The sequence below is a fragment of the Hevea brasiliensis genome, chromosome 18 (genome assembly GCF_030052815.1).
Source record: "Hevea brasiliensis isolate MT/VB/25A 57/8 chromosome 18, ASM3005281v1, whole genome shotgun sequence".
Classification (NCBI taxonomy): Eukaryota; Viridiplantae; Streptophyta; class Magnoliopsida; order Malpighiales; family Euphorbiaceae; genus Hevea; species Hevea brasiliensis.
The window spans coordinates 52,349,508-52,421,596 of NC_079510.1; the positions used below are offsets into that span (position 1 = coordinate 52,349,508).

At 35.3% G+C, this 72,089-nt stretch overlaps 2 protein-coding genes and 1 long non-coding RNA gene across 4 annotated transcripts in view; 1 reads left to right on the forward strand and 2 right to left on the reverse strand.

Annotated features, from left to right (window-relative positions):
* The window catches only part of LOC110668753 (uncharacterized membrane protein At1g16860), a 6,334-nt gene extending 2,824 nt beyond the window's left edge, over window positions 1-3,510 (reverse strand). The window contains exons 1-4 of one of the 2 annotated variants that reach the window (XR_009146037.1): window positions 2,604-3,510; window positions 1,681-1,836; window positions 815-1,026; window positions 6-586 (exon numbers count right to left, since the gene is read on the reverse strand). Coding sequence is in view for 1 of the 2 variants with exons in the window: in XM_021830121.2 (XP_021685813.2) it covers window positions 394-586; window positions 815-1,026; window positions 1,681-1,836; window positions 2,604-3,353 (1,311 nt within the window). In the remaining variant the exon portion in view is untranslated. Of the gene's footprint in view, window positions 587-814; window positions 1,027-1,680; window positions 1,837-2,603 lie in introns of both variants that reach the window. The other variant, XM_021830121.2, reaches the window with a different exon arrangement.
* A 6,714-nt stretch (window positions 3,511-10,224) lies between these two features.
* Window positions 10,225-16,606, forward strand: LOC110668688 (serine/threonine/tyrosine-protein kinase HT1-like). Its single transcript, XM_058141130.1, has 3 exons — window positions 10,225-11,316; window positions 11,987-12,442; window positions 15,885-16,606. Exons 1-3 carry the CDS (start codon window positions 10,900-10,902, stop codon window positions 16,131-16,133), a joined length of 1,122 nt encoding a protein of 373 aa, XP_057997113.1. The 5' UTR covers window positions 10,225-10,899; the 3' UTR covers window positions 16,134-16,606.
* A 20,812-nt stretch (window positions 16,607-37,418) lies between these two features.
* LOC110668758 (uncharacterized) lies at window positions 37,419-50,049 on the reverse strand. Its single transcript, XR_002497582.2, has 4 exons — window positions 49,010-50,049; window positions 48,330-48,456; window positions 44,754-44,793; window positions 37,419-37,595 (listed from the first exon to the last, which is right to left on the reverse strand). It is a non-coding gene; the product is annotated as an uncharacterized LOC110668758 (long non-coding RNA).
* Between the last annotated feature and the right edge of the window lie 22,040 nt (window positions 50,050-72,089).

Genomic DNA, 72,089 nt, shown 5'->3' on the forward strand with positions numbered 1-72,089 from the left:
CTTACCATACTAACATCAAGTTCATTTTAAGTAATCAACCATTTCCGAACCCCTTTGGGCAGCTCTGCCAACTTATGTACAAAAATCAGCCAAAGTGCCTAGTGCCTAGTGCCATTGTGATACAACATTGTCCAGCTTCTTTCGCAGTGAACTCGTCACAATCTCCAAAAGCATATTTAAAGCTTTTTCACTAGAATATGCTTCATTTATACATATCTTCAGTCTAGTGGCTCTGGAACTTCAAGGACACTTTATATGCACTTTTAATACCTGGAAAAAAAGGGAATGTGGTTCAGCGATGCCTCATGAATCCATTGCTCACCACCCTTCCACTATTTACTTTGTGAAATCCAGCTCAAGACAAAACCCTAACTGTGGTGATACACCAGATATCTACACAGGAACCACATCAGCATCTTGATTGTCATCACACATCAAAACAAGACCTTCAACGTAGGTTGGGAGGAGGCATTGGAACCATTGACAGCCTGTTGAGACAGGCTCTTGAGGTGGAACTATCATCAACACATTATCATGGCGTCGAACAACACCCATCACACTTACAGTGCTCCCTTCTTTTATATACCTGCAATTAAACATAATCTTCAGAAGTGTTAAACTCTGCAACTGTTAAACTCTGCAACCTTAAAACAAAATGTTAAGGGATCAATTAGTGTCTATGTGACCAAGGAACTTTAAGACAAAAAAAGCCAAAAGAGAAAAAGAGGAGGAGGAAGATAGAGAAAGGAAAAAAGGGTGGTGGTGGGGGGGGTGTGGGAGGGCGGGTGGTGAGGGGTGATATTTAGTGACATACCCTTCTTTTAGGCGCATAATCCGGTCATCACTGGAGAGGCTGTGATCAGCTAACCAGCGTAAAAAGCTGGGAGAGAAATCTCTATTCTCCTTCTTTACATCAACTACTGTAACTGGTTTGACAAACGGAGCAACCTTAGCCCCATAGCCTGCCTTCACTAATGCTCTCAATCCTGACTGAAAATCTGATATGTAAAAATCCGCAACATATTTCTGTTCACCAGAATCAACGTATCATTATAATGCACAAGAGGAGTCCAGGACCTGCTTTCTCCAGAAAAGAGTAAGAACCCAGACAAAGCCAATAACTGAAACATTGTCATCACAAATGAAACGCAATTAAATATTTAGGTTTTAGACAACAGAAGCATCATACCCAGTTATTGGGACTTGTTTTGTGCAACTATATTCTATGAATTGCAGTCCAAGAAGAATTGTATTTCCTTACTCCAAAAATAGCCATCTGCTGCTACACAAGTAATTGTCAAATCAAGTGCAGCACTACCATTGCCTATTAGCTCATAATCAAGTAACTGTTGGAGCCTTTAAGCTACTGAGAAAAGGTAAGATGGAATTTAATTTGTACGCACTAGCTCCCTTATTTAACATGCCTACAACATTGCCAGTAACTTTTCATGTTCTCATTCAGCTAGATGCCTTTCTGTACAATGGTACATTTTAAAAATCAGGTCCCATGGTTAATGTTTGTTTTGAATAAACTGAATTTATCAGGTTTAAATAATGAAAACCAAAGTAGTCAGTACTCTAGCAAATGCAGTGAGAAACTGAATCATAAATTTGCAGAGGAAAAAAAAACACTCTTGATTTCAAAATCAATGTACTGGGAATGAAAAGTAACAAACTGACCTCTGAATATCTAGATCCCCATGAGAAGAAACGGTGCTTGGGATGAGCAGATTTTCCACCCCACCCCCTATATTCATACAACTCCGTGGAAATGTATACACACCTGGGTACCCTCTGGTAAGATGATTCCAAAGGTATACTGCCACAAGTGACAACCTACATAAAAGATATCCAAGAATACACTACTTATACAGAATATAAGTATAAATTGCAAACTAGGATGTTTGACCAGCTAACATCAGTGGGCATTTTGCCCAATCTTTTCAAACTAAAGACAATGAAGTTTTTGATAAAGCCAAAGTGATGCACCAAATGACAAGGAAAAGAGGTTTGAAGTCAAAGAAAAGGCTAGACTGCTCTTCTATGGAAGGAAAACCACATTGCAATTATTCTCCAATTAGATTTCAAGTAATCTCATAGAATTCTAACTTTAACCCCACAAGAAGCAAAACTGGTCCCTAAAATCTAGCCAGTACATGCAAACAAGACATTGTGCATCACAGATTTGCGGGCTCAATTCCACCCTTCATGTGGACTAAAACTTTCAACAAACTTCCCTGCACTCGGCAAACTGGGATAAATTTCAATTGGACTCAAATCAGGAGAGAGGAGGGAAAAGGCCCTTTGATAAATATATCATTTATACAAAAAGGTCGCAAGAAAAATCCAATTTTTAATGGAAAATTATCACACCATGAAATCATTAACAAATTAACCAAATCTGTCAAGCTAAATTCGATAAATCTCTGCTTTTCTCTGTTTCCCTTCCTAATATGAAATTATATAAACATGAATAATGACCCACCGATTTCGTATCTATAACAAATTTTGTAGTGTCTTGTGGAAATAGATCAAGGAATTGACCTAAAAATAATAGAGCAATAAAGTAGCGTAATATAATCAGAAAGAGAGGAGAAAATTACCCCCGTGACCTTGACGTATTGCCCATCAATAGCACCTCTTAGCTCAGCATCAGGGTACCTCTTAACAAACCCTAACAACCCTCTCCTTCCCCATACGCAATTCCAGACAAGCCCCAGAATTACGGGCACCAATATCGCCCCCACCGCCACCAAAATAACCGCTTTTTTAACTGCCACCATCAGAAACGCGCCCACAAGCAATCCCATCGCCACCACCACTAATACCACCCACACCACTGGCCTCGAAACCCTAAAACCGACATTGACATCCTCCGTCAAGCTGGTGACCGCTGACCCGTAAAGCGATTTACTAGAGCCGGATCCAACCCCGGAGCCAGCACGGTCGAGTTGGCCGGATCTCCGGTGGGCCGAAGAGAGTGGGCCAGAACCCAATGGACCAGAGCCGAGCGGTCCGGAGGTAATGAGACCGGTGGGCTGGAGGGGCAGGGGACCGGAGGATTTCTTGACTGGGCCGGAGTTGGGCCCCGATCGGACGGATCCGCTATTGTGTTGGGAAGAGGAAGAAGGGCGGGAGTGTTGTTTGGGTATAGGAGGAGCGCCAGTAGGCGAGTGTTGATCGAGGACAGGGATGTCAAACATTTTGCCAAGCTCGCCAGACTTCTTGACGTCACCGCCGGTATAGGGAACGGCGCGTGATGCCATTGTGGGTTGCTTCTCCTTGAGGTGCTCGGGTGGACCTGAAACTAGAAGGCCATTTTTGAGCTGGTGAGAAGGAATTCTGGTCCCCATTATGAAGTTAGATGTTCAGAGGAAGAAGAGAGAACAGAAAAGAGAGTGAGAGAGTGGCAGTGAGTAGAAAGAAGATTCTGCAACAAAGTGAGAGAGTGGAGATAGAGCTGTAGGTGTCAGAAAATAGAAAGAGAAGAAAAGACAAGTGTGAGGAGTTAGGAGGTTGAAATGACGGGAAAGAGGTGAGGAATTACCAAAAAGACGTATGTATCCCAATGTCTGGACGAAAGAGTACAGTAGAGTTTTGAGTGTTTATAGTTTATTTTGATTTTGATTTTCCATTTCTATCCTCCAAGGCACTTGCAAATTGCAATCTTGTCTTTTTTATATAATTAATTTTAAATAAATTTAAAATTTTATAATTTTAAAAATATTTCAATTAAAGTAAATTAAAACTAAATAGTTTTTGTTACCTTTCTTTAGCATTTTTATTTAGCAATACCTTCCCATGGCATACACATGTATGAGGAAATTTCTGCTGCTGGTGCTGGGTCATGCCATAGACATCTGCTTTGCCGCGTTAAACAGTATTTCGGCTTGAGTTGTACTCACAGAAAAGAATGGCTTAAAGATTATTAGTTTTTCATATTCACACGAACTGCACACAAAAGAGGGTAATGCTGGAATTCCATTACTCAATTAGGTCGGTGGCGATTTAAAGGACGAAAATATCCTTGTTGTGCCATAAATGAGCAGCAATCAGCACGCAGGAAGCAGACAAGACAAGCACACGCTATACTAAAATGATACATGCTACAGAATGAGGTAGCAGAGTTGAGGATAAGCTTGCTTCATCTTGGGCTGGACCTAGCTGGAGGACTTTGTTGGACTTGCCACTTAATTTGCAAGTGGCTTTTGCCCATCCCTATTCTCTACAATGAGTTTCCTTTCTTCTTCATTCAACCTTCAATTTAGAAAGCCCAAGAAGCTGAAAACGATGATGTAACCCAACTTGCAAGGGCTTAGCTACGCTACACACAGGGTGTCACGATCCAAAATTTTAAACTGTGACCGATGCATAATTTAAGTATTTTTAAATCGTGTAAATTTTATTAGAATATCTTGAATGAATATATTGTCACTTACTAATTCCAAAAAATAGACAAAATCTAAATAAACAAAATACTGAATAAACATCATAAATATCTCATAAGTAAACTGCGGAGTCTCTACAGATTTCAAATAAAAATTTAAATTGTTCAATAAACTAAACTAATTATTAGTCCGAAAAAATATGAATTCGGGCATATCATGAGAACAAATCAAATATTGTCCCTCTCCAGAAAATAGACTGAATATTTGGATCAGCTACAGAATTGTACTGATCTGAAACAGATAACAAACAGAGAAAACGTGGTTTGAGAACGGAATAGGAACAGGAACAGGCAGACGCTTGATTAATTTCACAATAAATTTTCTATTCAATAAAATCATGCTCGTGTTGTCAAAATCATTAATAAAATAATTTCATAAAATATATATATAAAAGAAATTCATTCAATAAAAATTTTATGGTACAGTGCACCAGGGTGATGATACCTCACATCACCAAAAGCCAGATGGTAAGCGTACCACCAGATATTGGATACATTTCTCCTCCTTCACAGATATCAATGCATATGATACTAATGCAAATCATAAACTACAATGATGCATGACTCGACAATGCAATCTAATACCGTGATAGTCCACACGGTAGGGCCAGAAAACAGAAACAGATACTAGGCACAGGTACCAATTCAAAACAGAAAATCAATTTGTACAAATCAATCAAAATCAATAAAAAATTTTAGATAGCAAATAATAACTGATAGTGCAATTTCAATAGTTTATTTCAATAATTTTAGAGAGTTAATAAGATCAAATTAATTTCAAATCAATTCAGTGTAATACATCGGTAAATTTTATAACCAAATATCAATCAATATAAATACATTAAAAGCCCGTTCCCAGAATCATAATGGCTCTAATGCAGAGATAGTTGACAAAATCAATTATTTAACTGAAATTGAAATAAAATTCAATAATAAAATAAAACTCTAGAAAATCACATGTAAAATAATTGTTAAAATATTGATTTAAAATTTCATTTAATAATAAACTTAATGCTAAGAAATTTTAAAATAGACTAAAACGGTGTCATGTACTATAATTACCACTCACCTGGAACCTCTAAAATAATGATTATTTTGAATGAACGAATAAAAGAGAAATATCAAATAACAATAAAATAAAATAATTTTAATATATATATATATATATATATATATATATATATATATATATTTGTATATATAATCTAAATTCAAAGTTATTGTTTTCACAGTAATTATGATTAACCCAATTCAGTACCAATAGTCAAAAAGAAGAAAAATAAATTTCTAGAGTAGTTGTAACGGTTTAAGGAGAGAAAATAAAATCGAGTTCACCTATTATTGAACAAAAAACGAGAATTTTTATCTTAAAAACAGAATCGAATGTGATGAATAGAGAAATAAAAATTTAGGGATTCTCTACGCACATCAAATTATAAATCGTAAATTTTTTATATATTTATATATATGTACATAAATAACAATAATTAAAAGATAATAAAAATACCTGTTGAGAGTATTTAGTAGAAAAAGGAGGTAACAAACAGGTTTTGAAAGCAAAGTTTAGCAGAAGAGATGATTAGGGTATATATATATTACAAGAGTTCTATTAAGTGTAGAATGGGATAAGAGTTATTATTGAACTAGGTTGTTCAGATTGCAGATATATATTAAATTTCAAAAATAATATACATATATCTAAAAATAAATAAGCAGGTCATCCAATAAAATATATATTTTTTATAAATATATTAAAGTATTATTAGCTAATTAAAATAAAATAATAATAAATATATATGGGTTTCCACACAGGGCTTAACGAGGCTCGCCACGGATCATCGCCTTCCTCGTAACCATCCCTTTCCAAGGCTTGCCCACTTGCCCTCCTCACCTACTCCACCCACTTTACATTTCATGTATTATATATTCACCCACCATCACCACCACCATCATCATTATCAATTTCAATTAAGACTTAAACTTGAGATTTTGTCGTTTAAAAATTAATTTTTTATCTAAAAAATAGAAATTCAAACTTAACACCTATATCTTTACTGAACAAGTTAAAAAACTACTTCAATATAATTGAATTAAAATTTATTAATATTGATACTTCTATCTCAAAATCTTAGTTAAATAGTTAAATTTATATCTAGCATGACAGCCAAATAGTCAAAATCACTTTTAGCATGGCAATCAAGAAGATAGATGATAATTTAAACAAACGAGCCTAACAAGTAGAAGACTGAATAAACCTTCATTTGCCCAACAAGGCGAACGAATATCATACCGAGCAAGCAATTATGACAAAGCAAAGTCTGAATGTCACGACCCGAACTCATGGGCTGGATCAGCACTAAGACCTAGGCCAGCCTAAAGCCCGCGAGGCTCATAGTAAGCCTTATCGTTCCCCAAACCCATGACCAGACCCAAAATTTAAGCCCAACATGCATATAAAATAAATTAAATCAAATTATTATAATTTTATTTCAAGCCAATTTATTCTAATAATCTCAGAATATTTAATGAATTTTTAGAGCTCGTTTGAGTGGTTTTTGCAAAAAGGTTAATTTCAGGGATTAAAATATAATTTTTAAGATTATGAGTATTGACTGTTTTGGAGGGTCCAGGAGAGGTCATATGACGTTGATGAGATATGATTATGGAAATTGAGATTTAGAAGCATTATTTGAATCTTTTTGCAAGTTGGATAGGTCCTAGGTATAAGAGAGACTCTGCCGAATTTTCGGCACAACTTAGGGTGTCTTTGATCATTTTTAAACTTGTATTGAGTCAAATATATTAAATAATTACAATGAAATTGTCAGGTGAGTTGGGACAACCTTCCTCCTTCGCTCAGCCGCCGCAGTGACCTCGGTTTAAGTCTGTGAGTAGAATATTAATTTTAATTATAATTTCAATATTATTATATATTCAAGGCATGCCCATGCATCACCTATAAATATATTTATATAGTTAAATACTAGGTACGTTTTATGTTGCATTTTTGGTTAATGAAATGTTTATGAATGTTGTTTTATGGTAATTTAGAGCAGTGTGCGTATGTTGGTGTGCATGTGGTGTATGATATTGGTTATGGACTGGACGGGTAGACGCAGTTGAAGCTTGACTTGCTGGAACTCGATCCTTTATGGATAAGTCAGGATAGGAGCGGCTCAAGATGATCTCGCTGGCCCTCATATTTGGTTTATTAATAGAAGTCCGACTTGAGAGATACTCGCTGACAGATGTTGGATTAAGAGAGCTGTTCAAGGAATCAGCTCTCATATATGTATTGTTTAAATACTATTGGGTGTGTGAGTGCTCCAAATTACATTTTTGCTGTTGTGATATGATTTGTATGAAAATTATGATGGTGTTGCATTTCACTCTTCAGGATGCATTAGCTTTAGATAACTATAGAAATTATAGTTAAAATTGGTATTTTACTCTCTAAGTCAAATGCTCACTCCTGTTCACCTTATTTTTTTAGGATACAGGAGATTTCTTATTGAGTTCTAACCTGCCTCTCTCCCTCGCAGGTCATCTATTAATGTCTATGATGTTTTGTATAATTTTACTAACTTCTAGAATTTCGCATGTGTTAGAAGTACTTTATTTGATTTGGGTCTATATTATAATTGCCACGTTAGTTTGTAAACCTATTAAATGCATGCATGACTGGGTTGGATGAGGGAGCTGAGCTCCCATTGTATTTTATGACATTATGAGTATGTGGAGGGTGAGCTGAGCTCCTCAAATGATTATATATTATACTTACAGGTCAGGCGAGTTAAAAACTCCCTGTTGTATGGTCTATGTTATGGCTGGATTCTGTCTGGTTGAATTCTTGAAATTGGGCTTAAAATGGGCCTTAGGATTAGGTTAAGGAATAGTTAGACTTATTACAGGCGTCGAGGACTTTAGGCTGGTCTAGGTCCTAGTGCTGGTCCAGCCCATAGGTTGGGTCGTGACACTGAATCTCACGAACCGAGTAATAATCACACCAACAATCAAGTAAAAAGAGATTTTATGAAGACAATTTCAAAATTTGAGAGAAGATAATCTCTATAAAAATAGTAACGACTATTTCTCTAAAAAGTCTATAAATACTAACCAAGTGACGAGAAATAGGTACGTATATTTATTCAGCAATTCTTATCAAATAGTTCTCTAATATTTTCTTAAATATCTCAACTAGATCTCTAACTTGAGTATTAGAGTGGCCTGCCATTAGGCCATCCACCTTATATTTTCTCCTATTGCATGTTTACGTGGCTTCAGGACTAGAACTAAAACTCCTCCGATAGCATAAAATATTATTTTTTTAAACCTATTTTTTTCCATACTCATATATACCATCTCATACTAATCCTAACGTGTATATACTATATATAACAAAACATGGTTTTAGCCAAAATTTTTTTTTAAAATTTGATTTCAGTGCAATTAAAATTTAAATTTAAAATATAATATATTTAAAGATAACTCCTATAATACTGAATTAATACCTTTATATTTTGTTATAATCATTGTAAAAATTATATTAGTATTTGCATAATATATGTATTTTTTTTTACTTTAAAATCAAGTTATATAAATATATTAGTCCATTTGGATTAGAGTTGAAATGTTAATGAATTTTATAAAAAATTATGGAGTTCATTTATAAATCAAATTTTATTTATAAATCTAAATTTAGAATTCTATAAAATTTATTATATCTCAATCAAATTTTATTAATTTGGATAAAATGCTTAAAGTGTAATCCTCCTATTTAGGTTACTTACCGAATAGAGTGAGTAATTAATATCAAGATTGAATGGCTAATTATACTATATTGTACTAATATTTCATTAGTTGCTTTTGAAATTTGAGAGGGTAACAAATTTCTCAATCCCCAGCTCATATAGGACCAATGATTTAGGCATTTTTATAACAATATTCACAAAGCAAACGCTCAAAGCTGTAGAGCTGAATGCCGCCTTTCCATGTATACTCTTTGTCTCCTAGAGGAAAAGAAATTTCCACCCATTCATATGCTTAGAGAGTGGCAAAGTTGAAATGAACAAAGTGTTTATTCTTTTGGAATTATATTTTAATTACCTGATTCCATGCTCGTGGAATGCCATTGGACTTATCCTTTGAAACTAGACCAAAACGCTTATTTATTGTTTTAGCCAGGCTACCTAACCAGCAAAGGCCAAGTTCCCGTGCTGATGAGGTTTTTTTTTTAATGTATTTTTAAAATTATGAAATATTGAATTTGAATTCTAATTAAAATCAATTGCACTAAAAAAAAGTCTACAATATGGAGAAGTAATAGTCGACTAAAATGAGACATCTTCTAAATCATCTGAAAAAAATAAGAGACAACTTGACTTGTTCTTAATTAAGCACCAATTGATGTCGTCTAAATCTGATTAATTGCCTCTTGTTGCCAGAATCCTGTTCTAAATCACACGCAACCATACATGCAAGCCCTTGGATAGCTCTTTTTCATCATAAACTCCCAAAATATATGAAGGAAATCGTAGATTGTTTCGCACTACAGGGAAACGATCCCCAAATGTCATTCCAATGGTTGCCGCCCTAGAGCTACCATGTACACCGGGAAAAAGAGAAAACAGTGATTAGTGATTGCCACTCGCCACTTGTCTTACCAGGCACTCTCCACGTGTACTGTACCAAGTATAAAGGATGGGCAACTGGGCATATATATATATATATATATATATATATATATATATGTATGTATCTCCAAAGTTTGAACCGTGTGGAGCCTGTCAATCATCTCTCATGAATGAAATCTTTTCTACAACTGTGGCCACTTCCACTTGACATTTATGATGTAAAAAGAAACGGCTAACAGAAACAGAAAAAAAAAAAAAAAAAAAAAGAGAGAGAGGAAAAAGCTCTCAACTTTTGAGCGCTTTCACGAGACGTCCCTGAAATCTCTGCTTTGAATTCATCAAGCAGCCTAATCACTTGGAAATAAGCCGTTCAAATCTCTTCCTTCTCTGCTTTTTCATGAATTTCTTTTCCATCAATGAAGCCCCATAACATGAACATATTTTCCCCATCAAACTGTATCCATTTTTCTATTACATGTGTCCAAGAACTATGAGGGAATCTCGTTTTCATTTCCCAAGTAAATAACTTTCCAAATGGAAACTTCTCTTTTGACTAACTCTCTCTGTTTTTTTCTCTCAAGAACTTTGTATTTTTTTTCATTTAGTCCTTGTTGTGATCGATTCATGAAAACCCATCTTTCCTTTCAATTTTTCTACGGAACCCATGTTTTTGAATCAGTTCATGCGCTTTCTAAAATCAATTCACACATTCAGAAGGAAATTTCCTTTTGATTGTTTGTTTTGACCCGCATAATATCAAGCATAACAACAAACACCCCCACGTCACATCAAGTTATACAGAAAGAAAAGCTGCTTCAAATGGCGAGTTCATGTTTCCATGCATTTCGCCTTAGAAGATCAAAGAGCAAACCATTAACAATTCCTTCCTCATCGAAAACGTACTTGAACTCTGACATGGAGAACATGGAGAAGAAGAGATTTGACAGCCTGGAATCATGGTCAATGATATTGGAGTCTGAGAATTTGGAGGCCTGGGAAGCATCAAAGGAGGACCAAGAGGAATGGACTGCTGACCTTTCGCAGCTGTTTATAGGTAACAAGTTTGCCTCTGGGGCTCATAGTAGGATTTATCGAGGAATATATAAGCAGAGAGCTGTTGCTGTGAAAATGGTGAGAATTCCAAACCAAAATGAGGAGACTCGAACTTTGCTCGAACAGCAATTTAATTCTGAAGTTGCTTTGCTTTCTCGTCTCTTTCATCCCAACATAGTGCAGGTAACATTTAATTTTCCAGTCTAATTGAAAACACAGAGCGTTGTTATATTTATAAATATGTACGTGCTTCAGTTTGCAAATTTATTGTATGAAAGAGTACATAGCAAAGAAATAAACGTAATCAATGGTTAGTGGCATTTCTGTAACCTGTATATTATGAAAAAACACTAGTTGTTTGATACTTTTTCTTAATTAGATGAATCTTCTTGATTAGGTAATGCTTAAGATCAAGAAAACGGATTCCAGTGTGAAATTTTTTGTTAAATTCTAGATATTCTGTACTCAACCCATATGTCATCTTTGAGTTTTTCTGGCTGCAACGTCATAATGGTTTGACCAGGAAATTGGGAACACCTCAAATGTCCAGGGGGTCAACTGGACAAGGGCTTTTGGCCCACTATGTGTGTTCATCAACAATTTTGTCGTTCACCTTTTTGTTTCCTCAGCCTGAAACTTGCTGACTTTAACTTATAGTGTGTATGCTTTGAACATTTAGGCGGTGGTTTTGTTTTTTAACGTGATTCCTGTTGAATAAGCATATAGACATAGTACCATTCATAAATTATTCTTTTTAAAAAAAAAAAAAAAAACCCTTTAATTTCACTTTAATGGATGGCTTATTAAAACTGCAATCTTTGCATTGCTAGATGGTAAACCAACTTCTTTACAGTTCATTGCAGCTTCTAAAAGGCCACCGGTGTACTGTATCATCACGGAATACATGTCACAAGGAACTCTGAGAATGTATCTCAACAAGAAAGAGCCCTACTCTCTTTCAACAGAAACAATACTGAGGTTAGCTCTCGATATATCACGAGGAATGGAGTATCTTCATTCACAAGGAGTGATCCACAGAGATCTCAAATCAAATAATTTGCTTTTAAATGACGAAATGCGGGTTAAGGTAGCAGATTTTGGCACATCATGTCTAGAAACACAATGCAGAGAAACCAAGGGAAACAAGGGAACTTACCGCTGGATGGCGCCCGAGATGATCAAGGAAAAACCGTATGCTCGAAAAGTTGATGTGTACAGCTTTGGGATTGTGTTATGGGAGCTCACTACAGCTTTGCTTCCCTTTCAAGGAATGACACCTGTACAGGCCGCATTTGCTGTGGCTGAGAAGGTCAGAGAGCTATTTTCGATACAAATTTCTTCATATTAGTGTTAAAATATAATTTTGCTCATTAGTAGATTTCTTAAAATGTGGCCTTTCGTACTTTTCTTGTTTTTGAAAGTTTGATGCTCTTATCCTTTCATACTTCTCATACCATTCCTTGATTGAATTCTTATCTTTCTCTACATTGATTCTAATTGTTTCTGTTAGAAAAATAGAGATTCAAGCTTTAAAAAAAAGAGAGCTTAAAAATACAACTTAAGAACAGAAAATAAAAACTCAAGTTCTGCAGAATATGCGGCAAAAAAAAAAAAAAAAAACAAGAAAGAGGTGAATTCTTGGCTTTTACAGAGACATTATATAAACTTAAAATTAACATAACTAAAGAGACAAGTTAGAGAGAAGATAAACTCAAATTTCATTAAAAAGAAACAGAGAATACATAAACAAACACATTTTTTTTTTCTTCCTCTTTTTCTTAGCTCTCCAACTCTTACAACTTGCACATTATCTCTCTGCGCTCTTATTCTAGCAGATGCTTCCATTTTATAAGCAAAAGAATGCCTTTTGCTTAGTCAACAAAGCCCATACTTATACAATGCTCAGTCATGGCTAAGTTGCTTTTTCTTGTACTCAAATTAAAAATCTCATCAGCTTCCAACGGTTTCCTGCTAATGGTATTATGAATGGGAATAAATATCAGAATTAGTTCCATGTTTTGGTTGAGATTGGATCAAATTATTAAACAAGTTAAGTTACTTAGCTTCACAATGAAATGCCTGCAAGTTTTGCACTTTCTCATGACATAGCTCTTTATACTAGTTGGATTCAGAGACATACCCATCCCAAAAGCCTAAACTCTTAGATGGGAGTCCCAAATAACATATAAGCCTTTTTATATTCTTATATATTTTCAATATGGGATCTTTATCCCTAACAATTGGAATCAAACATGATCCAATTATCTAGCTCTACTTGTTATTTTTCTCTTTGATTGTCAATAGCAATGGAGATTTTGTTTCTTTTATATTCCTTTGCAGTACAAAACAGATGGTGAAGATTTAATTTGTTTCATTCAAAAGCTCTTGTGGTTGAGGTCACTAAACAATATGATGCATGCCTAATGTTATGCATTTGAAGTGGCCAATTAATGAAAATTTAAAATTTTAATGGAAGAGTTAGAAGTCTAAACCAAATTTATGTTATGCTAGGAGGTCAATGGACATAGGTGATCTTGGTTTGTCTTAGACCTGTCATAGCCACAAATGTAAACGACTGGCTATAATGTTTTATGCACAATATGTTGAACAAAACTCACCTCTCCAGCTGCCTGTCTTTGATCTATAAAATAAGAACTTGAAGTGTCTTATGCTAATCTTTTGCTGTTAAGGATTCATGCATAGAACATTGTGTAAGGAAAGAGTCATCTAAAGTAGTAAAACATCTCTTCTAGTATTAAAACTTATAAGGAAGGAGGAGATTATGTTCATTCAATTTGTTTAGCTAAGTTCTCTGTTGATTTTGTGATTTTTATCTTATTTATCCATAGCTGTTAAAGGTTTTTTTGGGCAGTGTCTCCTAATTTCATACTACTTAAGAATTTTTACACTGCCGTATGAAATCTAAAGCTTTCTCAATTGCATAACGTTTTGGTGCAAGTAGACTCTGAAAAAACATTGTTCATTTTGGTATATGTTTTTAGAAAATAATCCTGGAAAGTTTCTTCTTATAATCTAAAGATAGAAGCAGTCATTTTTTACAGAGTGGAATAATTTGAACAATCTAGAAGTCATTAGCGGGTGTATGTTGGATTTAAGGTGAAGGAGCATGGTTGCCTTGATAATTTTGGCTACACAAGTAGCACTGCAAAAGGTTGGTCTTGCTGTTCCTTTCATAGTGATTGTTGTGTAGTTTGCTTGCGTTTGCAGACCAAAACAATGGGTACCACAAGTGGAGAGATCTATACTCTATACCCCTTAACATAGAAAGGAATTTATCTTTCAGAAACATTTGCAATGTGAATTTCATGGGGTGATTGTGCATTGCATTTATAATATTACTATTCACAGGCCACATATTTAACGCTGTAAATCCTTGATGGACTCTGCAGGAAGAGTTTTGCCTCTCTTTCTCTATAATCTCTTTTCCTAGAATAACTAAGTAGATAGATTCTTTTCTTCTCTAGCGTTGTGAATTATGCATTGTTTTGTGACCATTTAACATCATAAAATTGCTTCAGTGTTCTCATTTCTTCCAGCTTCCTTTTCAATTTGGCTGCTAGTCTGCTGCTGCCACTACTGTTCTTGGACTTGTAGGTTTTCCCTTTGTGGTGTTCTGCCTGTTTTATTTATTGCCAAATAAATAAGGCCTATTGACCAAAAAAAACCAAAATTTTGGTAATTTTTTCCAAACCTTTTAATCTTGGCAAAATCAGCCAAAATTTCAAAAAGCACAAATTTTTATCCAAAATTTGCAAAATTTTGAAAAGTTGTTGCAATTTTATCTTTTTCTTTTTTCTTACATATTTTTTCTTACTTCATTTTTTTTTGGCTAATCCGACTTTATAAATACCATCAACTATTTCCCAATTTCATTTTGATCAAAATTTTTAGTCATTTGTTCAATTTGGATGATTTTAGTTGTGTACTCTCTCTCCTTGCTATCACCAAATCTCATCTTTATCTAATGCTTAATGGTTATCAAAATGAAATTATGGAATTATTGATGGATGTGATAATGTTAGATTTTCAATGGTAGTTGTAAACAAGTTGAAAAATGAAGTTTAAAATTTGACTGGAAAAAATTGTATAAAATTTTAACTTTTAGAAATTTGTCCGATCCTCACAAAATTGAAAGAATTGGATAAAATTGCCAAATGGCAACTAGATTTGGCTATTTTTAGTCAATAGGCCAATAAGTAATGGCTAACAGTTCAATGTTAAGAAAATAAAACTCACAGTATTCCTTTGGATGGTATGTTGAATGAAAGAAAAAAATTTTACACACTAAACAACACATTGCAATCTCGTGATTAGTCAAACTAGTAACTGTAAGCAAGGGGGTTGAGTGCTTCCATTATGGCTGCTACACGGAGAAAGGTTGTCTTGCTTCAAATGCAAGCTAGAATTTATTTAAACTCTTAATCTTGAAACAAGCAGAAAACTGAGCAATATAGAATTTCATCTGGAAACTGGGATTATCTGTGAGGCTCCCATCCTTGAATCTCCAGCAGATAAGGATCCAAGATGCATAAACGTGCAGAGATTACAAAAGTGGAAATTACGTGCAGGGTACATAAATTTGATATAATTGTAATGTTTCCATTTTGCATGGGCCTTCATTTCTGTTACTAATTATCTATTGATATTCTGAACTTTGAACTGCAATTTCTAGTCCAGAAGTTAGGGGAAGGAAATTTTTTTTTTCTTTATCAATTTTATTGTGGTGACAGAATGAGCGGCCTCCTTTGCCAGCAAGTTGTCAGCCTGCACTCGCACACCTGATAAAGCGTTGCTGGGCAGCAAACCCATCAAAGCGACCAGACTTCAGTTATATAGTTTCTGCTTTGGAGAAGTATGATGAATGTGTCAAAGACGGTCTTCCTCTTACTTCACACTCAGGGCCTGTTAACAGAAATGTTATCCTTGAACGCTTGAAAGGCTGTGTATCCATGAGCTCATCTATACCTGTACATGCGTAGCTCCATTGCAAGGCATTGCCATCTCTTTTAATTCCATAAGGTGATTAACTAACTTGTATATGATTTTCTTTCAATCGTCTAAGGTCGTGATCTGCTAGCGGCATTTCAATAAGGTCGACAGGGTACCTTTGATTTAGTCAAATGCAATTGTAAAGTTTGATTTTTTTTTTTTACCAAGTAGAATGAATGTGAAAATCACGTGGAAAAGAATGAATAGGATGCCGCTGTGATATTGATATTAAATGTGATAAGCGTCTTAGACCTCCTAAGTAGGAGCTATGAAATGGCTTTATGCAAATTGTGCTGTTATGCTGTAGACCATCCTCCTTGCAAGCTGGAAAACCGATAGGTTGGATTCTTCAAACCAAACAAGCTAAGGCGTTGTATAAATGAAAGATGTTTTTAATATTTTACTAATTAAGTTCACACACCATCGTTCCTTCTCTACAGTGGTGCCTCGTGAATTAGCATTACTATTAAAACTATACACTTTTTTAAATATGTTTGTCAGATAGTATTAAAAAATAATTTAAAATTAAGTTTGATAAATTTTAATTAAAAGAATACTATAATAAATAAATAATTTTTTTTTAAATTATTTTTTTTAATAGATGATATATTTTTTTCAAAAAAATAATTTTAGACTTTCAAATGCAATTCAAAACAGGCACTGCATCAAATTTCAATTCAAAATTCAACTTTTATATATTCAATACTATTTGCATTAACAAGGCGCATAGGGCAAACTTATATAAAATGGGCCTGGAAACAAAACAAATAAGACAATAGGCTCAAAACAAGCTTAGTCCAAACACAACCCAAATTATTAAATCATAATTATTAAATTCAGACTAAACTAATCGGTTGAATTAGTAAATTGGTAAATCAACCTTCAAACTCTTTCAAGTTTGTAACTAATTATATAAGGAAGCAACCCGACGTAACCTAGTCAATCTAGCGATTGAACTGATAGACCGGTGTGATCGATTGGCTCGGCCTATTCAATTATTCAATAGAATTTCTTTTTTATTTTTAGTATAGAAAATTAAACTTAAAATCTCATAAAAAAATTTTAAAGTCAAAATCAATTGAGCTAATTTGATAACTATATTATTTTTTATTTCAATATATTTATTTTTTAATAATACTTAATATTTCATAAATATTAAAAAGAGAATTGTACAGTTATAGAAATTTTTATGTTTATATTACTTGAATACTTTTATATAAAATTTAAAAATATTATTAAAATTTATTACATATAACATAATAAATATTATAGTTATATTTTAATAATTAAAATTTAATTAATTATATTTATTTATATTAATAGCTATTATATTTAATTAATTTTAATTAATTTATATATTTATTTAATTTTTAATGAATTATTGGTTCAACTATTGATCTATTGGTTAAACCATTCACTCTATCCTTTCTCCAAGTCAATCTCTAGGGCGGATTTAATAACATTGGATCAGATGCCACTCTTCTAGCTGCCAATAAAGGTTTTAATTTAGTCATGATTGAAGGAGATTATTTGATGGTGATTCAAGCTTTGAATGGTCACTCTATTCCCTTGGATATTCAAGGGCTGATTAAGGATATTAAGCTTCTCTCTGTGAATTTTGCTTCAATCTCCTTTGTGCAGGTCAAAAGGTCTAAGAACAAAGCAGCACGCACACCTTAGCTGCACAAGCCTTGAGTGATCTTAGTTTCCTTTGTAATCAGATGGCTCAATTTATTTTTGTATTGGACTCTATGCTTGTTAAATGATCAATGAATTTATTTCCTTTCGACAAAAAAATTAAAAAAATGTCTTTGACTGTGATGGATGAGGAAACGAATCCGAGTTGTAAGTCAAATAGGGTAGGTTAATCTTGGGGAAGTTCTTTAATCTCCAGTATTATAAAACCCGAACTGACTTGATGGACTAATCCGGTGAAATTACTGATCCAGATACAAAATCAGACCTAATTTTTTTTTATTAAACTATATAAGGAGTTGATCGAAAAAATTAAATGACTCGGTGGTTGAATTAACTACTTGTTAGCCCATATGAATTTAAAAGTTTTTAAATTGAAAACTTTTAATATTTAAAAAAATTTATATTTAGTCAATGAATATAAAATGGTATTTAACTATTATATTTTTATTTATAATAATAAAAAATTCTAAAAAAATGATATGTTTTTATTTTTAATATATAATTAATATATAAAATTTAAAAATATTATTAAGATATATATATAAAAATAAAACGTAAATAAATGTAGAAATATTGCATAGAAATGATCTTAATTTAATTGAATTAAATTTATTAGCATTAAAATTATTTTCAAAATTATGATATCTTCAAGTCTTAATAATATATATATCTATATAAGCCATCTACTTTCAACTCTTAAAAACAAGGAAATGGGTTGTTTTCATCTTGACAGTTTTATTTATCTTTTTCAAATAACATGAGATTGAAATATAATCTAAATCGGTATGAAATGCTTAGAAAATCTAATAAATTTTTTCTCATTCACGTCGTATCGACTCTTCACCACTCTAATTGAGCTACTTAAGTAGAAGGGAAAAGGAGTATCACCTCTAGTGGGAATAATCTGAATGGATCATCTTCGTCTGGGTTGACTGTCAGAACAATAAAATCAACGAGTTATTTCAGCTTCTTGGAGAGATGCAGAGTATATATAGCATATCTTAGTCTAGTCTTATAATGGGTTGTATAGCTACTACCATGTCTGCATTATAATCTCCATTCTCCAATTTCAGACTTTTGGAGTTATCCTTGATGTGAACTATTTTGTAATGTATCAGTCCTATGAAGTCAAATGCTCCATTATGTGTAGTTGATTGTCAAAATTGTAGCGTTACCTTCTGCCTCATAAGAGTTTTTACTTCAAATTGTGCATGAAAAGGTTTAGACTTGCAGAGAAAAATATGTAAGGTAAAATATCCTTTCTCTTTCTTTCTACAAATAAATATTAAATGCTTGATTTAGAAAAGTTAAAAACAAAATAAGTACTCACAAATTAACTGTATGGCTAATTTTTGAAAAAGAAATTGAAGTAGAGTGCTTACATTACATAGACACCATGTTTTGGCTTGGTCAATGAATTCTTTTTAATTGACTTGATGAAAATGGCAATTAAAGTTTAATGCAGTTTGTTCTTTTTAAGTTTTTAGTCTTAATTATATGCCTAATTTTTCACTTAGTAAGTAAGGCTCAATTAAATTTTATTCCAAAATTTTAATCTTTTATATACTCGTTTAAGTTTCAATTTTATTCAAGTTTTAATCAAAACTCAATCTCTTTATGCTAACTATTCGATTTCAATAAAACTCAAATTTATTTACTCGTTTAAGTTTCAATTCTGTTCAAGTTTTAACCGAAGTTCAATGTCTTTATGCTAACTATCCGATTTCAATAAAGCTCAATTTTATATACTCGTCTAAGTTTTAATTCTGTTCAAGTTTTAATCGAAATTCAATCTCTTTATGCTAACTATTCGATCTCAATAAAGCTCAATTTTATTTTCTCATTTAAGTTTTAATTTTGTTCAAGTTTTAATTAAAGTTCAATCCCTTTATGCTAGCTATCTGATCTCAATAAGGCTTAATTTTATATACTAATTTTAAGTTTCAATTTTGTTGTAGTTTTAATCGAAGCTCAGCTTCATGGTTAAGTCTAATCTCTGTATACTAGTTATCCAATCTCAATAAGGCTCAATTTTATATACTCGTTTAAGTTTCAATTTTATTTTTTTTAATTGAAGTTCAATCTCTATGCTAGCTATTTGATCTTAATAAAGCTCTATTTTATATACTTGTTTTTTCAATTTTGTTTGGGTTTTAACAGAAGTCTGGCCTTAAAACTATTCGATCTCAATGAATTATAATGCTAGAAAGTTGGAATGCGAAAATGTTGAAAAGATCAATCTTAAAAGAAGTTTTATATTTCAAGGGAAAGATTACAAGTCAGTGGGCAAATCCCCTCCAGCCCAACCCTCAGTTACATTGTCATTCTCTAGCTCGCTCTCGCTCTCAGCCTCTATACTCGGGGCGAGCTTCTCAAGCTAGGAAAAGTCTTCCTGAGGATAGCGTTTAAGCAGTTCGACAAGGAGATCACTATGAGCTTGCACATAAGCGCTACCTTCTCTCTCAAAAGCTTCATTTTCCCTTGCCTTCAGCTCGTCTTCCTTTGCCTTTAGCTCCACTGTGTATTTGGCCAAGTTAGTTGCTCGACCCGCTTAGGCATCCTCAAGTTCTTCTTGCTGTCGAGTTATAACATCCTCGAAAGACTTCACTTGTTGCTCGAGTTCTCCAACCCGAGCGTTGACAGCGGTCAATTGGCCTTTGTAAGTGATGAGCTCGTGGACCACCTTAGACATCTCCCATCTTAAGAAATTCACCTTTTCCCTCACCATGTGCTGAGTAGCCATGGCTTTTAGACTCAGACTCATTGATTGGTTTAAGAGATTGTCGATGCTTTTCGGGGCCATCCGAGTTTAGTCTTCTGCGAAGCACATTATTGCGCTAGTAACTCGGGCCAAATCTAGGTTGCACCTGACAGTTCGATTTTTCTCTAGAGACTGCACCAACACTTGGGCACCCTTAGAGATGGGATGTCCAGACGAGCCAGCTTGCCCGGATGAACCGCCTTCAGAAGTAGTAGAGGTCGGCGATTGAAGCTGAGGTTGGTCAGGAGGAGGAGCCGATCTCTCAGTTATGGGTTCTTTAGCCTGAGCTTGAGAGGTCGTCTCTTCAACTCGAGCCCTTTTTTGAGCTTTGAGCTCCTCAGTCCTAACAGCAGCAGTAGTAGCAGCAGTTGCTTCCTTCTTCTCGAGAATTTGCTAGGAAAGCTCTCTCCTCCTTTTCTTCGCCACTTTATCAGCATTGGTATCTGGCATATCTGCACACAAAAAGCGTTAGTGAGTTTATATTGATGAAGAGAATCAAGATAAGGCAGTTAACCTTTCTGGCTCGAGATCGAAAAGTTGAAGTGAAATATCTTCTTGGGTGACCACATTCATAAGCCACCACTTCAATTCCGCCGCAATGACATCTGAGCATAGGTACTGACGAGTGTTCGCCTAGCTCTTCAGCTCCTCGATCACTGTCGTCTCGTCCTGATTAAGGACAATCTTCTCCCAAGGCCTCTTGGCCAAGTAGTTCCAACTCTGTGGAATGCCTTTGAAGCCACGAGGATCCCGACTCCATAAAATGAAGAATGAATCTTTCTAGTTCTTTAAGGAGGAGGGGAGTTTGGTGAAGAGCCCGTAGTTCGACTTTGCTTGAAAGAACTAGTACTCGTCATTGTTGTGTCTGGCAAGGCAGTGTAGCTCGGCAAACACCCTCACCGTGGGTTTAAGACCCTTAGCTCGGCACAAACCCCGAAAGGCAACTCAAGTTCTCCACAAGTTTGGGTGTAATTGAGCTACACAAATGCGGTGATAGCTTAACATATCCCTAAAGAACTGCTCTAAGGGAAACTGCAGCCCAGCTTTCAGTTGTTCCTCGTATATAATGATTTGATCCCCCTCCTCAAAAAAGTGATCGGCTCGAAGATCTCTGTGGCATCTAATGAGCTCGTATACGTTAGCTGAGAGATTGAATTCCTGACTTATTTACGCCAGTTCAGAATGCTTCAGAGCCGACGTTACTTCATCCACCAGGAGAGATTCCTTCCTGGGGTTTGGAGCTTGTTCTTAGCTTGGCCCGGCGGTTGGTTTGAGATTGGTCTAGCCGACATCTCAATCTCATTTAGCCCACTTGTTCCCACCTCCTCCCCCTCGTCGGAGGTCCATGAAACATTAATCGACGGCGGACTCGCCTCTCTCTCAATGTTGCCGCCGCTCATTTTCCAATGAAATAAGAAAATAATGAATGGGAAAAGATCAAGGACTATACCTTCGATAAAAATCATGTCACAAGAGTACAAAAGCTTGAGAGAAGACTCGACAGAGAGGTTTGAGAAAAAATGGATGCAAAGTGTGAAATGACAACCCCTCTCAGATATATATATATATAGCCCTGTACATTTAATGCCTGTGAAGCTCGAAGCGACATCTCGGACAAACAAACATTTCATACTTTCCCAATTCCCTAGATGTACCCAAATTCGGAGACTGAGCTCGACAGGGGATCGATGACAAAAGAGATCGGCCAAAATAGAACTCGCCCAATTAAGTTCGGGTTCAAACGGGCCTAGTGCTTTCGATCTCAACTAATAGAAGGCCTAGCCCTAGGAAAATTTCAACCTTGGCCAGTCATAGCAAGAGCGGATAAAGAGAGATCGGATAAAGAGGGTTCAAATGGATCAGAGCAGATTAAGAGAGATCAAATTAAGTGAGATCGAATTAGGGAATTAAATCAGGTCAGACAAAGGGATCAAAGAAGGATCAGGCAAAAGGTCGAGCAAGACAAAATCTCATAAATCACTTTACCATTAAATCATAGCCCTTGATTTTGTAGATCAAGTTTTCACCATCAGATTTAAATTAAGGGTAAATCCCAAATCCTTGGATCAAAAGTAATAAAGACAAAATTGGTATTTTTTTAACCCTAATCCTTGATCTAATTTGTAAGGCATAATTCCCAACCTTTGGATCAAAGAAAAAAGGGATAAAGGAGTCCTGAGTTGATCTCTGCCCTTAATTTTTGATCTCTTTAATTCCTAACCCTCAAATTTTATCCTTTTAAATCCCAACCCTTCCTTTTTCCATCTTGGGTTATGACCCTCCATTTTAGCGCTTCCATTCCCTATAAATACCCGAAGTGTTACTGTTAAAGGGGTCCTTTTTTTTCAAAAGTCTATAGAGTATAAGAGAAGGGAATAAAGAGTCTTTATAAACGTCAGTTTTATAAAGAATCTCCACAATCCCAAAACAACAGTTCTTAGAATCCTCACGCCACATTGAAAATCTCATTCCAGTAGTACTTTAGCTTGTCAATTCAAAAGGATTGATTTGGTAGTTCTGTAGCTCCATTTTCTTCGTAAGCACCAGGTATCAGAGCCCACTTCTCCCCGTCACTGTTAAAGCTCATTGCAGGTAAAAAAAAAAGTAATAAAAAAAAATTCTATGGATGTCTACATGTTTTCCTTAAGATGGATATAGCTAGGTCACATGCCAATACCTTGGGCCCTGTATAAGCTAGAATCCGAACTCTCCTTATCATCTTGCCTTTCTGGCCTTTACAAGGCACATTCTATAGTATGTTATTCTACTAAACTTTTAGGAGAATAAAGTTAAAACTGGCAATGGTTGAAATACCCGCTGTGCATATATTATATTCTTACATTTTCGTTGAGATGTTTTTTTAGGTTTTTGTTGAAATATTTTTACTCCATAAATATTACATTGTTCATTGAGATTTTTTTTAGGTTCTTGTTGAAATATTTTTACTCCATAAATATTACATTGTCGTTCGAAATATCATTTTTATTTATCTTGTGAACGCCACTTCAGTTTGATATTGTGAGTATTATCATTCTTCTTTAGAAAGAGTTCGGACATGATAATAGGAGCTTGAAAATAATGATAGGAGTTCGGATATAAGGACATGAGTTCTGAAATGATGCTTATGGCATTTTTTGCTTATGTTGCAAGTCTAAAAGGAGTTCGGAAATGGTCCTTATGGTGTTTTATTCCTTTTTCCTTTTATCTTTAAACATAAGAGGAGTTTGGAAACAATGCATATGGAATTGCATTCTTATTTTATAGTTTAGAAATAATAACATGACCTTGGAAATAATGTTGTATTGTTCGATGAAATGGTTGGTTCGAAATTTTAACCAATTTCTAGCAATTACTAATGTATTTAAATAATGGTTATCTTTGGAGTTCAATAAATTGATTTTATCAAGTCTTAAAATGACCTCACAACGGTAATATTTTAAAATACAATCTTTCTTTAAGGTATGGGGTTCGGGAGAGAGTTCTTTCCTTGGATCCCCTCCATTTAAGTCTGTTCATGAAATAAACAAATTTTTATCCGAGGGGTTCGAGCGAAAGTTTTTCCTTAACCCCATATTAAGTGTTTCACTAGAAATGCACTTCTTTTAAATCGAGGGAGGGTTCTTCCTTGAACTTTAATTACATCCTTCAAAATGATACAATTTTTAACATGTTCTTAGGTTGAGGGAAAGTCTTTCCTTAGTCCTACACCATTTTAAATACATGCCCTTTACATTTGATATCTTTTATGTCAAACACACTCTCATATGCGCAAAGGGAGAGTCCTTCCTGGAATTGTTTATAATATTCTATTTTCACACTTTAATTAAGGGAGAGCCCTTCCTTAAATTTGTTAGCCTAAAGTTACTACATTCATCTCTCATAACTAGATAAAATTTTATAAACAATCATCTATAAACCATTAAGTCCTAAACGCATCAATGATCTAAATTGAATCAGTATGAGTGAAGAACAGCAGTTGATTATGCCGATAATGGAATTTTGATTCATTCGTTGAGAGTCCTCATCAATGAATAGATCTCCCTAGGCTCTAATTAACACATTCTCCTTTGAATTGAAGTCCCAATCAAAAGGAATGAAAATCGAAACCCCATCTTGGTCCAATCTTTGTCACTTCACACACGACACCCTATGTTATTTGAACACCGATAATGAGATTAATAATGAGTAAGTTGAGAATTCTCCTTATTCGTTGTAAATCTCTAGGAACCAAATAATACCTCTTTAAAATTAGAGTCCTAATTTTATGGAGGGAGGACTTTAATAAAAATAAACAGAGGCAAAATTCACTTCAGGGTCATCCCATTTATTTTTGTTCTTAGGCCCCCTCCAAATAATGAAACATTAAGCGACCCTATAGCAATCATATGAACCAACATCGTGATTCAAGCTTTAATAAAATTATCGGTATTAACTTGTAAATAGCACATCCTTAAATCTATTTACCCTTGTCGAGGGACGACGTGACGTACCTAACACTTTCCCCACGCGTATACGAACCTAGAACCCTGAATTTCTAAAATAAAAGTGATTAATATTCTTTTCGAATTCTCCTAAAATAAAAATGGTTTTCTTCAATTTTTCCTCAAAATTAAAATGGCGACTCTTCACTTTTCACTTCAGTGAGAATTGCTCGGCAATTGCAAGACCCTTGCGACACATTATTTTTTTAATGTCCGACCACTGCACCCCCAATTAATGAGTTACAAGTTTTGCTCTATAACTTTTAAACTTTTTCCTAAGAAATACCTTTGTCTGAATCTTTTGGAAATGAAAACCAAATATGTAATCCAATCAGTATAAATTCTTTTGTGAAAGGCCATGCCCATTAACAGCAGTTCGTCGAATGTCAATTATGTCAAGCAAGGCAATCGAAGTACTTTAATTTGAAGACGATATTTAGCCCAAACACTGTATACGGTATCAGTTACCATTGCAACCTAAAAATAGCATGATGTTGTCATTAATATATAAGACATTAATGAGAAGAAAAAAAAAAAAAACACCAGTTTGCAAAGGGAGTTAATATACAATTATGTGGACTTGCAGATTCATATTTAGTAATGGCATAAACCCACCCAAGACCCAACTTGTTCATATAACCTTCTGAATGCCTGAAGTTGTCAATAACATGAGTTTATTCTGGAAATAACACAACAAATATAGCCTTTGAGATCTATATTTTATTTATAGCAAAATGCTGTTGTTATGATAATGTCACTGAAATCTTTAATTGACATCTTTTATAACACAGTAACAGTGGCAGTAAGAAATTGGTTAAATCAGCACGATAATTTTGTTCTAATTATATAGAGTCTTCTTCGATTAAGTTGTTTTCTATTATAATTTCATTTGCTACATGGTCAAAATGAGGACCAAATGCATTTGTAGTAGCAATATATTGAGACCTGTGTTAGATTATTCAATCCAATGTATGATTTAAAATTTTGAATTCTAGAACTGGCCTCAGTTTGATTTGTTCATGGATAACTTGTGTTAGAGTTAAAGCTCTGATAAAAAATATCTAATGTTTAGCTTCATTTAATCATCCACTAATTTCACAAAATCCTAATACCTTGTAATGGCAAGATTCAAGGAAACAATAAGATACACTACATTAAGAAGGGCACAATAATACTACTAATCTAAGACTTTGATAAAGATTAGGAGTGAAGGCATACTTCAAAATATGTGACTGCAATTCTATCATAAAGGATTGCATGAATTGTTCCCATAACCTTTAGGGAATTTAGAATGTTGGAGTTATTTGGCATAACATTGCAATATGGATAATAATCACAGCACATTTCCCTCCACTGGTATACTACTAATTGAACCAGGTAATTGCAGAAACTTATACAATAGCCCCTATTTGAATGAAGAAAGTTCCTAATCCATGAAACCAAAGATTAATTGCATATACTATGTGGGACTAATTCTTTTGATTAGCCTTTTTATATGACTATTTTAGTCCCTCCAATCAATCGTGGCCTACCATGGAATAATAATATGGAAAAATAACACCAACCCATGCCTTGTAGGTTCAAGGATAATGACGCCCTTTTTGCTAAAATTAATCATACAAAATTTTCAAACACGATATATTTTCTATTCATCACAATTCTTAAAAACTTGTATTGAGAAAGTGGACTGAGGCTAACTCCACCTCAAAAGCTAGCTCAACGAATAGAGATTTATCCAAGTCTTATATATAGTTTAAACACCTCATCCCAAATCAATTTGAGACAACACACCCCTCTCACGCTTATGCATGAGATATATGCGTGAAGTTTGTAGGCAAAGACATCTGCGGGCAACTCAACATTGAAGCAGGGTAAGCTTTAATCCATGTTGAGGTTTTAAAGATGAACTATAGATGAATTTCATTCAACTTAAAGAAATGAATCTAGGAATGACTGAATATATACAGGTTATTAAACTTGGAGAGCAAGCATAGCCATGTAAGCTCTCCATAATTTTCGTCTAACTAATCACTACCATAAAATAAAAATCAATTAATTACAAACAAACAAAACTAATTCCTGCAGCTATGACATTCTTGAAAGATTCCAAAAGGACAATTATAAACTATCCAGCTGCCTTGTTAATCATTGGCCTTGATTTCCTTTGTTGTTGGTTAGTTCCCTCTAGGATATTTGGATTTGGAACACTTGGCAGCTGCTGATGCTGCTGTAGAGAATTTGTGGGATGCTGCAATTTCATATGCTTATTAGCCCCCCTCAAGCTTGGGGTGTAGATGTTTTGAACACCAAGCTTGGATAGAAATTGATGAAATGCAATGGAATGATGTGCTTTAGTGAAGAAATCTGCTACCTGATGTTTGGATGAGATCAGTAGCACATGAAGAACATCAGATTTGATCTTTTCCCTTATCAAGTGACAATTAATTTCTATGTGCTTTCTCCTTTCATGGAACACAGGATTATGTGCTATGTGCATAGGAGATTAATTGTCACAATACAATATAGCTGATTTGTTATGTGAAACATGAACATCCTTAAACAGATATAGAAGCCACTGCAATTCACCAGCTGCTGATGCCATTGCTCAGTATTCTGCCTTTGAGGATGATCTTGACACTGTGGTTTGTTTTTTGGATTTCCGAGAAACTAGAGACTAGAGAAGGACCAAGAAAGATACAAAAAGTAGTTAATGATTTTCTAGTTTCAGGGCATGTTGCCCAATCAAAATCTGAGAAGCCCTTTAATTGAATATTTCCTTGTGATGAAAAGGAGAGTCCTTGTCCTGGTGCTGACTTAAGATATCTCAAGATCCTATATGCTAAAACTAAATGCACATTTGTTGGTTTATCCGGAAATTAAGTGTTGAACTACATAGGACAAATCAAGCCTACTGTGAGCAAGATAAATCAATTTGCCAATTAATCTTTTGTAATAAATAACATCTTCAAGCAAAGGCATTTGCTGATCTTGATGTTACTTGTTGGCACAATAGGAGTTTTGGCTGGCTTGCAAACTAGAAACACAGTTTCAGTCAAGAGTTCCAGTGCATATTTTCTCTGACTCGTGTTTATTCCTAGTGAGGTTCTAGCAATCTCAAAACCAAGAAAATACTTCAAGTTTCCCAGATCTTTGATTTTGAATTGATCATGAAGAAAGTGCTTGATATTATCAATTGCAGTCATGCTATCACTTGCCAATATGACATCATCAACATAAACCAGCAGAATAAGAATAAAATCTTTGCTGTATTTGATGAACATAGAGGAATCAAATGTGCATGATTAAAGCCTTAAGAGAGGAGCACTTGATAATTTAGAATGCCATCGTCTACTTACTTAAGTCCATAAAGAGACTTTGTCAGTTTGAAAACTTGATCAGGAATAGGACTTGCAAAACCAGGTGGTAATTGCATATAGACTTCTTCATGTAATGCACCATGAAGAAAGGCATTGTTAATATCCAGTTGGTGAAGATGCCAACCTTTCATTGTTGACAAAGCAAGTAAGCTTCTTGTAGTTGTCATTTTGGCAACAGGTGAAAAAGTATCATTGTAATCAATTCCAGGTTGTTGTGTGAAATCCTTTGCAACTAGTCTGGCCTTATATCTCTCAATTGAGCCATCAGACTGATACTTGATTTTGTAAACCCACTTATAACCAATGGGGGTCTATCCAGGAGGAAGAGATGTTAAATCCCATGTATGATTGAGTTGGAGTGCTTCAATTTCTGCTTCATGGCTTCCTGCCATTCAGGATATTTTACAGCCTGATTGTATGACATTGGCTCAACAGGAATAGATATAAAAACAGGAAAGGACTTGTGTGATACTGACAAATTGTCATAAGAAATGACAAAAGAAGGATTATGTGGAGTACCTTCCATTAATCTGTAGAGATGGCTTGATAACTGGCTTGAGCTGGTAGAGATTTGATCAAATTGCAATAATAGTCTTGCAAAGAGGTTGGGGGTTGCCTTGACCTCTGTGATCTTCTTGGATTATTATCTGGTGGTTCAGTGGTTGTAAGGATAGGCAATATGTCATTTATTACCGTTTGAGCAATCTGGGTTTTTAAGAATTGTGAATTGTCTGGTTCATTGTATGGAATAGGAAAAACAAAGCTTGTGTTCTCTTGTGAAATATCACCAATAGACTGATATGGAAACATATGCTCATAGAAAATAACATGTCTTGACACAACTATCTCATTTGTTTTCAAATTAAGAAGTTTATACCCCTTTATACCTTGCTTGTACCCGATGAAAATGCATTTATGTGCTCTAGTAGAGAATTTATATCTATTCTGATGTAAAGAAGAAGAGTAACAAAGGCAACCAAAGACTCTAAGATGAGAAAGGTTGGGAACTTTATCATAAATGTCTTGTTATTAATATCATAAGGAGTCTTGTTATTAATAACAGGAGAAGGAACTCTATTGATTAGATGGACAACATAAGAAACAAATTCAGACCAAGAAACAGTAGGAAGATGACTTTGGAACTGCAATGCCCTAGCTACATTAAGAATGTGTTGATGCTTTCTTTCCACAACACTGTTTTGTTGTGGTGTTTTAACACAACTAGTTTGGTGAAGTATCCTTTTAGAATTGTAGAATTCTGTCATCCTAAATTCTGCACCATTGTCATTTTGAATGTTGTTAATGTTTTTATGAAAATGAGTTTGTATCATGGTGTAAAAATTTGGAAGCAAAATTCTTCTTTCAGATTTGGTTTTCGTCAAGAAAAGCCAAGTAAATCTGGAAAAATCATCTACAATGGTAAGAAAATAGCTGTAACCATTCAAAGATGGAAAAACAGGCCCCCAGATGTCAACAGGTACCAAGTCAAAAGAAGCTACAGAATGAGATTCACTAACAGGGAATGGTAATCTCTTTTGTTTTGCAAAATGACAGACATCACAAGGATTAATTTGAGATGGTAGGTCTTTGCAAAAGTCTTGTTTGAGATGCAGAATCCTCTGAGTTGATGCATGCCCCAATCTGCAGTGCCACAGTTGAATTGATGTTGACTGAAAAGGAAATACTATGAACTTTAATAGGTGGATGTGAGGGTGATGTCAAATAATATAATCCATTTCTCTGTTCACCTAAGCCTATCTTCCTCCATCTCTTTAGATCCTTTATGACACAAAAATCTTTTGTGAAAATTAAGAATCAAGCCGATGCTGCTATCAATCTACTGCCAGAAATGAAGTTAAAACAAAAGGATGGTATACACAGGACATCATGTAAGATTAGTTCATCACTAAGATGCATAGTGCCTATGTGGGATACAGGGGCATTTTGATTATTTGGCAACTTAACAAAGAAATTGGTGACTGATTTGCAGGAAAAAAATAGCGCCAAGTCACATTTAATGTGATCTGTAGCTCCACTGTCCAATAACCATGTGTGTTTAGATAGTTGAATGTGATGCACAGTAGATAACACAATACCTGATGCACAGTGGATAACACAATACCAGAATTGATGGAGTCAACAAAATTAACTGTCAATTGTCGTGAGTGAGAGCAGCCACCAGCAATGCATGAATTGCCAGGAGTAGTTGCCAGGAGTAGAGACATTACTAGTTGCTGAGTATGTGATTCCAGTTACTGCTATAGAGGGACTTGATTGATTTTGCCATTATCTGTTGAAATTGTTCCTTGGTGAAATAAACTTGTTCAGACTCTGAATCACTGGAATATTTAACCATATTAGATTCATGTTGCGTAAAAGAATTTCCATCAACAAAATTAGCAATAGCAAAATTTGGATTAGATCTTCTTTTTGGCTTCATCCCAAGAGGATATCCATGCTTTTTATAGCATTTTTCAATTGTCTGACCTGGCCAACCACAAAATGTACACATCGTAGGTTTCTTGTTCCCCTTATTGAAATTTTTCTTTGGCTGTTGCTGTTGAAAATTTTATGGGTGCACAATAGTATTATTGCCCTTATAGCTCATTGTAACTAGATTGTTTTTGACAAAGCAAGCTGCATGTTAAAATTTTGTGCAATCACACTTGAGATCTAAATGTAACACCCCTAATTTTTAAATTTATTATTTTTGGGTAAATATTGATATTTTATTTTATTTTATTTGAATTTTAGGAAATTATTTGAAATTTTTCGAATTGTAGAAATTGGGTTTGATTTTCAGAAAATAAAAACTTTGATGATTTTTAAAATTTAATTTAAAGACCACGTGACAAAACTAAAAATATATTTGGAGTCTACGAATTTTTCTGAGTTTTCTAGAATTTATTTCGGAATTTTTGGATCTCGTTTTCGGTCCCAAGACAAAGTAAAAAATTTAAAATTTTGTATCCTGAATCGAACCAGACTGAATCGGACCGGCCGAATCGGGCTGGCTCCTTTTCTTCTTCTTCATCTCCTCTTCCTGTGCGCGTTCTCCTTCCTCTCTCTCTCTCTCTCTCTCCCGTTTTCTCTCTCCTCCCACCTCCCCTGGTCGGCCAGCCGCCTCCCCAGCCACTCCAGCCCGCCGGCGAGCCTCCCCAGCCACCCCAGCTCGCCGGCCGCAGCCTGGAACGCCGGCAAACGTCGCGCGACGCTTCGTCTTCTCGGCCGAAATCTCGCCGATCCGGCCATCGATTGGGCCAGGTCTTGTGTCTAAACCCATCTACTCGTCGAGAGCTTTCCATAGACACCAAGAACACCGAAATCCATCCAGCGATTTGTCCAATTTTTGCCAGGGAAATTTTAGCCATTTTTTACTTTTGGGTTAGATTTCACGCAAACCGTGAACCCCACGAGAAAACGGAGAATACCAGAGCTCTCCACTCGTCAAGAGCTTCGCGACGATATAAATTTCAAAATTTTCCAACACCGTTTTTCGGTGGGTCCCACGGAACTTCGTAGTGTTTTTTCGAACATTAAATGAGTTTAGAAAATTCCGTAAAATTTATGTACTAACCCCCGTGTTGTAGGTTTCGTGTAGGTATCTTCAATTCACGGAAATTCAACAGCTGTCCGGGTCTATGAATTTCCGGCCAGACAGACCGGCTACCTAAAAAGTCTCCGAATTAGATCGAGGTTTTGGCTACTCCACCATTGTCAGATGTCCCGAGCGCGTCATCGAAGTCGGAATCGGCATAGGTAAACCCGAACCTTACTTTTTCGTAATTTTCTAGTACTTAAATGGGATTAAAAATCCATAAAATATTCATAGTAGCTCAGAAAATTATGATTCTTTTTGCAATAGACTGATAATATTGTTAAGGACCGCGGGGCAAAGTTTTAAAATTTTTAGAGTTTATTTGGGCATTTTTTGCAAAAATGATCAATTATAAGGACTAAACTGTAAATTTATATATTGTGATTGATGACTGTTTAGATGGGCCCAGGAGGGGCTGTGTGATATGATTGAGTTGTGGGTGTATGGTTGGTGAATATAGAAGTGCGTTTTGAGCCCTTTTGCAGGTTGGGTAGGTCCTAGGTATAGGGGAGATTCTGCCGGATTTTCGGCACGACTTAGGACGTATTTGGTCTTTTCTTAGTTTGTATTGAGTCAAATTTATTCAATGATTGTAATAAAATTGTCAGGTGAGCCGGGACAACCTTCTTCCTCCGCCCAGCCGCTATAGTGATTGCTGTCAAGTCTGTGAGTAAAATATTAATTTTAATTGTAATTTCAATATTATTATATGTTTAAGCATGCCCATGCATCACTTATATGTATGTATCTATGTAGTTAAACTCTAGGCACATTTTATGTTGCATTCATAACTGTTAAAGTGCCATGGATGTTGTTGTGGTAATTTGGAGCAGTGTGCGTTCGTTGGTGTGCGTGTGATGTGGTGTTGACTATGGATAGGACGAGTAGACACAGCTTGAGATCTTCGCTGGGGCCCGGTCCTTCGGGGTAGACACGGCTTGAGTTCTTCACTGGGACCCCGATTTGGTTATTAAGTGGAAGTCCGAGCTGAGTTCTTCGCTGGCACAGGTTGGATTAAGAGAGCTGTATAGGGGATCAGCTCCCATATATGTATTGTTTGACATTATCAGGTGTGTGAGTGCTCCAAATTACCTTTTTGCTGCTATGATGTGAAATTATTGCTGATACTATATTTCACTCTACAGGGTGCATTAGCTTTAGATAGTTATAGAGATTATGGTTAAAATTGATATTTTACTCTCTGAGTCGAATGCTCACTCCTGTTCAATATTTTTCCAGGCCACAGGAGGATATTTTTGAGGTTAACCTTCTTTTTTCCCTCGCAGGTCTTTTATTTATTTTTGTATAAACCTGTTAACTCTTAGAATTTCCGCATGTGTTAGAAATATTTATTTGAATTGGGTCTATAATATATATTGTTATTTTGGACCTGTAAACTTATTATTTTATGCATGTTGATGGATTGGATGAGGGAGCTGAGCTCCCATTTATTTTTATGTTGTATGAGTATGTGAAGGGTGAGCTGAGCTCCCCAATTGATTATATAATGTGTTTACAGGTCGAGTGAGTCAAAAACTCCCCGTTGAAATGTCCATTTTATGGCCGGACTCTGTCCGGTTGAATTCTTGAAATTGGGCCCAAATGGGCCTTAGAGTTGGGTTAAGGAATAGTTAGGCTTACTACGGGCCTCGGGGGCTTTAGGCTGGCCCAGGTCCTAGTGCCGGTCCAGCCCATAGGTTGGGTTGTGACACTAAAGTTGCCTTTCATGTTGAATAACTAAGGAGAAACCTTTGTTAGTAAAAGGCAATGGTTCCATTAACATGATTTGGGACCTCACTATTGAAAAGTTATCATTGAATCCCTTGATGAATCGAATAACATAATCAGATTCTACATATTTTCTCAAGTGACCAATGCTCCACATGAACAAATAGGATTACAAGAACAAATAGGAATAGATCTCAAGATCATAAATTCATCCCATAAGATCTTTAGATGTGTAAAATAATCAATGACACTCAATTGACCTTGATTAAAGGTGTGAACATCTTGTTGTAGTTCAGCTATTCTAAAGGAGTCCCTTTTTGCAAATCTTTCTTTTAAATCATTCCAGGCATACAAAGCATTATCTATCCATATGATACTTTGTGCAATAGATAAAGATAGAGAGTTAATGAGATATGAGAGTACCATTGTGTTGCAGCATTACCATGCTGAATATGTAAGGTCGGTAACAGGTGGAACTGGGAATGATCCATCTACTAATTGAAGTTTATTTTTGGATTGTAAGGCCATCCTCATGGATCTACACCAAGAATGGTAGTTTGACACTGATAAAGTTGGTGAGACTAGAACCAGAGATGGGTTCTCATTAGGATGTAAATAATAAGGGCTAAAAGGGAGGTCCTCAAGCCTTGGAGTATTTGCCATCTCTTCTTAGCTTTGAATAAAAAAAAACTTTGTTTATCTAAGAAACAAGTAAGAAAAATATGATCAATTAAGCTAAAAAAAAAAAATATGGTTGAAAAGAAGCCATGAGATTTGATACCATATTGAGAAAATAAATCAGGCCTAACTCCGCTCCAAAAGCTAGTTCAAAGGGACGAGGTTTGCTGAAGTTTTATATATACCTCAAACACCTCATTCCAAACCAATGTAAGACAACACATTTGAATATGTCTCTGCAAAGGGAGGGATTGAGGAAATATAAAAGAGAGTAGAGAAAAGTGAGCACTTGAATATGTCTCTGCAAAGGGAGGGATTGAGGAAGACACCTAGAAGAAGAAGAGGAGGAAGAGTAGAATAGCATGAAATGAGATTAAAAAACGAAGTACAATAGGAGATAACAAGAGATAGGAAGCAAGTAGAATAGCATAAAATCAGGCATATATGGGAAAAAAATAGTACAATAGCAGATACAAAGTAAGTAAAATAGCATAAAATCGGGCATGAATGAAAAATAGTATACGTACTCACCTGTACTCCAACTAACGTCAACAACGCAAAGTATGGGTAGAGAAGACCACATCTTTCACCCTATCAAAATGTGGCAGAAGAAGAAAAACGATGTTGTTTTTCCACTTGGGTGTTGAAAGGGAATACGAGGGACAGAAGGTAGGTTCCATAAAGGCAGCTTTTCTTTCCCTTAGAAGACAAAAATGGACTCTCCATTAAGGGAGAAAAGATTTTTTTCTTTTTCAGCCCAGCCCAAACAAATAAATCCAAAACTTTAAAAAATACCTACAAATACTAAACTTTAAAAAAGACCTCCAAATACTATATAATAGCAAAATTACCCTTCAATGCTACCAATTTTATTCATTTAGTATGCATGTCGTATTTCTTTAAGCCTTGAACCATTTACATCTCAGCTGTGCCTTTCAAAGGCCTTTAATGAAATTATTTACGGCTGAGAAGTTAAATGGCCGATTGTCGTATGAGATTTCTTCGAGACCGAGCTTCTCATATTCTTTTTTCTTTAATTAGCTTTTCGTTTTTCTTTAAATTATTTGCTGATGCGAAGGGAGAGGAGGGAATGCCATTTGATTTAGCCTTTGAAGAGACCCTTCTCTTACAAGGTCACATCCCAAGATTTTTGTTCTGACCTCCCAGCTGTATCTATTCATGATAACATTATCCTTCCAAGATCCAGTTCTATTTTGCAATTTTCAAATTCAGCACACAATTTAAATCTCTGTTTCCCTTCTCCCTGGGGGCGGCCGGGGGAGTTGATAAGGATTTCACCTATTGGTGGTGAGATGGTTGCAGGAGTCAAATATACACTAATATAATAAAACTGGTGGCACTTGACAATTTTTTTGTACAGCGGTGAGATGGTTGGGGAGGGGAGGGGGCGGCGGGGGAGTTGATAAGGATTTCACCTATTGGCGGTGAGATAGTTGCAGGAGTCAAATATACACTAATATAATAAAACTGGTGGCACTTGACAATTTTTTTGTACAACGGTGAGATGGTTGGGGAGGGGAGGGGGCGGCGGGGGAGTTGATAAGGATTTCACCTATTGGCGGTGAGATAGTTGCAGGAGTCAAATATACACTAATATAATAAAACTGGTGGCACTTAACAATTTTTTTGTATGGCGGTGAGATAGTTGCAAGAGTCAAATATATACTAATATAATAAAACTGGTGGCACTTTATAATTTTTTTGCACAGTGCAATGTGCTCACACTGTTTTACACAGTTTACCCCTCAAGTCTCTCTCATTTCAACAGTCTTTTGAAAGTACAATTTCTAGTGTTTTGACTTCCAAACCCTCACATGCTTTTGATTCACGTGACTCAACTCAACTAAGTCTTTATCCCAAAAATTTGGGATCATCTATATGGATTTACTTTCTCCACTCTAAACGATTTTGAGTTAAATCCTCAGAAATTTGTAATACTTCTAGGTCATGTTATACTACTCTCCCCCAAGTCAATTTAGGTCTATTCATTTTTTTCTTTCTATCCTCTAACCTAATGTGCTCTACTTGTCTAACTGGAACCTCCGTATGTCTACGCTTTACATGACCAAACCACCTCAATCTCCCTTCTCTCAACTTATCCTCAATTGGTACAACTCATACTTTTTCTCTAATACTCTCATTACAGACTTTATCTTGTTTAGCATGGCCACTCATCCACCTTAACATTCTCATCTTTGCAACTCTTATCTTAGACGCATATGACTCCTTCAATGCCCAACACTCACTACCATATAACATAGTCGGTCGTATGGCTGCACGGTAAAATTTTTCTTTCAACTCACTAGGGATCTTGTGATCACATAAAACTCCTGTGGCACGTCTCCACTTCAACCATCCGACTTTAATCCTATGACTAACATCCTCCTCACATCCCCTATCTACTTGAAGGACTGAGCCGAGATATTTAAAGTGATTACTTTTGTCACACCCTACTCCTCGTAGGATGCAACATGTTCCCGTAGTACACCTAATGAATTACCGTACTTCGCCTACTGGTAACCCATTAAATATACTACAAGGGATTTTAAAATAATTTTCGTTCATTTTGGAATTGGTGGGTAAAATTTTTTTCAAATATTAAAAACCTTCATTTAGAGTCCAAGCATAAATCAAATTTTTGGATATTTAAAATCTCTGTAATTTTTACAAAAATTTCGGCAGAATGCCGTTTGTATTTTGAGAAAACAGTTCTTCAAAATCTGAAAATAGAAACACTCCCAATATATTTCTCAATCACAACTCCATTTGCAATAACCAAACTTCAAATTAATAGCAATAGCAACACTTCAATTCAAAATCCAAATTTCAAATCAATAATTAATATCTTAAAACATTTCATAACTCATGCACATTGCATTTTAAATCATTAATTTACAATCATAAGTTAATTTACAGATGCAAATCTCAAAAATAATATTATTACAATTTTATCTGTACAACTGCTCAAATTATAGAGATACATATGCATACTATCATATTTACATCAAACTAAACTACTAGAGTATAGACAAATACTCGTACAAAAATTCTTCAATTGTGCTCCTCTCTAACTGTAGCAGCTCGCTCTGCTGCTATGTCCTTTTCTCTATCTGCGACAGCAAGTTAAAGCTATCGCTGAGTATATAAATACTCAGTGGTGCACAATAAAGCATAAAATGCATAATTTAAAACATTTATGAACAAATCGTCATTCAAAAATCTCATAATCGCATTTCACAATTTTTTTTTTCCTCAAATCACATTTATAACAAATCATAATTTTCAAAGCTTAATATAGAGCACAACTTGATCAAACAATTTAATAAACATAGTGTTGCCAAACAATAACACAACTTAGGCCATGACACAAAATTTCCGAAAATGCCGTGTGTACATCACAACAAGGCAAACACCCCCACTAATCGAAATCAATGAGGGAGGTGGCTAGCTAGCTAATGAGTACTTATCTAAACTCGCCCCTCAAACTGGAAAGCCAGAGAGGGAGAAAAGTGATTAAATATTAAACTCACCCCACAAGTGGAGGAGGAACATATTAATATTGCCATGCCAAGTGTGAATAAAAGCAATTTAAATCAAATTATTCAAACATTTCATATAATTCACAAATCATATTTCATTCCAAACTTTTCATTTACAAAGTAGGCAACACACTATTTTTCAAATAAGATTTTCAAAGCCATAACTAAATTCAAAACCATATTGTTCAAATATTTCATACAAATCAATAATTAATTTTCATTCCAAATTTCCATTGTAAAATAGGCGACACAACATTCTCAAAATTCATGATGAATAAAAACATTCACAATGTATAACAAATCAATTTCCATTATGAAAACTATAATTTAAAAATTTTTGTGCACAAACCTGGACTTAATCGCCTTTAGGCCTTCCGAGTCTTTTTCAGCTGAAACACAAAATTTATAGTGTTTAAGTAACTTATTTCACAGTAAATCCAATAATTAATTTATAAATACTTAATTCTAGCTCAAATATGCTTAAACTAACATTCTTGGAAATTTTCATTTTGGAGTTACTATTTATGGTACTATTCAAGTTAATTTGTTGACTTTCTAAGGCTTAATAGGTATGGGAACTCCAACTTCACCCACATACCATATTTTGGTTACCAAACTTGTTGGTTTTGGTCATTTTCTCAAATTCTAAGTCTTTTAGGCAAATTTGGAATTTTTCAGTTTTTGTGTCCTAAGTTGCACTGTTCCATTGGTCACTTTACTGTTAGAATTTGATAAAACTTTCTTCATAGGAAATGTTTCCTATTGTCTTAAGTTTATTCTCCTTTTTGAATCACTCCAATTGGAGTTTTGTAGCTCAAGTTATAGCCATTTGAACCATGGCTGCCGGATTGGACTCAACCCAGAATTCTGGGCAATTTTTGGTTCTATTAGTTTTGGGTCACCAACTTTGGGTGGCCAAACGACTTGGTTAATGACATAATTTGGGTTTGTGTTCTTCATGAAAGTTTTAGGTCTATATCTCATCTAACCACTGGTAAAATTTCAGGTCATTTTGACCTCCCTAGCTCAAGTTATGACCAAATGAACAAATACTGTTCATTTGGTCAGTTTATACAGGGACAGACTGAGATTTTCCAAGTTTGGTCAATTTGTTCACTAGGTTTTGGTCACTTTTTGGGCATGCTTCCTGAATAAAAATTGTGTCATTTAGTGTCTATTTTTATTCCCAATTGGTCTCATACTAATTGGACTTGTAAAATTTCATTTTTGATCCCTCAAAGGTAACTTGGTCATGCTACCAGCAGCATGACCATACTCAATCCGAATTTGGCCTTAACTCCAACCATTCCAACACACTTCATTTGGTCACCATTGACCATTTCTCACTTCAAATTAGGTCCAAGACATCATTTATAAGTTTCTAACATTTTTGTCTCTAAACCCTAATGTCCAAAACCCTAATTCACATATTGGTTACATTTAATTAATTCAAAGCATACCAATACCATTTCTCACTCATTCAAGTTTACATACACTTTTAATTCAATCAAATTCATGCATTTCCATCTCAAACCCTAGCTGGCCAAAATTTACATATAGTCCTCCAACCCTTGTTTTCATTTAATTTTATGTTCATTTCTAAGTTCCTTAAGCTAAAATCACAAAGATTAAACTAAAAATTTCAAGTTTGAATCACTAACCTTAGTGCAGAATTTTCTTTCTTCTTTTCTTCAAATTTTTCTTCTTTCTTTTCCTTGAATCTTCTTTCCTAGTTGCCCAAACAAAGTCTAGTTATGGTAGGACAATTTTCTATGGTAGGATTTTGGTTCTTCAAGCTCAAAAATGAGCTTTAATGGAGTTTTGGTGAGGGAGCTTTGGGAGAGGGAAGAGAGGTGGCAAGAATGGAAGAAGACCAATTTTGTTTTTTTTTTTCTTTTTCTTTTCTTTATGTCTTTATCTTATGGAAGACCAAAAATCAATATAATTAAATTTATTAATTATAAAATTTATGGCATCATGCATGATGTCATGCATGATGTCATCTCCCTACACCTTTTTCATTTCTTTTTTTTCTATTTATTTTTCTATTAGTTCTTTAATTTAATTCTCGATTCCGAAATTTTCTTTTCTCTTATTTTATTTGACAGTTGGGTCAGGAGTTAGCTCTCAGGGTCAAATGACCAAATTGCCCCTCGCCGGTTCAACTTGGTTTGCAAATAATTCAATATTTCTTCTAGATCCTTGACCTAATTATTTGACTGGCTTAATAACCTTTTTTCCGTGATTTTCTCTTTTCCACTGTGTTCTTAATGGTCCTAAGGACCGCAGCATCACATTTTACGGTTCGAAATTTGACTTTAAATCAACTTCGCAATCGTTCCTGAGAAGGTCACCCATCGTTGTGACTCTCGGCTCGTTTAACTTCTTGTGTTCTGTTTTTCTTATTTATACTTAACTAATTGACAATTACTAATTATTTGTGTTTATGACTTATCTAGTTGTCTTAAGTGTGGTCCTAATCCCCTTAATTGTCCGGACCGACTCCGGTCACCGGAACAGTGAAATATACCTAGCTTTACAAATGGGGGTGTTACAATTCTCCCCCCTTAAAATAATTTCATCCTCGAAATTGTGTCCACTATCTGTCCTCAAATAGTCATACGTGTTATTTTCTCATGTTTTTTTTATATTTCTACATAGCTTTATAATCGGAATAATGGTCCCTAGCACTTTAACCAACGCTATTTCATCATCGATTGCTCACCTCATGTGCCAAGTTCCTTATGAGCTTCTGTCATAAGTTAGATTCAAATTCATTTCAATTTTAGGGGTAAGCAAATCTATGTACTAGTGGATCCGCTTTTCTAGGACCTCGTGTGATCCTATGAGTAAGAACTTAGTTTTACTCTTTTCTTATCAAATCTCTTAATCATTTGATGTAACCTTCATTTTAGTTTAGAATATTTTAGTCTTTTTCTTACTATTGTTTTAGCAATTATTTTCTTTTGTAGTCTTTTCTTTCTTGGCCATAGGTCCATAATCATTATCTTACCATCTCCAGTTATGACCAAGGCCTATGTGCCATTTTGCATTATCTTGTTTGCTTTGGTTTAACTTATTTCTTTGTTGATAAAATGGTTTGGAATGTCGTTACGCATCTTCAGTAAATTGCTTGCCTTGATGGTAATTCCTCATCTAGTATTTTTCTCATTTCTTACTGTTCTATTTATTCTTATCTATCGATATTCTATAGCTTATTTTGCACTGATGTGTAGTCATTATTTTCTTTTATACTGAACTATAACCTTTCAATATTCTAACTTTAGAGTTTTAAATCCCAGGTTAGGATTTTCAAACTCCTTTCCAATAAGAAAACTTTATCTTATCATAACTGTACTAAAACAAATGCCATTTACAACTATTCTTATCCTTATATACTATTGGGTAGTACGTAACTCTACACAATGAATCCCAAGTCAGTATTGTAATATGCAGCTTACAGCACAAACATCAAGATTATTGCATAGTTACTACGATACATCCCAATAGATCAAACTTCCATATATCTTATTTCTTTTAAATTCATTAATATCTTGGACTTATTTTGATTATGGTACCCACTGACATTTATCAGCAGTAATATCCATACCCACATCTAAGGTAGCTATATTACTATAACTTACTTTTGAGTTCTCTTTCCTTACATAATTAGGCTTACTAATTAACTTTATAAATTCTTGTGTGCTAGCAAATACTTTTCACTGACAAACTCTTCCAAAATTAATTTTAAAAAGACTAGTCACTAACATATCAAAATTGATTTTTTTTTTTTTTTACACATATGCATATCTCAGTTAAGAATTGAGAAAATACCAACAACCATACCAAAAGTCTCATTCTCGTCCCTCTGTCGCATAGTGTATACTCTCACTGGAGCATCACCTTGTCCTGGTTGATTCACAATACTCTGACTTCCAGGTGTACTACCCCTACCTCTGCCTCTACCTCTACCAACTGTTGGTAAACTCTTTGGGGTAGAAACTTGGGCTAATCCTTCTGATGTGGTGAATGATCCATAACGGCGTGGACTTATGCAATCATTAGCAAAATGACCAGTCCCTCTACAATTGAAACATGCTCTTATAGCTCTATAACATACTCCACTATGTGGTTTACCACAAGTCTCACAAAGTCAATCCGACAGCGTTTTTCTGCGTGTCTGTTGAGTTTGCTGATCAGATTGGGATGGTTTCTGTCTAGAAGATATACTTCTACCCGATTTGTGCAAGCTAGATCCTTCAAAATGTTTTCTTTTCCTAGAGCCATTCTCAGTAGATTGACCAGTAACCTTTTCAGTTTTCTCTTTCTCTTGTGTACTCTTTTTCACTGCCCATTCTGATTTTATCCTTTCCAGTTCCAGGGCTTGTGAAATCAATTCAAAAAAATTCTAGTGTCGAAACCCTACCACTTGCATGCTCAAGCTAGGCCTCAACCCAGCCTCAAACCTTTTACACCGGTCCCTAGGAGTGGAGACTAAGCTTCCAGCATAATGGCTTAGCCTTGAAAAGTCTCGCTCATACTCTGCTATAGTTCTATCCCTTTGCTTCAACCTTAAAAACTCTTGCAGCTTCATGTCTACATAAGTATCGGGGACCCACTTTTGCCGAAATTCCCTTAAAAAGTCTGCCCATGTAAGGACTGGTGGCTCTACCAGACTGTAGGGGATGGTCTTCCACCACTCATATGCATCCCCTTGCAAGAGTGATACTGAATATTCGAATTTCAACTCTTCAGCACACTGTAGTTTTCTGAAAACCCGTTCCATCCTCTCTAACCACTGTTCTGCTTCCAGTGGATCTACTGTTCCTTTGAATTCTGTAGCCCCAAATTTCATTAATTTCTCATATTGCCAAGCCGGAGGTTGTGGTTGTGCTACAGGTTCTTGTGTCTGTGCTTGAGGTGGCATATTTCCCACCATTTGTTGAAAGAATGCAGCCATCTCATTGTGCAACCGAAAGGTGGAATCATGTGCTTGAGGAGGAGCTGGAGTGGCTGACCAACTCACATTCTGGAGTGCTGGGGCTTCTCCTCGGGCCTCAGCCTCGACAGATTGCTCTACGGAATGATCTCCCTCTTCCATTTCATTTTTCAGAAATTTTCTACTCTCTGATAACAAACACAAGGAGGTTGACCTCCGTTAGTGCATATTCATGATGTAAATATGTCATATATATCAAACATTTGAGCAGTTGTATTTACCGACAAAATATTTCAAATTCACAGTTCAAAATTCATTTTAAAACCTTGCTCTGATACCACTAAACATGTCACACCCTACTCCTCATAGGATGCAACATGTTCCCGTAGTACACCTAATGAATTACCGTACTTCGCCTACTGGTAACCCATTAAATATACTATAAGGGATTTTAAAATAATTTTCGTTCATTTTGGAATTGGTGGGTAAAATTTTTTTCAAATATTAAAAACCTTCATTTAGAGTCCAAGCATAAATCAAATTTTTGGATATTTAAAATCTCTGTAATTTTTACAAAAATTTCGGCAGAATGCCATTTGTATTTTGAGAAAACATTTCTTCAAAATCTGAAAATAGAAACACTTCCAATATATTTCTCAATCACAACTCCATTTGCAATAACCAAACTTCAAATCAATAGCAATAGCAACACTTCAATTCAAAATCCAAATTTCAAATCAATAATTAATATCTCAAAACATTTCATAACTCATGCACATTGCATTTTAAATCATTAATTTACAATCATAAGTTAATTTACAGATGCAAATCTCAAAAATAATATTATTACAATTTTATCTGTACAACTGCTCAAATTACAAAGATACATATGCATACTATCATATTTACATCAAACTAAACTACCAGAGTATAGACAAATACTCGTACAAAAATTCTTCAATTGTGCTCCTCTCTAATCAGAGTACTCGCTCTGCTATGTCCTTTTCTCTATCTGCGACAGTAAGTTAAAGCTATCGCTGAGTATATAAATACTCAGTGGTGCACAATAAAGCATAAAATGCATAATTTAAAACATTTATAAACAAATCGTCATTCAAAAATCTCATAATCGCATTTCACAATTTTTTTTTTCCTCAAATCACATTTATAACAAATCATAATTTTCAAAGCTTAATATAGAGCACAACTTGATCAAACAATTTAATAAATATAGTGTTGCCAAACAATAACACAACTTAGGCCATGACACAAAATTTCCGAAAATGCCGTGTGTACATCACAACAAGGCAAACACCCCCACTAATCGAAATCAATGAGGGAGGTGGCTAGCTAGCTAATGAGTACTTATCTAAACTCGCCCCTCAAACTGGAAAGCCAGAGAGGGAGAAAAGTGATTAAATATTAAACTCACCCCACAAGTGGAGGAGGAACATATTAATATTGCCATGCCAAGTGTGAATAAAAGCAATTTAAATCAAATTATTCAAACATTTCATATAATTCACAAATCATATTTCATTCCAAACTTTTCATTTACAAAGTAGGCAACACACTATTTTTCAAATAAGATTTTCAAAGCCATAACTAAATTCAAAACCATATTGTTCAAATATTTCATACAAATCAATAATTAATTTTCATTCCAAATTTCCATTGTAAAATAGGCGACACAACATTCTCAAAATTCATGATGAATAAAAACATTCACAATGTATAACAAATCAATTTCCATTATGAAAACTATAATTTAAAAATTTTTGTGCACAAACCTGGACTTAATCGCCTTTAGGCCTTCCGAGTCTTTTTCAGCTGAAACACAAAATTTATAGTGTTTAAGTAACTTATTTCACAGTAAATCCAATAATTAATTTATAAATACTTAATTCTAGCTCAAATATGCTTAAACTAACATTCTTGGAAATTTTCATTTTGGAGTTACTATTTATGGTACTATTCAAGTTAATTTGTTGACTTTCTAAGGCTTAATAGGTATGGGAACTCCAACTTCACCCACATACCATATTTTGGTTACCAAACTTGTTGGTTTTGGTCATTTTCTCAAATTCTAAGTCTTTTAGGCAAATTTGGAATTTTTCAGTTTTTGTGTCCTAAGTTGCACTGTTCCATTGGTCACTTTACTGTTAGAATTTGATAAAACTTTCTTCATAGGAAATGTTTCCTATTGTCTTAAGTTTATTCTCCTTTTTGAATCACTCCAATTGGAGTTTTGTAGCTCAAGTTATAGCCATTTGAACCATGGATGCTAGATTGAACTCAACCCAGAATTCTGGGCAATTTTTGGTTCTGGCAGTTTTGGGTCACCAACTTTGGGTGGCCAAACGACTTAGTTAATGGCATAATTTGGGTTTATGTTCTTCATGAAAGTTTTAGGTCTATATCTCATCTAACCACTGGTAAAATTTCAGGTCATTTTGACCTGCCTAGCTCAAGTTATGACCAAATGAACAAACATTGTTCATTTGGTCAGTTTATACAGGGACAGACTGAGATTTTCCAAGTTTGGTCAATTTGTTCACTAGGTTTTGGTCACTTTTTGGGCATGCTTCCTAAATGAAAATTGTGTCATTTAGTGTCTATTTTCATTCCCAATTGGTCTCATACTAATTGGACTTATAAAATTTCATTTTTGGTCTCTCAAATGTAACTTGGTCATGCTGCATACTCAATCCGAATTTGGCCTTAACTCCAACCATTCCAACACACTTCATTTGGTCACCATTGGCCATTTCTCACTTCAAATTAGGTCCAGGACATCATTTACAAGTTTCTAACATTTTTGTCTTTAAACCCTAATGTTCAAAACCCTAATTCACATATTGGTTACATTTAATTAATTCAAAGCATACCAATACCATTTCTCACTCATTCAAGTTTACATACACTTTTAATTCAATCAAATTCATGCATTCCCATCTCAAACCCTAGCTGGCCACAATTTACATATAGTCCTCTAACCCTTGTTTTCATTTGATTTTATGTTCATTTCTAAGTTCCTTAAGCTAAAATCACAAAGATTAAACTAAAAGTTTCAAGTTTGAATCACTAACCTTAGTGCAGAATTTTCTTTCTTCTTTTTTTCAAATTTTTCTTCTTTCTTTTCCTTGAATCTTCTTTCCTAGTTGCCCAAACAAAGTCTAGTTATGGTAGGACAATTTTTTATGGTAGGATTTTGGTTCTTCAAGCTCAAAAATGAGCTTTAATGGAGTTTTGGTGAGGGAGCTTTGGGAGAGGGAAGGGAGGCGGCAAGAATGGAAGAAGACCAATTTTGTTTTTTTTTTTTTCTTTTTCTTTTCTTTATGTCTTTATCTTATGGAAGACCAAAAATCAATATAATTAAATTTATTAATTATAACATTTATGGCATCATGCATGATGTCATGCATGATGTCATCTCCCTACACCTTTTTCATTTCTTTTTTTTCTATTTATTTTTCTATTAGTTCTTTAATTTAATTCTCGATTCCGAAATTTTCTTTTCTCCGATTTTATTTGATAGTTGGGTCAGGAGTCAGCTCTCGGGGTCAATTGACCAAATTGCCCCTCGCCTGTTCAACCCGATTTGCAAATAATTTAATATTTCTTCCGGATCTCTGACCTAATTATTTGACTGGCTTAACAACCTTTTTCCGTGATTTTCTCTTTTCCACTGTATTCGTAATGGTCCTAAGAACCGCAGTGTCACATTTTACGGTTCAAAATTTGACTTTAAATCGACTTCGCAGTCGTTCCCGAAAAGGTCACCCATCGCTGTGACTCTCGGCTCGTTTAACTTCTTGTGTTCTGTTTTTCTTATTTATACTTAACTCATTGACAATTACTAATTATTTGTGTTTATGACTTATCTAGTTGTCTTAAGTGTGGTCCTAATCCCCTTAATTATCCGGACCGACTCCGGTCACCGAAACAGTGAAATATACCTAGCTTTACAAATAGGGGTGTTACAACTTTGGGACAGTACCACTCCATCTAAACTAACTCATTCCCTATCACCAGTTTGGCCTTCACTGAACTTGCAATACATGTATTCTGTCTTCGTTCTACTTATCTCAAAGTCCTTTGACTCTAGAGTACTTCTCCAAAACTCTAGCTTTCTATTGACTCCTTCTCGCGTCTTATCTATCAGAACAATATCATCCGCAAACATCATGCACCAAGGAATACTCTCTTGTATATGTTTCGTCAATTCATCTAAAACTAATATAAAAAGGTAAGGGCTTATAGCTAATCCTTGGTGTAATCTAATTGAGATCGGAAAATCTCTTGTGTACCCTCCCACTGTGCGCACAATAGTAGTTGCTCCTTCATACATATTTTTCAACACTTGTATATACCTAATAGATACCCTTTTTGGTTCTAACACACTCCATAGGACATCTCTTAGAACACTATCATAAGCCTTCTCTAAATCAATAAAAACCATGTGTAGATCTTTCTTCACATCTCTATATTTCTCCATCAAGCTTCTAATGAGAAAGATCGCTTCCATAGTTGAACGACCGGGCATGAAGCCAAATTGATTGAGAGAGATAGAAGTATCATGACGTAGTCGATGCTCCACAACTCTCTCCCACAACTTCATAGTATGGCTCATGAGTTTAATTCCCCTATATTTCAAACAACTCTGTATGTCTCCCTTTTTTAAAAAAATAGGTACTAAAATACTCCTCCATTCATCAGACATTTTCTTTGAGTTTAGAATCTTATTAAATAATTTAGTTAACCATGCCACTCCCATATCTCCCAAACACTTCCACACTTCAATTGGTGTTCCATCGGGTCCACAGGCTTTACCCACTTTCATTCTCTTAAGTGCTTCATTTACTTCTAAAGATCTAATCGTTCTAATATAATTCACATTCTTTTCTATCGTTCTATAGTCCATTTTGACTATTATTAAAGAAATCATTAAAATAATTTTTTCATCTTTCTTTAATGTCCTTATCTTTCACCAACGCTTTTTCTTCTTTATAACTTGATTGAGATCTTGACATTTCTTTTCTCTCCTCCTTGCTAATCTATAAATATCTTTCTTCCCTTCTTTAGTTCCAAGTTTCTCATATAACTTTTCAAAGGCCTGTGCTCTTACTTGACTAACTGCCTTTTTTGCCTTTTTCTTTGCTATCTTGTACTGTTCATATATTCATTATCGTGTTATATATTCATCCTCTCAATTCCAATTTTCTTTCCTTCTTTAATACCATTTGAGCTTTTGCTTGCCTATAAATAGGCATTTAACTTCTTTTCTTTCTGTAGAGACAGCAAGAATAGTTTCTGTATGTGCAATGAAGAACTATTATAATAAAATAAAGAAGACTAGACCTTACCCATGTAGGAAATTATAACTTTTCTATTGTCCTTGTCCTCTCCTCTACTTCCTTTCTCTCGTTTACTAGCTCATATACTCTTCTTTATCAACTAACTCATCAGCAATTCGAAGATCGGAAGTTGAACCTGTGGGATGTTGGCAACATGCCGATACAAAGCCAAATACTCAACATGTACCCAGATTTGAAATTCCAAAGAATGATTTCATTATTTTATCATATTAAATTTTGCAAAATTAAGGAATGATATTTGAATAGAGTCATAACAGTTCCCATCAGAAAACCCAAATAAAATAATAAATATATAAATTTCATTTGAACTACTCAGAAATACATACATATATTAATATCCTTTTATTTCAATCTGAGCTTCAAGATTTATTATAGTATTCATTATTGACAGAAGCAAATTGGTTTATTGATTATCAAAATAAAATTTTAGGAATGCAATAAGTCAAAAATAAAAATGGACACATCAATCAGAATCCTAGAAGACAATCTAAATGCATGATAGACATATGGAATAACTCTATTGCCATTATACATGTCCAGAAAAACTATGAAGTACAAGAATACACAAAATAGGGTATAAGGTCTGCAGAAAAAGCATCATATTATAACTGTAATGTGTGGAAACCAACAAGACTAAAATAAAATAATATAGCAGATGAATAATAAACCTGATTTAATGGCACTGGCAAATCTTGAGCCAAGGTAGGTTCCGGCTGGATAGCAGATGAATTTACACATGGAGTTGTTGGGGATGATTGTCTCCACTGATATTGCAAAGCTGCAGAAGAAAATCATATCACAGTTAATATAATTCGGTCCTTTTCCTCTGCGTCAAGGTCATAGAGAACAACTTCGGTTTATGGCGTGCAGCCTTTCTCCTCCATCTCGATTAACAGTTTAACCAATAAATCAATCTAAGGGTTAAACTCAACAACAGACACAAATGAGTATAGTTCTATTTTAGCTTCGATCCACTTGGGACCAGGTGCTTTTTGTAGTCCTTGAGTTTCAAGCAGCTTCTTCACTCCTTTTACACCATCCCACATACCAGCTTCTGCATAAATGTCAGCAAGAAGCCCATAAATCCCAACATTTGTAGGCTCAAGCTTCCCTCCCTGCAAGTTTAACATCACAATGAATTCTACACGATCCAAGGAGAGAATCCCAAAGCATAATGCTCAACAGTAGGGTATATACCATACTCCTTATGCATTGACTCGAACAAAATCTTCCCCTCATAGCTGCAAGCTCCCAAAACAATAACAAAACTCTCTCTCTACCCAGAATCTTAACCCTAACTCCAAATCTCCATGTCACGACTTGAGCTCAAACCCCAATAACTCTTTGCTCCATTACCAGTGGAATAAAAAAAATAGAATTAAAAAGAAAGAGGCATAAAACGATGCTGTCTCATGGTGATCTGGACCAACAGATCGACCGCCTGATGCAGTGTAAACCATTGACGGATGGGGAAGTGAAGACACTGTGCAAGAAATCAACAGTGACCCTGGTGGAGGAATAGAAAGTGCAGCGCGTCAAATGCCCCGTCACTATGTGAACAGAAATGGCGATGCGAGCTGGATGAGTTAATTCTGGATGGTTGAAGAAGTTAAGATGGAATCTGTGAGATAATATCATTTGCGTTAGGTTGAAATTGTGGCTGGTGGAGATTTATAACTGACAGAATGAATAAAGAGAATATTTACCATGAAATACAGGCGTTGAGGCTTTAAAATAAAGCAACCAAATTATAGTCTCTTGCATTGTTGATGGGCTCATTCCAATTATTTTTCCTTTTCCTTTGAATCTGGGTCTGAAACTTTTAGGCCTGGAACACAGGATATTGGACCTCCACGCTTTTTCATTTTATGAATTAGTTTGGTACAACTCAATAACAAAATTTTTAATATAAAAAAATATTAAAAGAAAAAAATAATTGACTTGCCCCATTTATATTTGATAGGGTTTAAGTAGTGGTTTCTTTATATAAAATTAACGGGTGTTTCTATCTTATGCTGCCACAAGTTTCAAAGGACTAGTACCAGTATTATGTAAACCTGTAAAGCAAGAAGTACAAGGTCAGTGATCTTTTCACTAGTTCTTTCGATGCTCAAATTAGAAAATTATAGATTGAAAATAAGAAATAGGAGAATTCAGTAATGATTTAGACAGTATTCACTTACTTAATTCCTAGTTATTCTTGATATTTATAGGCTTTAAGGAAAATAGTCGTTGCCTCAATCTTAAAATTAAGTTAACATTATGAAATTGTCTCTTAAAAATCTGACTTGATATATGTCACGATTCGATTTTTTGGGCTAGACTGACACTAGGATTTGAATCAGTACAAGGCCCTCAAAACCCATAATAAGCCTAATTATTTCAAGCCCAAACATAAAGCCCAGAAAAATGGTATAATTTCAAAAAAATAAATGAACAGCATCCGGTCATAATTTGCACTATCCAATAGGAAGTACTAACTCGCTCGACCTATAACACATAATATCAATATTATGAGGAGTTTAGCTCATCCTCAGAAGCCTTAAAATAGATAAATAAACATTTGGGAGCTCAGCTCCCTCCATCCATAGAAATAAATATCACATTCACCTAAGTAATCTCCCATAATTAAGTTTACAATTCTAGAAAAATTAAGTTATTACAATCCCATATAAAAAATAATATATCTAATAATACATGCGGAGTTCTAGAATTGAATAAAAGATAATAAAAGTAAAACTAAACTTTTCTGATTTAACTTGCAAGAAAAAAAAAGTAGGTTATTTTCAATAAGTCTACCTGTCACTTGAGGAAAAAAAATAGTTGAACAGGGGTGAGCGTTTGACTCATAGAGTAAGATATTAATTTTAAATATAATTTCTATAACTATCTAAGTCTAATATATTCCTATGTATGAAATGCAACATATTCACATAGTTTTAAATAATTCAAACAATGTTCATACAAAAGATAATTTGGAGCACTCACACACTCGTGTGTCACATCAATAAATATATATATGAGCTGATCATTTGTACAGCTCTCTTAATTTCAATACTTGCTAGTGAAGTCAACTCAAACTGAACTTTCTCTAAATAATCCAAGTGCAGGGGTCAACGAGATCAACTCGAAGCTTTACTCATCCCGACTTATCCATATATAAGGATTAGGTCCCAGCGAGTCAAGCTCCAACGTTGACTACTCATCCTACCCATATCCATATCCACACCACACACACGCTGACACATGTACACAGTTTCAAATTACCTCAAGGCAACATCCACAATAATTTCATAAAATAAATATGCAATAAGTGAATGCATTGGCATACCTAGAACATATAATAATATTGAAATTATAAATAAAATCAATATCTACTCACAGATTAACCGAAGATCACTAAGGCGACTGGGAAGAGGGGGAGGGTTGACTCGAATCATCTAAATAATTATATTCATGAATTTATCAATATTAAAATAAAACAAGGACTTAAAGAGTTAAAGACACCTTAAATTTATGTTGAAAATCTAGCAGAGTTTTTCCTTTACCTATGACCTACTCAACCTATAAAATAACTCAAACAATACTTTCTAATTTAAAGGCCTTAGGCACACAACACAACAATATCATAATGCCCCTCCTAGGCCTGCCACAACAGCCAAAACTCGCATATTTACATTTTTCAGCTATTAAGTTTTAAACTAATATTTTGCAAAAACTATCCAAACTAACCTCGAAAATTCTATAATCATGTCCTGCAGTCCTTAACAATGCTATTATACTAATACAATTGAAATCATAATTTTCTAACTACCCATGAATATTTTATAAATTTTATTCTAAACTCAACCTTAGATAAAATGATGCATTTGGAGTTCGGATTTACCTATGTCAATTCTGATACCAGAAATGCGTCTGGGGCATCTGAAAATGGTGAAAAGTACTGTAATATTGACCCACTTCCAAAGTGAGTTCGTTAGCCAGTGTGTAACACCCCTCGCCCGATTACAGTGTAGCCGAGCAAAGCGTGCTACATTCGGTGCTGGAGCACCCTATCTTATCTTACTTTATTCCTTTAATCATTTTTAAGTTATTATCTTTTAATATCAATCATTTGTCGATGGAGAAACTAACGGAGTTTCTCCTATTTTATTATCGTTTGACGTATTTCAATATTCACCTGTTTGAAAATTTCAATAATATTTTAAAATAAAAATTTCATCATTTCATGCATCATCTATATATTTCAACTCCGTATTTAAATCTATACAATTTCATTCATATCCATTTCTAAACATTCCCATTCATGCTCAACTCATATATGAAAAAATTTCATTCTTCATTAGTTTACATAATTTGTAAACTAATTGCATAAATTCATAATTTACATCAGATGCATATTACATACAATTTTCTAATTTTCATTACAACATAATAAATAATTATAATGCACAAATTACATAATATGACTAATATGAGCCCTATCTACATGTATTGTTGAGGAGGTGACAACCTTGAATACTTCAGACATTTTTGCAGATCAGAACTTCAAAATCCCTATTTAATATTCGCTGGACTTTACCTTCAGTACCTGCATGAAGGAAACAAATTCATCACGCTAAGCATTTCTGCTTAGTGGTGCAATAATATAACAAGAAAATAATATATAAATAAAGAAAAAAATAGATCAAAATTTGGATACTCTGGAATTTAATCTAATTTCATATAATACTTCTAGTATTAACTATCATTTATTCTAATTTATTCATATTCAAAAGCGCTCAATTCTTTCATAATAATTAAATATTAATATCGTTCCAATTCGTTTCATTTTTTTTTGCTAAATAACTAATCTAATTTATTTTAATTATTCTTACTCATTTATTTAATTGCTAATATTTTCAGTTGCTATTATTCTTATGATATTAACTCTTTCTAGCATTTTATTAATCGTTTTTTTGATAATTTTGAGCCTCTTTTTATTGTAATCATTTTTGTTCTTTATCATGATATTTAATTTCCTTACTTCCTTTAATAATCAATTCAATTACATTTATACTTTTCCATGCCCAAGTAACCTATACAAATTGACCGGACTGGATAAACGGGTAAACTAGCACTGGGTACCAGGTACCTCGGGCCGTCACACCATCGGTCACAATATGTCTCCCGGTGTGCAGACAGAATGGCTAATAAGCCATAAAAGCAATAAGGTATAAAGCCAAGTAAGGCCACTTTACAGTGAGAATTTGATCAAGTTTTCTTAATCAAAGTTGTTTCTTATTGTGTCTAGTTACATTTCACTTTTTGAATCACTCCATTTGAAGTTTTCTAACTCAAGTTATGGCTATTGTACTATAACTGGTCGGATTGCCTTTACCCAGAATTTTTGGGTAATTTTTGGTTTTGCCAGTTTTTGTACATTGACTACAGGTGAGTTTTTGGATAGGTTATGGTCAAAATTTGGGTTTATTTTCTTCATGAAAGTTGTAGGGCTATGTCTCACCTTTCTATCGATATAAAATTCAGGTCAATTGGACCTTTCTACGCTGAGTTATAACTAAATGAATGAATACTGTTCATTTGGTCATTTTACAGGGATAGCATATTGGTCACCCGGATTAGGTCAATTTTTAGGGTCACTTAGGTTGGTTTTCTGGGCAGGGTTCCTTCACCAAAGTTGTGGCATTATGTATCTAGTTTCACCTCTAGTTGGCCTTGCACTAATTGGAGTTACACAAGTTCAGTTAAGGCTCTCCAAACACACTGGACTCCAAGAGTCCAGACTGCAACACACAAGGCAGCCTACCCTTTCCAACATTCAATGACTCAATTCACTTCATATTCAGTTTAAAACTCACCAAATGGTCACTAATTGACCATTAAAATGTTTCTACACCATTAGAGGAGCAAAACCTCAATTTGCTCAAAACCATAAGTTCTCAATTTCTCAAATCTTGCATTATACATACAACTATAGTTTTTATCTTACTTATATATATCAAGGGATATCCCTACATCATTTTAAGTCCATCAAAAGCCATCAAACTCATGGAAGTTCATGGCTGCTAAAATTTAAAGAAACCCTAACATGTATAGTTTGCTTCAAATTTTTTTCAATTCATTACTTAATTTGTTGTTCTAACAAGAAATAAAGATGTAAGAGAGAAAAATAAGGCACTAACCTTGTTGGAGTTAACTCTCAAGTTTGCAAAACCTTCTTTTTCCTTCTTCTTTTTGTTGGCTCTAACTTGCCCAAGGTGTAAGATCAATTTTTCATCAAAAGGTTATGAGGTTTTATGGTGTAGTTGAGTGAGAAATGGAGCTTGGGTGATGCATCAATGGAGGACTCCTTCTCTTTCTCTTTGGTTCATTTTGGTTCGGCTGCTTGGAAGGAAGAAGGCTGCTGATTTCTTTGTTTTTATCTCATTTTTTCTTTATTTTTATCCCTTTAGATAATTTGTTAAATTGTGATTGGGTGGAAGTGATTAGTGACATAAGCATGAGGTCAAAATTGCAATTTTAATTCATTTTCTTTTTTTTTTCTTTTCTACTCAATTTCAATTTAATTATAGCAATATTTATTCATATTTTAGATCATAATAATTATTTACTTAACTGAACAAGTCGGTCAAAAATTATCTTCGAAGACGAAATGACCAAAATGCCATCCGTTTGGCTTATTAAGCCAAAATCGTCTATATCGATCTAAAACTTTTTCTAAGTATTTTCTTGGCATTCTAATGCCATAGAAACCTCAATGACTCTTCCCTAGAGTCTCAAAAATTATTTCATGAATTTTCTCCTGGGTTTAAGGCTTCTAGCTGTGAAGACAGCAACTTCCCTTTGGATTACCCATCGATAGGACACCGACTCATTTAACTTGGTTGTATTTTATTTCTAAAATTTTTCCTAAATTTTTCTTATCATTATTTGAGTTATTTATGACTCCTCACTCTAGTCCAAATATTTTTTCAGACATTCTAGCTGTCTAGACTGACACCAATCACCGGAACAGTAGAATGTACTAAATTGCTACAGTGAAGGTGTTACACCGTGTGTTTGGATAAAAAATGTAGTCCTGATCAGCGGTGAAATTTCTTCAAAATAAAAACACCTACGCGAAGTTCACAATACCAGAAGTTAGAATATAATTTTTATTTAAAAATTCTAGATGTTACATTCTTTCCTCCTTATAAAAAATTTGTTCTCAAATTTTACATAAGACGGAACAATAACACTGAGTTACATACTAAACAAGTATGAGTACTTGTTGCGCATATACGGCTTTAACTCCCAGGTGCTTTCCTCTAAAGAACTTTAACCATAAGGAACTATTTTGATCGAAGCTGTCATATCTGATAGTCTACTATAGCTACTGGCTACTCCTCAAAGGTTAAGTTCTCATTCAATTCCACTGTGTCTGGTTGCAGCACATGAGAATGATCGAGAATATATTTCCTAAGCATGGAGATATGAAATACAGGGTGGACATGAGAAAGGTTTGGTGGCAACTCTAACCAGTAGGCAACTGCTCTCACTCTGTCTGTGATCTCAAAAGGTCCTATATAACTGGGTGCCAACTTGCCTTTCTTTCTAAATCTCATAACCTCTTTCATGGGAGAAATCTTTAAGAACACATAGTGACCCACTGTAAATTCTACATCTTTCCGCGTCAAATTTGCATAACTCTTCTACCTACTGAAAAGCTATCTTTAAATGTTCCCTGAGTAAAGGAACCATCTCTAAAGTGTACTGCACTATATTTAAATCATGTACTCTCGCCTCTCTAACTTTTGTCTAACACAAAAAGGATCTACACTTCCTGCCATATAATGCCTCATAGGGTGCTATTCCAATACTAGAATGATAACTATCGTTATGAGCAAATCCCACCAATGATAACTGATCATCCCACTGATCTCCAAAATCCATGACACATATGCAAAGCATATCTTTTAAAGTCTATATTGACCTCTCAGATTGCCCATTTGTCTGTGGGTGAAAAGCTGTACTAAAATTTAGCTGTGTGCCAAGTACTTTCTGAAGTTTCATCTAGAACTGAGAAGTGAACTAGAGCCCTCCGTGAGATGTTATGGAAGCAGGAACCCCATATAATTTAATTATCTAATTGATGTACAAACTTGCATCTATGCAACAAAATAGGTGGTCCGTGCTGAAAAAAAGTGAGCTGACTTGGTCAAACGATCCACAATCACCCATATGAAATCATACCCTCGGGTAGTATGAGGCAACTCAATCACAAAGTTTATAGTGATTATTTCCCACTTTCACTCTGGAATGGGAATTTCCTGCAACTTCCCTGACGGCCTCTAATGCTCAAACTTTACTTTCTAATAAGTTAGGCACTTGGACATGAAGTTTGCTATGTCTCTCTTCATACCATTCCACCAGTACCTATTCTTCATATTATGGTACATCTTTGTAGATCCTAGGTGAACATTGTAAGGTGTATAGTGTGCCTCCTGCATAATCTCATTTCTTAAGTTATCCACATTAGGCACACATATCCTAGAGCCTTGCATAAGGGTATCATCTCTATAAAACCCAAATTCACAATCTTCTTCCTACTGCACCCTTTTCACAATCCGCATTAATTGTGAGTCCCTATGATGGAAAACTCTAATTCTATCCTGCAAATCTGGCTGTACTCTGAAATATGCCAAAAGTGTACCCAAAATTAAACCCTGATCCATCAGCTCATGCAACTCTTGTATCAACGGTCTCCTCTCTATTATTATATGTGCTAAGCTACCAGAAGACTTCCTGCTCAAAACATCTACCATAACATTTGCTTTACTAGGGTGATACTAAATAGTGTAGTTATAGTCCTTCAGAAGCTCCATTCATCTCCTCTACCTCAAATTTAAATCCCTCTGTTGAAAGATATACTTTAAGCTTTTATGGTTGGTGTATATCTCACACATTTCACTATACAGATAATGCCTTTAAATTTTTAGTGCAAAGACTACAGCCGCTATTTACAGATCATGAATGAGGTAGTTTTGTTTGTATTTCTTTAACTGCTTCGAAGCATAAGCCACCACTTTACCATGTTGCATTAGGACACACCCCAACCCAACTCTAGAAGCATTGCAGTACACCATATATCTTTCTCCACTCACAGGCAAAGTCAATGCAGGAGCTCTAATTATACAGTCCTTAAGCTTTTGGAAGCTTTCCTCACACTCATCAGACTAGAAAAACAAGACATTCTTTTGAGTCAATCGTGTCAGATGAGCTACTATCTTGGAGAAGTTATGCACAAAGCGCTTGTAATAACCTATTAGGCTAAGAAAACTTCACACCTCGGTGACTATAGTAGGCCAAAGCCAATTAGTTACTACTTTAATCTTCTTGAGATTCACTTGAATACCTTTACTAGAGACCACATGTCCCAAGAATGAAATACTCTCCAACCAGAGCTCGCACTTCAAAAACTTAGCTTACCACTAATGCTCCGTCAAGGTCTGTAATACCATCCTTAAATGCTAAGCATGTTCTTCTTCGGTCTGGAAATATACCAAATTGTCATCTATGAAAACAATAACAAAGCAATCCAGGAATGGTCTAAACACCCTATTCATTAGATCCATAAAGGCTGCTAGTGTATTAGTAAGTCCAAATAACATCACCAATAACTCATAATGACCATACCTAGTCCTGAATATTATTTTTGGCACATCCTCACTCCTTATCCTCAGTTGATGATAGCTCAATTGTAGGTCTATTTTAGAGAAGTATCTTGCTTCTTTTAGCTAATCAAACAAGTCATCACTCCTTATTCTTAACTGTCACCTTTTTCAGTTATCTATAATCAATGCATAACCTCAATGATCTATCTTTCTTCCTTACAAATAAAATAGGAGCACCCCAAGGTGATGTATTTGGCTAGATAAAACCCTTGTCTAGAAGCTCTTGCAGCTGTTCTTTCAGTTCTTTTAACTCTGCTAGCGCCATTCTATAGGGTGGCATAGAATTAGGGCTTGTACCCGATACAGTATCTATGCAGAATTCAATCTCCTTATCAGGTGGCAACCTACGAAGCTCCACACGAAACACATAGATAAATTCCTAAACAACCGGTACATTTTCCACACCAACCCTCTTTTACACCACTATCTAATCTGACATACTATCTTTATCTTGTCCCTTTCCTTCTGCTATATTTTGGAAGATACCACTTATTAACAAATTCTTCTAGAGCTAACTTCAATCATACCTACTATCATTACTTTGATCCTCGTACTTACCAGTGACTTATAACCACCTATACCTGTCTCTTCCCATTCTACCCCCTACTACTGTTCTGTCATTATTGCTTTACTGCAAAGTGATTCTGTTGGTCACACTAAAAATATTTGCCTAACATTTATTACGAACCTCTAACTACCTTCTCACTATCTCAAAAGTCTAACCTAAAGCCTATGTATCATTATCTATCATTATCTTCTCTCGTCATGTCTATATGATCCATTAGATTGACTTTTATTCAACTTAATACTTATTAACTTTTTTTCTTTGTCTGATAAGATAATTTAGAACACCATTGCACATCTTCTAGCTCTTGCTCATTATTATTGTATTTGTGACACCCCTTACCCGTCTACAGTGTAGCCGAGCAAGATATGCCACACAGTGTGCCAGAGCACCAAATCATATTTTAATTCAATTTACCCTTTATACTTATTTATTTACAATTTTTTATTAATCTAAATTTTTTTATAATTTTTATAGAAAATCCGGCAGAGTGCCAGCTGTAAATTTGAAAAACAGTTCTTCTAAACCCGTTTAAAAGACACTTCCAATAAAATTTTCAAATCCAGAACTCCATTATACACACATCTCAACTCAATCTCAAAATCACAATACTATTTTTAGAATTTTTCTGTTCACTTCATCACTCGAAGCACATTCATGAATATTTCTCAACATTTCATTTTTCAACATAATATACAGAAAATTTCAATAACATGAAATTTCATATATTTACATTATCAAATAATTTCAAGAGTTTATAGTTACAATCCAAATCTAATACAAAATGCAAAATACAAAATGCCACCCAAAGTCCTAATGTCCTACTAAGTGCACTATAGATGTGAGGTGACTATGGACTCCGGATGCAAATCTGAAGGCTCACCCTGTATGAGGCCTGCTGGACTCCCCAGCTATGTCTCCAGTACCTGCACGTGGCAAAAGTGACGCGCTAAACAATTCTGCTTAGTGGTGACAATATAAAATAAAATAACTAAAATAAAGTAAGTATGCAGAATATATGTTTACATTTTTGGTAGACTAAATTTCTGATATTGTTGCAGTATAATTTGATTAAAAATTTGTAAGATTCATTATCATCGCCCGAGTAACCCATATTAGTCGATTGGACTGGATAAACGGGTAAACTGGTACTGTGTACTAAGTACCTCAGACCATCACACCATCGGTCACATTGTGTCTCTCGGTGTGCAACAGAATAGCTAACAAACTGTAATAATTATCAGGGATAAAACTTGAGTATAACAACTCAAATAACATAGCCAAAGACTATTATTTCACAGAATGGCATGGGAGGCCATGAAATACAAAATGGCATGAAGCCATATGCAGTACTGCTAATAGAACCCTATTGGCATGCCAACCTATCCAAACCAATCTTGCTAGGTATACTAGGGCATATTACACATTTAAGTTTCACAATTCTTGAAATTCAAGTTTTAGTGTTACTATTTAATTCATTAGTCAACAAAATGTTGACTTTTACATGGACAATAGGTACATTGGTTTTAATACTCCCAACATACCACATTTTGCATTCTAAAATTGTTGGTATTGGTTGCCAATACCATTTCTAAGCTTAATGTTAATTGTACAAAATTTTTAGTTTTCAAGCTTTGTGTTTACTATTCCATTAGTCATTTTTGCAGTGGGAATTTGGCTAAATGATCAACACGAAAGTTGTTTCTTATTTTGTCTAGTTACATTTCCTTTTTTGAATCACTCCATTTGGAGTTTTGTAGCTCAAGTTATGGCCCAAAAACCACAACTAGCCGAATTATAATTTTTCCAGAATTTCTGGACTGACCAAATCTATAGTATTAAGAGTAGTGAGTTCAGGTCACTTTTTGAATATGTTATGGTCATAATTTGGGCTAGGTTTCTTCATAAAAGTTGTAGGTCTATATCTCAGCTTATTGCTGGTAAAATTTCAGATCAATTGGACCTTTCTACACTGAGTTATGGCCAAATGACTAAACACTATTCATTTGGTCATTTTGCCCAGGCATAATGCAGGTCACCCGGATTAGGGCAATCTTTTAGTCAACTTGGTTTGGTTTTCTGGGCATGTTTCTTCACCAAAGTTGTGCCATTATGTGTCTAGTTTCATGTCCAATTGGCCTTACACCAATTGAACCTCTACAACTCCAGTTATTACTGCCCAAACCTGCTGGACTCATGCCTAGTCCTGCAGGTCACCAAGGGCTGCCACATCAAACTCAAATCCCACTACACAACCCACTTCATTTTTTATTCAAACAAAACCAAATGGTCACTAATTGACCATTAAAACCTACTTTCATCATTACATAATCAAAGTCTCATTTTCATCCTAAACCCTAACTCAAACATCACAAACCATGCATTATCATTTGCATTTCATCACTCCACTTAAGAGATGCATATTAAGGGCAGCCTTACTACCATTTTAACTCCATAAAAATCATCATAATCTTACCCCAACCAAGGCTACCGAAATTATGGGATGGCATACAAATGGTATTTCATAAATTTCTTTGTAATTTGTACTCATTCATAGTCCTTAAACATGAATTTAAAGTGAAAACCAAGGTTAGGTCACAAACCTCTAATGGAGTGAAATTTCCACTTGCTAGGGTTCTTCTTTTCCTTTTCTTTTTACTCCCAAAAGACTCACCAAGATGTAAGAACACTTTTTTGTGTTGGGAATATAAGGTTTAGTTGGTTAAAAGCTATGGAAATCAAGCTTTCAAAAGCTTGCTAAGGTTGGCTATGGAGGGAAGGGTGACAGCAAGGAAGAAGGTAAGAGAGAGTTCTAATCTTTTTCTTCATTTTTCTGCCCATTTAGTCTCTTTTAAATAAATTTATGCCATGTGTCAACATTGGATTGGTTGGGAGAATTTTAATGACATCATTATGATGTCATAATTCCAATTTCTTTCATTTTCTATCCTTTTCTTTTCTATTTAATTTTAATTAAATTTTTAACAACATTTATTCACATTTTATTTCATATAAATTATTTATTTAACTGGACAAGTTGGCCAAAAATCATCTCTGAAGACAAAATGACTAAAATGCCCTCTGTTTGGCTTAACGAGCCAAAATTGTGTGTACCGATAGAAAAATTTTTCTAAGCATTTTCTTGGCATTCTAATGCCATAAGAATCTCAATAACCCTTCTCTGGAGTCCCAAAAATTATTTTATAATTTTTCCCCCGGGTCTAGGGTTGCTAACAGCCTTCACCGTCACTTCTCTTTTGGGTTACTCATCCCTGGTGTTTCGGCTCGTTTAACCTTAGTGTATTTCGTTCCTATAAATTTTCTTTAATTGTTATGAGCATTATTTAGTTTCTTTATAACTCTTCACTCTAATCTATTTAAAATTTCAAACATTCTAGCTGCTCGGACCGACATTGGTCACCGGAACAGTAGACTGTACGGACTATGTCCCAAGTTGCCTCATCATCTCTTCACTTTCCCAAGTTGTCTCTTCAGTGTTGTGGTGCCTCCAAAGCACTTTCACCAGTGGAATTTGTTTATTTCTCAGTTCCTTCACTTCCCGAGCCAAGATCCGTATGGGTTCTTCTGCATATGTCAAGTTCGGTTGGATTTCAATCTCTTCCATGGAGATGACATGTGAAGGGTCTGAACGATATCTCCTCAGCATAGAAACATGGAATACATTATGGATTTTATCTAGTTCTGGTGGTAAAGCTAGCCAGTAGGCCACTGGTCCCATACGTTCAATGACTTCATATGGGCCAATGAACCTAAGGCTTAACTTACCCTTCCTTCCAATCCTCAGTACTTTCTTTCACTGTGAGACTTTGAGAAACACTTTATCGCCAACTGCATACTCTATCTCTTTTCTCTTCAAGTCGGCATAAGATTTCTGTCTATCTGAGGCAACCTTCAAATTAGCTTTGATTATCTTCACTTTCTCCTCAGTCTGTTTCACCAGGTCTGGTCCTACCAGCTTATCTTCGCCCAATTCGGTCCAACACACTGGGGTTCTACATTTCCTCCCATACAGTGCTTCATACGGACCCATTTGAATGCTAGCTTGGTAGCTATTATTATATGCAAATTCTGCCAGTGGGAGATATCTATCCCAACTCCCCTCAAACTCAATGACACAACTCCTCAGCATATCCTCTAGGATCTATTATATAATTCACATTGTTACTATCATTTCAATTTATTATCTATGAAAATTCAATTAGTTCTTAGGTTTATCTGGATTACTCGTTCTGACTGTCCATCCGTCTGAGGATGAAAAGCGTGCTAAAGCGGAGTTGTGTGCCCAAGGCTTCTTGCAACTTTTTCCAGAATCTCGATGTAAACCTTAGGTCTCAGTCAGGTATGATGGAAAGTGAGATTTCATGCAGTCTAACTATCTCACTGATATATAATTCTGCTAGCTTCTCCAAAGGAGTAGTCACCCTAATCGGCAGAAATGTGTCGACTTCACAATCTATCCACTATCACCCATACTGCATCATGTTTCTTCTGGGTGAGAGGTAGACCACTAACAAAATCCATAGTGACCCGGTCCCATTTCCATTCAGGTATGCTTATAGGCTGTAGCAATCCTGATGGAACTTGATGTTTTGCTTTAACTTGCTGACATGTCAAACACTTAGTCACATAGTCAGCTATATCCCTCTTCATACCAAGCCACCAATAATGAGGCTTCAAATCATTATACATTTTCGTGCTTCCTAGGTGCATAGCATAAACACTAGTGTGTGCTTCTTTTGGAATACTAGTCTTCAGTTCCCCATCATCTGGTACACACACTCTTCCTCTGTAGTACAGACACCCATCTGCTTTTACCTCATATTCAGTTTCCTTTCCCTCTGGAATTTTACCCACAATGGCCATTAATTTTTCATCTGCCTTCTGCCTATCTTGTATCTACTGTAGCAGGTTTGGCCTCACTTGTAACTCAGCCAAAATAGCTCCATCTTAAGCTAAGGACAGACGAGCATTTAGTGATCTTAAAGCTGTGATGGACTTCCTGCTTAAAGCATCAGCAACTACATTTGCCTTCCTAGGATGATAATCTATCACACAATCATAGTCCTTTAGGAACTCAATCCATCGCCTCTGTCTAAGATTGAGCTCGTTCTGGGTTGGCAAATATTTTAGACTCTTGTGGTCTGTATAGATGTAGCATTTTTCACCATATAAATAATGCCTCCATATCTTCAGTGCAAAGATAATTGCTGCTAATTCCAGGTCATGAGTAGGATAGTTCTGTTTATGTGGCCTTAACTGCCTGGAAGCATAAGCGACCACTTTGCCCTCTTGCATCAATACACACCCTAGCCCATTATGCGAGGCATCACTGTAGACCACAAAGTCTTTTCCCGACACTGGCTGTGTTAACACTAGTGCTTCTGTCAACATAGCCTTTAGCCTCTCAAAACTGGCTTGGCACTTGTCGTTCCAGCCAAATTTCACATTTTTGTGTAACAACTTGGTCATTGGAGCAGCTATAAGAGAGAACACCTTCACAAATTTTCGGTAGTACCCATCTAGCCCCAAGAAACTTCTGACCTCAGTTGTATTTCTAGGAGGCTTCCATTCCATCACTACTTCTATCTTTTTGGGATCCACTCTAATCCCCTCAGCTGATACTATGTGTCCAAGAAAGGAGATTTCACTCATCTAGAAGTCACACTTGGATAACTTAGCATACAGCTTCTTTTCTCGCAGGGTTTGCAGAACAATCCTCAAATGTTCATCATGCTCTTCCTTGGCCTTGGAATACACCAGAATATCATCAATAAAGACCACTACAAACCGATCTAAGTATGGATGGAAGATACGATTCATATGGTCCATAAATGCTGCTGGAACATTTGTTAACCCAAACGGCATCACTAGAAATTCATAATGCCCATACCGGGTTCTGAATGCAGTTTTTGACACATCTGCATTCTTTATCCTCAACTGATGATACCCTGATTTGAGATTAATTTTTAAAAATACACCGGCTCCCTTCATTTGATCAAACAGATCATCAATTCTGGGCAATGGATATTTATTCTTCACTGTTACCTTGTTCAATTGCCGGTAATCAATACACAATCTCAAAGTTCCATCCTTCTTCTTCATAAATAGCACCGGAACTCCCCATGGTGACACACTGGGGCGTATGAACCCCTTATCGAGTAATTCCTGCAACTGAATTTTCTTCTCCCTCAATTCAGTGGGTGCCATCCTATAAGGAGCAATAGAAATTGGTGCTATACCCGGCATTACCTCAACAGCAAACTCGACTTCCCTTTCTGGTGGTAAACCAGGCAACTCTTCAGGAAATACATCTGGGAAGTCTCTTACTGTGGGTATATCACACAGGTTTGGCTTAGCCTGCCTATTATCAACCACGTGTGCTAGGTAAGCTTCACAACCTTTTCTCATCAATCTTCTTGCAACTGTGGCTGAGATAACATTGGACAGAAAATCTTCCCTTTCACCCACAACAGTAATCTTATTACCCTCAGAAGTTTTCAGAGAAATCCTCTTCAATTTGCAATCAACTATTGCCTGATGACGTGACAACCAGTCCATTCCCAAAATCACGTCAAACTTGTGAAAGGGCAATTTAATTAGGTCTGCCGAGAATTCATACCCCTAAATCCTCAACGGGTAACCTTTATACACCTTATTCACTACCACACTGTGGCCTAGTAGATTTGTGACCAAAATATCTTGATCACTCTCCTCTATTGGAACTCCCCTCTCTACGGGTAGTTTGATGCAAATGTAGGAATGAGTGGATCCTGGATCCACCAATGCATGCACAGAAGTGTTGTAGAGGGAGAACGTACCCTTGATAACATCAGGGGCATCTTGCTCCTCCTGAGCTCTGATGGCATAGGCCCTGGCAGGTACTCTAGTCTCTGGCCTCTCAGCTGACTCGGATGCAGGCCTCAGTGATGGATTAGCTGCCTCAGATTTACCGGGCTTCCTACCCCTTTGTGGTGTAGGAGCAGGTCTGTCAACTTGTGTTGGAGCAACTGTAGTAGTTCTCTTCGAATAATTTTTGATTTAATGTTCTGTAGATCCACACCGTAAGCATGCACCAGTCACTCGCCAACAGTCTCTCTTATGCCACTTCGCGCAAGACGACAGTGTAAGATGCCGGGCTGGTCCTCGAACACCGCCCCCGAGAGCCGCCACCGATGGTGTGGACTGGCCTCTCCTAGGTGTAAATTGTGGTCTGGGCCTCTGAGACTGACCCTGACCCTGTGGTTGTCTTGAACCCTAAGCAGGAGGACCTTTACTCTTCTTACTGGGAGCAGAAAATGTACTGGACTGACCTGGACCCCTCTTCTGCTGTCTTTCCCTTCTAGTTTGCTCATTTATTCGAACTGTTTCTACCTTTGATGTAGCATCAACTAGCTTAGCAAAATCCGTAATCTCCAATGTTGTGATCATGACTTTGATATTGTCATTGAGCCCTTCTTCGAACCTTCTGCACCTCTGTAACACACCCGTTTGCATAGCCTGGTGACCGGAGTAGGTTCAGACAATTAAGGGGATTAGAACCACACTTAAGACAACTAGATAAACCATAAATACAAATAATTAGTAATGTTCAATTAGTTAAGTATAAACAAAAAAACAGAATATAAGAAGTTAAACGAGTCGAGAGTCACAGCGATGGGTGACCTTGTCGGGAACGACTGCGAAGTCGTTTTAAACTCAAATTTCGAACCGTAAAAAGTGACGCTGCGGTCCTTAGGACCCTTATGAACACAGTGGAAAAGAGAAAATCACGAAAAAGAACTGTTAAGCCAGTCAAATAATTAGGTCAGGGAGCCGGAAGAAATATGGAATTATTTGCAAACCGAGTTGAACCGGCGAAGGGCAATTTGGTCAATTGACCCTGAGAGCTGACTCCTGACCTAACTGTCAAATAAAATCGGAGAAAAGAAAATTTCGGAATCGAGAATTAAATTAAAGAACTAATAGAAAAAAAAAAGAAGAGAAAATGAAAAAGTTAAAAAGGTGTAGGAAGATGACATCATGCATCATATCATGCATGATGCCATAAGTCATATAATTAATAAATTAATTAAATGAATTTTTGAGTCTTCCATAAGGATAAAAACAAAAGAAAAGAAAATAAAAAAAAAGGTAAAAAGCCTCATCTTCCTCACCATTTACGTTTCTCTCTCCCTCACCATTGTAAACCTCCATTAAAGCTTGCTTCAAGCTTTGAAACCACCATTAAACCCTAAATTCTCCCATACTTGCTTCACAAAAACTTGATTTAATCACTTGAGAGGAAGATTGGTCATCAAAGAATTGAAGAAAATTGAGAGGAAGTGAAAGTTCAAAGACACCTAACAAGGTAAGTAATGTAAACTTCAAGTTTTTAGTTTAATTAGTGTATGTATAGCATCAAGAGCATAGAAATAAACTTAAAAAAAAAAAAATATGTGTGAGGGACTAAACTAAAATTCGTCCAGCAGGGAGGGGAGAGTGATTTGCATGAGTTTGATTGAGTTAAACATATTAAGATGCTTGAATAAGTTGAATGATTGTGTTTATATGCTTTGAATTAGTTAATTGCAATGGATTAGAGTGGTTAGGGTTTGAGGCCTAGGGTTTTGAGGCAAAAGTTTGGAGAAATTTGTAAATGGTGTCTTTGACCTAATGTAAAGTGAAAAATGGTCATTTGTGACCAAATGAGGTGTGTTAGAAGTGTTGGAATTAAAAGCCAATTCGGATTGGATAAGGTAATGTGCTGGCAACATGACCAAAATTTCCTTTGAGGGACCAAAAATGAAATTTTACAAGTCCAATGGACATGGGACCAATTGGGGATGAAAATAGGCACTAAATGACACAATTTTCATTTATGAAGCCTGCCCAAAAAGTGACTAAAACCTAGTGAGCAAAGTGACCGAAGTTGAGAAATCACAAGCTACTCTGCACAACCTGACCAAATGAACAGTGTTTGTTTATTTGTCATAACTCGAGCTAGGCAGGTCAAAATAATCTGAAATTTTACCAGTAGTTAGATGAGATATAGACCTAAAACTTTCATGAAGAACACCAATCCAAATTATGCCATTAACCCAATCAAATTACTGAGCAAATTTGGTGACCTGAATCTGCAGAACTGCAGATTGCCATATGAACAGTAAAGTTTCAATAGCTATAACTCTCTCTAGAAAACTCCGATTTAGGTGATTCTTGAACCGATGGAAACCTAAGGCATAGTAGAACATTTCATATGAAGAAAGTTAGACCAAATTATGGACCTAACTTGATCAAATTGCTGAACGAAATTAGAATTAATAATCTGCCAGAACAAAATTCTGCAGCATGAACAGTAAACGTAATTTGCTTATAACTTGAGCTACAAAACTCCAATTGGGGTGATTCAAAAAGGAGAATAAACTTAAGACAATAAGGAACATTTTCTATGAAGAAAGTTTTGCCAAATTCCAACAGTAAACTGACAAATAAAATAGTAAAATTAGGGACACCAAAATTGAAAATTTGGCAATTTTGCCTAAAAGACCTAAGTTTTGAGAAAATGACAAAAACCAACAAGTTTAGTGACCAAAATGTGGTATGTTGGTGAAGTTAGAGTTCCCATACCTATTAAGCCTTAGAAAGTCAACAATTTGACTTGAATAGTGTAGTGAATAGTAACCCGAAACACAAAATTTCGAGAACGTCGAGTTTAGCACGTTAGAGCTAGGTAAAAATGAGGCTAAATTTATTTTGGATTTATGTTAAGTTCTAGTACTGAAACATTGTAAAATTGTGTGTTTCAGTTGAAAAGAATACAGGGAAAGAACCCGAGGAACCGAGGAACCGAGTCAAGGCCAAGAGGCGACTCGCTTGAGGTTTGTGCACAACGTATACCCTTTATAATCATCTCTTGCATACTGTTTTGAATAATGTGAAATATGGGATTATGGCATTCTTATGATGTTTGATTTAAATTGTTGAAAGTTATTATGTATATTGAAATGACAATGTTTAGCAAATTGCTAAGATAAGTTTTGAAACCACAGTGTCATGACCATATATTTGAACACCTCACTAGCATGACTAGTGGGGGTAATTAGTTTCGAATTTTGATTCCTTCTGTGGAGAAGTGTTGAGGTGTGCCAGTAGAAAAGGATGTGAATGGATATCCATATATTTGAGCTAGCTAGCCTTGTGATGTGATTTCTCTTTAGCCTCTGGCTATTGAGATTCTATTTGTTTCGAATGGCATGATCTAACTGTGGGTTTTATGAAACGTGTTTTGATACTTCGAAATGAACTTGGTTTGCATTAAAATTTCATAATTCATGTTTTGTGTTTAATGCTCATTTTTATTCAAATTTTTGAATAAATGTGATTTAAGTTCTGCATAAAGATTATTTTACTATGTTGTGCACCACTGAGTCCTAGTACTCAGCGATAGCTTTTATTGCTGTCGCAGATACAGAGATTAGAAGAGCAGCAGACTGAGCTGCTGAGGATTAAAGATCATTCTGCTTGAAGTTATCGGGTATAATTTATACCCTAATTGTAAATATTTCTTTTGATGTATGTACTGCATATAAATGTATGGACATGTAATGGGTCTTGAGCAGCTTGTACAAAATTTGTATGAAGTTTGTAATAAAATTTAGTTTGTATTTCTTTTGATGTAAATTTTGTAAGAATGTATATAAATTGTTTTGTCTCTAATGAAATATGAGTGGAACTATTTTAGTTAATTTAAATGAAATGTATTGCTAGTATTTTGAGGATTATTGAATTTTGAACTTGAGAAATTGATTGAAATGATGGTGGAATTATTGAAATTGATTGAGTTTGATTGTGAAATTAAAGTAGTTGTTGAGGAAAATTTTTAGAAGTGCTTTTTACAGGTATTTGAAGAACTGGTTGTTCAAAATACAGACAGAACTCTGTCAAAATTTTTATAAAATTTGCGAAAAAATAAAATGGGCCAAAATTTCCAACTAGCTTTCAACTTAATTATATGTTTTAAATACTTATTTGTAAATGCCCACCACTTGTTTAAAGTAAGAAAATTGTTTTAAAATCCCTTGTAGGATACTTAATGAGTTACCGGTAGGAGAAGTTCGGTAGTTCATTAGGTATTCTATGGGATCATGTTATGCCTTACAGAGGGGTAAGGTGTGACAACCTCTCTGCCTCTATAGGGACTATCTCCCTCCCATACTGGCTCAGTCTGACAAACTCACGCTCATACTCTACCACTGATAATTGTCTCTGTCTTAGACTGATAAATTCTCTTCTTCGCTCTTCTAAATACACTTTTCTAACATATTTCTTCCTGAACTCTGTGAGGAAGAATTCCCAGGTGATCCATTCCAGTTGCACCTCACTGGTTACTGTGTCCCACCACTGATATGCATCATCCTAAAGTAGGGACACAGCACCCTCCAGGTTCTACTCGGGATTGCAATTTAGCTGTTTCAGCACTCTGATTGTTCTATCCAACCAGTTTTCTGCTGTCATGGGATAATCCTCCCTCTTCCCAAAGAAATCCATAGCCCCATGTTTTCACAGTTTCTCCAGATGGGACTTCTGTGGTGCTGGTGGAGGTTGTGGCTGTGGTTGTGGCGGTGGAATTGCCCCCATCATTTGCCGGTAGAATTCGATCATTTGCTGAAATAGTACAAACTGAGGTTGGGTAGGTGCCTCAGCTGCTGGTGGAGCAGATTCTCCCCTGCCCCCAGAGAGCAGGATCCATATCCTATTCAAAATAAGAAAACAAACAGATCTGCATCAGTGTCACCTCAACACTTACAAATACAATGCAATGGTACGCACTCTATCTAGGCTCAGAAACGCCTAAACTGATGCTCTGATACCACTAAATGTGACACCCCTTACCCGTCTACAGTGTAGTCGAGCAAGATATGTCACACAGTGTGTCGGAGCACCAAATCATATTTTAATTCAATTTACCCTTTATATTTATTTATTTACAATTTTTATTAATCTAAATTTTTTCGCAATTTTTATAGAAAATCCGACAGAGTGCCGGCTGTAAATTTGAAAAACAGTTCTTCTAAACCTGTTTAAAAGACGCTTCCAATAAAATTTTCAAATCCAGAACTCCACTATACACACATCTCAACTCAATCTCAAAATCACAACACTATTTTCAGAATTTTTCTGTTCACTTCATCACTCGAAGCACATTCATGAATATTTCTCAACATTTCATTTTCAACATAATATACAGAAAATTTCAATAACATGAAATTTCATATATTTACATTATCAAATAATTTGAAGAGTTTATAGTTACAATCCAAAACTAATACAAAATGCAAAATACAAAATGCCACCCAAAGTCCTAATGTCCTATTAAGTGCACTGCAGATGTGAGGTGACTATGGACTCCGGATGCAGATCTGAAGGCTCACCCTGTATGAGGCCTGCTGGACTCCCCAGCTATGTCTCCAGTACCTGCGCGTGGCAAAAGCGACGCGCTAAGCAATTCTGCTTAGTGGTGATAATATAAAATAAAATAACTAAAATAAAGTAAGTATGCAGAATGTATGTTTACATTTTTGGTAGACTAAATTTCTGATATTTATTGCAGTATAATTTGATTAAAAATTTGTAAGATTCATTATCATCGCCCGAGTAACCCATACTAGTCGACTGGACTGGATAAACGGGTAAACTAGCATTGCGTACTAAGTATCTTGGACCATCACACCATCGATCACATTGTATCTCCCGGTGTGCAATTGAACAGTTAATAAGCTGTAATAATTATCAGGGATAAAACCCGAGTATAACAACTCAAATAACATAGCCAAAGACTATTATGTCACAGAATGGCATGGGAGGCCATGAAACACAGAATGGCATGAAGCCATATGCAGTACTGCTAACAGAACCCTATTGGCATGCCAACCTATCCAAACCAATCTTGTTAGGTATACTAGGGCATACCACATTTTGTATTCTAAAATTGTTGGTATTGGTTGCCAATACCATTTCTAAGCTTAATGTTAATTGTACAAAATTTTCAATTTCAAGCTTTGTGTTTACTATTCCATTAGTCATTTTTGTATTGGGAATTTGGCCAAATGATCAACATGAAAGTTGTTTTTTATTTTGTCTAGTTACATTTCCTTTTTTGAATCACTCCATTTGGAGTTTTGTAGCTCAAGTTATGGCCCAAAAACCACAACTGGCCGGATTATAATTTTTCCTGAATTTCTGGACTGACTAAATCTATAGTATTAAGAGCAGTGAGTTCAGGTCACTTTTTGAATATGTTATGGTCATAATTTGGGTTAAGTTTCTTCATGAAAGTTGTAGTTCTATATCTCAGCTTATTGTTAGTAAAATTTCAGGTCAATTGGATCTTTCTATACTGAGTTATGGCTAAATGACTAAACACTATTCATTTGGTCATTTTGCCCAGGCAGAATGCAGGTCACCCGG

Excerpts from the sequence above, each read along its gene's own strand:
- LOC110668688 (XM_058141130.1), top strand. The coding sequence starts at position 10,900 with ATGGCGAGTTCATGTTTCCATGCATTTCGCCTTAGAAGATCAAAGAGC. Across the intron at positions 11,317-11,986 it reads TTCATCCCAACATAGTGCAG|TTCATTGCAGCTTCTAAAAG; the intron begins GTAACATTTAAT and ends ACTTCTTTACAG. Across the intron at positions 12,443-15,884 it reads CATTTGCTGTGGCTGAGAAG|AATGAGCGGCCTCCTTTGCC; the intron begins GTCAGAGAGCTA and ends TTGTGGTGACAG.